Source organism: Cornus florida, unplaced genomic scaffold, assembly GCF_030987335.1.
Source record: "Cornus florida cultivar Cherokee Brave unplaced genomic scaffold, ASM3098733v1 CherokeeBrave_3.0.0_Hap2_Chr01, whole genome shotgun sequence".
NCBI lineage: Eukaryota > Viridiplantae > Streptophyta > Magnoliopsida > Cornales > Cornaceae > Cornus > Cornus florida.
Window position 1 is genome coordinate 31,646,758 of NW_026775571.1, and position 72,089 is coordinate 31,718,846.

General features: G+C 32.8%; 6 protein-coding genes across 6 annotated transcripts; all 6 read right to left on the reverse strand.

The window, feature by feature from the left end:
• Window positions 1–4,883: 4,883 nt before the first annotated feature.
• On the reverse strand, window positions 4,884–5,726 carry LOC132293237 (uncharacterized). The gene is made up of 2 exons (XM_059790656.1): window positions 5,394–5,726; window positions 4,884–5,277 (listed from the first exon to the last, which is right to left on the reverse strand). Exons 1-2 carry the CDS (start codon window positions 5,669–5,671, stop codon window positions 5,034–5,036), a joined length of 522 nt encoding a protein of 173 aa, XP_059646639.1. The 5' UTR covers window positions 5,672–5,726; the 3' UTR covers window positions 4,884–5,033.
• A 735-nt stretch (window positions 5,727–6,461) lies between these two features.
• LOC132294383 (uncharacterized) lies at window positions 6,462–7,962 on the reverse strand. Its single transcript, XM_059792219.1, has 2 exons — window positions 7,649–7,962; window positions 6,462–7,411 (listed from the first exon to the last, which is right to left on the reverse strand). The coding sequence occupies exon 2, from the start codon at window positions 7,289–7,291 to the stop codon at window positions 6,563–6,565; it is 729 nt and encodes a 242-aa protein (XP_059648202.1). The 5' UTR covers window positions 7,292–7,411; window positions 7,649–7,962; the 3' UTR covers window positions 6,462–6,562.
• Window positions 7,963–16,732: 8,770 nt separating this feature from the next.
• On the reverse strand, window positions 16,733–17,642 carry LOC132294396 (uncharacterized). The gene is made up of 2 exons (XM_059792245.1): window positions 17,239–17,642; window positions 16,733–17,122 (listed from the first exon to the last, which is right to left on the reverse strand). The coding sequence occupies exons 1-2, from the start codon at window positions 17,517–17,519 to the stop codon at window positions 16,879–16,881; spliced, it is 525 nt and encodes a 174-aa protein (XP_059648228.1). The 5' UTR covers window positions 17,520–17,642; the 3' UTR covers window positions 16,733–16,878.
• A 666-nt stretch (window positions 17,643–18,308) lies between these two features.
• On the reverse strand, window positions 18,309–19,809 carry LOC132294391 (uncharacterized). The gene is made up of 2 exons (XM_059792233.1): window positions 19,496–19,809; window positions 18,309–19,258 (listed from the first exon to the last, which is right to left on the reverse strand). Exon 2 carries the CDS (start codon window positions 19,136–19,138, stop codon window positions 18,410–18,412), a length of 729 nt encoding a protein of 242 aa, XP_059648216.1. The 5' UTR covers window positions 19,139–19,258; window positions 19,496–19,809; the 3' UTR covers window positions 18,309–18,409.
• Window positions 19,810–28,562: 8,753 nt separating this feature from the next.
• Window positions 28,563–29,403, reverse strand: LOC132293305 (uncharacterized). The gene is made up of 2 exons (XM_059790777.1): window positions 29,069–29,403; window positions 28,563–28,952 (listed from the first exon to the last, which is right to left on the reverse strand). The coding sequence occupies exons 1-2, from the start codon at window positions 29,347–29,349 to the stop codon at window positions 28,709–28,711; spliced, it is 525 nt and encodes a 174-aa protein (XP_059646760.1). The 5' UTR covers window positions 29,350–29,403; the 3' UTR covers window positions 28,563–28,708.
• A 741-nt stretch (window positions 29,404–30,144) lies between these two features.
• On the reverse strand, window positions 30,145–31,646 carry LOC132294405 (uncharacterized). The gene is made up of 2 exons (XM_059792252.1): window positions 31,332–31,646; window positions 30,145–31,094 (listed from the first exon to the last, which is right to left on the reverse strand). Exon 2 carries the CDS (start codon window positions 30,972–30,974, stop codon window positions 30,246–30,248), a length of 729 nt encoding a protein of 242 aa, XP_059648235.1. The 5' UTR covers window positions 30,975–31,094; window positions 31,332–31,646; the 3' UTR covers window positions 30,145–30,245.
• Window positions 31,647–72,089: the final 40,443 nt, after the last annotated feature.

The following is a 72,089-nucleotide window of genomic DNA, read 5'->3' on the forward strand; positions in this document are numbered from 1 at the left end:
TTTAATACTTTCAACTGACATTTCATTCTATCAATATGTCTATGTATGATAGAATAGATGTTCATGTGTTTATCTTTAGTTTTTGTATTGTTGATGCATGTCTATGTGTATTGATGCTATAGCTTTAAAGATTGTCAAGGTATAGTGCTTAATAGAATGCTCTTGTGGTTTATTTGATGGTTCATACTCATTTCTTGATGGATTGTGCCTCTCCCTTAGTTTAATTAGTTTAATTTTCATGTCATTAGCTTAGTTGTAGTGTAGTTACCTTAGTTTCTTAGATGAGAGGACAATCCATGCTTGTTATTTGATGTTTCATGCTTATGAATGCAAGTAGTATATGTTTCTAACCATGTGATGTGTTTGGATTGTGAGCTTAAAAGAAGGATTAATGGCTTAGTTTGATATATTGTGCTGTTCATTAGGTTGTTTAGACAATATATACTTAATTGGTCATCCATGCTTGTTGAAACAACCAATCACACACACACCAATATTGTAACACATGTTTCCCCTCATTAATTATACATTGAGTGTTTAGAAAGATGATGTTTAGTGGTGACTTCTAAGTCCCAAGATCTCTCTCTCTCTCTTGTTTTCTCTATCCTTTATTTGTTTGTTTACATTAAGCTTGTTAGTTTAAGTTTAGTTTAATCAACCAAACAAACCACATTTTGATCACTCGACCTACTAACCCTTATTTCTTTCCATAACAATACGACCCCCTAATCCCTTGGGACGATCCCTTCTCACTCATATTACATAGTATAGGTGTTAAGCGGTTTATAAATTTAAAGTATGGTGCCCACTTGATACTAGTTCCACACTCAAAGTGCTTGTGTATCATTTTGTGCACACGCTCGGGAAGCCACCATAGTTTTTTGCGTTGTTGCCGGAGATTTGAAGGCAACGCCATATTTTGGAAACAATTAGGAATTAGTACTCTTTTGATCGTGTCTTTACTTTATTTTTATTTTCATTTTGGATACTTATTGTGGTTATTCTTAATTGACTATGTACATTGAAATAAGGAAAGTGAGCAAAGGAATTCGAAGCAAGGAGCTAAGCAAAGCATAAGAAAAGGCTAAAAATCTAAAAATTTGCAAAGCTAAGCCAAAAATTGAAAAAATACTTTGAAGTTGCTTATGGACCCTTTGTGAGCTCTTTCTAACTCAATCACTATTTTAATTATCGGCCCGCGTGGAGGCATTACTTTTAAATTCTTAGATAAATCGTGAGCCCGCGTGGAGGCAATTTATTTTTCTTGCATATTGTTGAAAGCATGGGAGTATAGGATCATTGTATGTGGAGGAAGTTTGTTGATTATTGATTTGTTGCGGAGGTGAAGTGATTGCTACTTGCTTTGTTACTTGTTTTTGTTTTGTTTGTGCATGCATGGTCGAAGGTCATTAAATCCAACTCTTGTCCCACTTGATTTTCATCTTGAATCCGTTATTCGTAATCCTAGGGGAAGAGGTAGTTCTAGTCATTACATTTAATCAAAATGAGGACCATGTGGAGGACCTTGGTCACATAGACCAACAAGGTATCCTCCACCCTAATGTACATCATGACAACATCCAAGTTCCACTAGGCATGCCGAGACCTTTCATTCATCTACGACAATAAGGCCAAGTTTCATTGGGAATGCCTAGGCCAATGTTTGCTCCACAACCGCCCATAATTCAAGGTAATCAAGGTGTTCGTGTAGCACCACTGGTTGTAAATCCCCCTCTTGCTTTGCATGATCACTATGTACCGAATGAATATAATGCACCCACATGTATTCAATTACCACCATTTAGAGCACATCTGATGAGCACTGAATTGTGCGCATTTTAACCCGTTAAGCTTGGATATTCTAGAACCTTTATCTATCTTACTTTGCCATTTTAGATTAATTTCGTATTATTTCCATTTTCAGGCACTTATCCTGAAAATAAGCTAACTCAGCCAAATAAGAGCTTAAATGCAGCAATTCTGGGATTAATCAAAGAAAGGAGCAAAGTGGAGAAAGAAAGAAGCAAAAAGAAGCCAAATGTGGGAAACAGCAAAGTTCGATCGATCCAACTTCAGAGTTCGATCGATCCAACATTCATCGATCTCAGCATTTCAAGATGGATCAAAACTATGATGTTCACATTCAGAAATCCAAAAGTTCGATCGATCCAACATCATTCTTCGATCGATCGAACCCCCTTATCCTTATCCAAATGATTGATCTTATCCACAGTTGTACCACCTACTAACCATTTTTGTCCTTTTCCCAAAATATCTCCAAAAATATCTCGGATTTGTCTTTTCCCAAAAAGCTCAGCCAGTTGGATCGATTCAGCCTTAGTTCGATAGATCTCAGCCAAGTTCGATCCATCCAAGTCCAAGGTTCGATCGATCGAACTTTCTCCGGTGCGAAAAAGTTAAAAAGCCAGCTCATTCATTCCGTCCTCTATCCAATCATTGGGGAATATGCCTTGCACGACCCCAGCTCATTTGGTGTGTCACTTGACCTACCTATAAAAGGAATATGATGCACTTTTTGAAAAAAAAAAGATTGGCAATTTGGTAAAGGCAACTTTAGAGGCTATTCTTAGTGTAGAAGAAAAGAAGAAGGAGGCTAGAGACACCATTAGAGGCCTTTCATCTTCCAAGGAGCAGATTTCATCCATGGAGCTTGCCCTTGAGGATTGAAGGAGCATCACCATGAGTGGCTAAACATCCTCTTGGGGCTAAAGTTAGCCCCAAGCATGTTTTCTTTACCTTAATCTTGTGTATTATTGAGGGATTAGTGTTGTAATACATTTTTTAACACTTTGATTTATATAGATCTTGTTCATTCAATGATTTATATGGTTTAATGCTTTCAATTGATCATTTCATTCTATCCATATGTTTATGTATGCTAGAATAGATGTTCATGTGCTTATCTCTATTTCTTGTGTTATTGATGCATGTCTATGTGTATTAATGATATGGATCTAGAGATTGTCAAAAAATAGTGCTTAATGGAATGTTCTTATTATTTTCTTGATGGTTCATACTTATTCCTTGATGGACTATGCCTCTCTCTTAGTTTATTTTCATGCTAGTAGTGTAGATGTAATGTAGTTGTAGTGTAGTGTTAAATGGGAGAACAATCTATGCTTGTTGTTTGATATTCCATACTTTTCAATGCAAGTAGCACATGTCTCTAACCTTGTGGTGTATTTGGATTGTGAGCTTAATGAAAGGATTAATGACTTGTTTTGATCTATTGTGCCTTTCACATGTTATTTAGACAATATATGCTTCATTGCTTGATATATTGTGCCTTTCACATGATGTTTAGACAATACTTGCTTAATTGGTCATCCTTGCTAATTGAACCAACCAATTTCACACACACACCAATATTGCAACACACCTTACCCTCATTAGTCACTTGTTAATGGTATAGAGATGCATTGCTTGGTGGTAATCTCTAAACCCCAAGACATCTCTCTTTCTTTTACTTACTCTTTATTGCATTCATACTTAATTTAATTTAGTTGCTCTCTAGTTTAAACAACCAACCAACCATTACTTGATCACTCGACCTACTAACCCTAATCTCGATTCCACAACACAATTCGACCTAGCACAATCCACAATCCCTTGGGACGATCCCTACTCGCACTAACTATATTTTTAGTGAAGGTAGTAGTGGCTTTATAAATGTAAAACTTGGCCCTCACCTTAATGCACACTCTTAAGTTTGATGGTAGTGCGACCATGACTAGTCAGTTTTTGGCACTGTTGCCGGGGATTGATTGATTTGATTTGGCAACGTCGAATTTGTGGAATTCAATTAGGATTAGTACTCTTTTGATCGTGTCTTTATTTTATTTTTATTTTTTCTTTTGATTACTCATTATGTTTGTTTTTGATTGACTAGGTGCATTGAGTTGAAGAGAAGCCAAGCAAAGGAACAATTAAGCAAAGGAGCTAAGCAAAACAAAGGAAAAAACTAAAAATTGAAAAACTGTTAAGCTAAGCTAAATTTGGAGTTGAAGTGCTAGGACCTTTATGAGACTTTCTCTACTCAAACTCCTTAGTTAAATCTCATGTATCGACAAAACTTCATCATCTACGTATATATCTTCTTCTTCATCATCAGGGTTGGCAGGAATATAGTCTTGCTTGAACCATTCGTCTACTTTGATCTCTGCCATTGTTATCCTTGTAATAGGGTTGGAATCAAGAATTCTCCTTATTAAGTTTTGTGCTTCTGGGATTAGCCATTTTGGTATCTGAACATCCCCTTGAAAATCTGAAATGCCTCAAGAGGGTTAGAGACGGAAAGTTCATGAAATTTCAAGTCATAAAAATGCGTTGTATATATAAGTAGAAAACACACGCACATATAAAGAGCTTTGTATGCGAATTTGTTTCTTTACTAATAAATTAAGAATAAACACTTGTAATTAATATTTGTACAAGTGGACTATTATTGGTTTTCCCAGGTTTAAACTCTAGTGCATCATATTTTGTAAAGAATTATATTTAATACTATAATTTTATTTAACTCTTTTTTTTTTTTTTTTTTTTTCTTATAGTAATGACATAATCACTTCAGATTTAAAATATATGTATGTATATAGCCCAAAATTCAATGGTGTGAAATATGAGACACAATAACAAAAAAATTGTTCTAAATTCATAAAATTATTTGTAGACAACCAAATAGTTTTTTGAATTTTTGTTTTTCAAAAACTGTTCTGTAATTTTACCTGTTCAGAATTTTAAGAGAAGAAAACCATGCAAGGCTTAATATTTCTGTGCCAATTTGTTTTTTTACTGAATAAATTAAGAATGAACCGGCGCTGTACGACAGAATAGTAAATCAAGAACAAAAAATTAACATCATATCACATGATAAAAACAAACAATTTATATATGTTATAAAAAATGTCGTTACATTTACAGTGCTATTACAATGGATGAAAAAAAAAAAAACAATTCTAATCCAAATCATTCAGCTGTCGACATCTTGAAGCGACAAATCGGACAAAAGTTACCTATCTCCAGCCAATGATCAATGCAATCTTCATGGTATACATGATCAAAGATAAACCTCTAGATACAATTGACTGTTTGTACAGTATTTGATCTTTGTAATTCGAGAAAATTAGAGTGTCCCCTAAAATCCTGAATGCACCACCTCCACATTCTTGAGCCACTGTTCGCACCTCAAACTCTTTCGGCATAATATCGATAGATTCATCCCCTGGTTTCTCTGGTTCTTTAACAAGAACCATTCGTCTGAACTTATCCAGAAAATGTCATATAAAGATTACGTTTTTAGGGCTTTTGGGAATTATGACTAAAATGATTGGTGCTGTCGGCATATACGTGTGTGTATATACTAATATACATACCCTGATTCGGTGGGGCGAGATTCGAGCCAAACTAGGTGGCCATGGCCGTTGACGGCTGTGCCGCCGAGACGCTTCTCGCCGCCAGAGACAACATCGGCGGTGATAGGGGACTTCCAAGAACCATATGGTGCAGTGAGCTTCTCTGCGGTTCCTTCAATTGATGCTTTGACAGTTGAAGCCATTCTCTTGCAGCTTCGTTGTTGATGAGTCTGGCTCTTGGTGAGTAGTCTGGTAATTTGGTTGAACGAGGATGAGGACAGAAGCCGCGCAGTTAGCATCACGCTGTGTATATTTTTGAAGAGGAATTGCTAATTTGGCTTCGGCAGCCTTCATACTCCTCCTCTGATTTTTTCAAAAATATGATTTTTTGCTAAAAAGATAGTATTGTAATTTCAAAAATATGATTTTTTAAATAAAAGGGAATATAATAAGAGTAATTTAGTCATTTCACATACCCTTAACGTCTAACTGACAGAGTTGGAGTAAAATGATAACTTTATTTTATTATTGGGGGGTTTTTCAAACTGATTGAGATTTTATGATCAATTTTTAATAGTATTGGGAGTTTACAGAAATTTGTCCTTAATACTATAATTTTATTTAACTTTTTTTTTTTTCTCTTTTTTTTTATCTTTTATTTTTTATTAGTAACGACATAATCACTTAAAATTTAAAATATATGTATATATATAGCATATAAACTAGGTGCAAAATTAAAAGGTGTAAAATATGAGACACAATAACAATTTTTTTCACTTAAGATTTAAAAAAAATGTCTTTATATAGCATATAAACTAGGTGTAAAATTCAATGGTGTGAAATATGAGACAATCAAATAAGTTTTTAAAAATTTTAACTGTTTTGTAATTTTACCTGTTCACGTTCTCTATTCTTGAAAACAATTTTAAGAAAGAAAACCAAGCAAGACTTAATATTTCTGTGCCAATTTGTTTCTTTACTGAATAAATTAAGAATGAACCATCGCTATATACAGAATAGTACATGAATTGAAGCTGTACGAAAGAATACTAAATCAAAGAACAAAAAATTAACAACATATTACATGAATTGATAAAAACAAAACGATTTATATATGTCATAAAAAATGTCATTACATTTACAGTGCCATTACAATGGATGAAAAAAAAAAAAAAAAATTCTAATTCAAATCATTCAGCTGTTGGCATCTTGAAGCGACAAATCGGACAAAAGTTACTGATCTCCAGCCAATGAATAATGCAATCTTCATGGTAGACATGATCACAGGGCATGCGAGTGACTTCAGAACCAACTCGAAACTTGACGAAACAAATTATACATTTATCAATGTAACCTCCTATCCATGGTACGGTCTTCAACCCATCATGGTCTTCGTCCACGTCCTCGTCCACCTCCCTATCCCACGGCCACGGCCACGGAAAATACGTAACCATCATGTCTATGAAAAAAAAAGGTGTGCTAGTGGTGCTAGAACAAGTGACTTGTTCTATGTCACCAGAGAGAATCCTACTAAATAAATCGTCAGTTGTGTCCGAGAGCTGGTCACGATTGCGGGTGATTACCTCCGTACTGGTGTGGGATCTAGAGAAGGGTTCGCTAGTAGTTATGGCTCGACAATCAGAGAGAATGCTATGAAATATATGGTCACGATCGAGGGTAATTCCGACAGTAGAGAGGAATTGAGAGAAGCATGAGTATGCTTCGTCATCAGACAACAACACAGTGGTCGAAATTGGGTGTTTTGTTTTACTCAATTCAACACTTTTTTCTGAGACTAAGGCATGGTTGAAATCTTTTCTGTCAACGTGTGCCATTAGGCCAAACGAATTAGCCGGTGGAGAATCAAGATTAAGATCAACTCTGCTGAACCACCAATATGTGTGTAGCCGATACATCATATCCAGTAAAAAATAGAGATGGATGGAGATGATGTAAGTAACCTTTGCACCTCCAATATCCTTCTCCTTCCCACGATGAGATCCGAATGAATGGAAAGGAAAATACTTCCACCCCAATTTCTGTGGATGGGAATAACAAAATAGCCCAATTTATGAGACTCCTTGTCAGAATGGGAAAAGAAAATTCCAAAATAAAGAAAATAAATACACCATATATAATAAAAATTGATGAGCTCGATCCACAATTTACGCTACCCAAAAATTGGAAATAAACGCCGAGGAGAAGAACGAATTAGGGAAGACAGATTTTGATAGCAATAATATATGACATATAAAATCTAGAGAGAGAGTAGCAACCTGTGTCTCGTTGCTTGTCGAAATACGACAGAGATGGAAGGAATTAGTGGAAGAGCTTCAGATCGAAGGAGTTGGCCAAGGGGAGGATCTACGGCGGCTGAGGACAATAGCCTCCTTGTGTTTACCCTTCCGAATGAAAAAGTGTATATTTTTAGGGTTAGATACTATATATATCTACCTGCGTCTCGCTTGTCGAAATACGACAGAGATGGAAGGAATTAGTGGAAGAGATCCAAGGAGTTGGCCAAGCGGAGGATCTAGGGCGGCTGAGAACAATAGCCTCCTTGTGTTTACCCTTCCGAATGAAAACGTGTATATTTTTAGGGTTAGATACTCGAGAGAGAGAGAGAGAAAGAGAGAGAGAGAGATAGGTAAATTGCAAAAAAAACCTTCAACTATGTTTAAATTTGTAAATAATCCTCTAAACTATGTTTTGTCCATAAAACCCCCTAAACTATCACATTTAGTTGTAAAATGTCCTCTTGTCTTTCCCATTTTTCATTAAATAACAATAATATCCTTTCGTATTAAATTATACGATATATTTTCCTTGTTAAAATAAAATATGAAAAAAAATTCATACTAATTTGATGAAATATTCTCCATTAAATATATTCATATACTATTATTAAACGTGCAAAGTGTTTCAGTATTTCAGTATTTATTTATTAATATAAAAAATTATTTATTAATTGATATAAAACTCTACAAATTAACTAATAAAATTCAAATCGCCTATTTATTTATTTGTTTCTAAAAAAAATTAATAAATTCATATTACAAATTACCTAATAAATATGTACTATTATTAAAAGAGTTTTTATAAATTTAAATTACAAATTCCCTAATAAATCTATACTATTATTAAAAGAGTTTCTATAAAACTGTGACACAAAATCTATATCTATATCTATATCTATACTATTATTATAAAAAAAAAAATTACATTCATTCAGACCGACCCAGTTATGATTATGTCCTTATCAAGAGAGGACACATGTCATCAACCTATAAATACAGGAATTGGGGAAGGATGAAGGGTACAGAAATTGAGAATTTTATAAATACTAAGGGGCATAAATTTAGAAACTCATAGAACATCCAAAGAATAAGTACATTTAAAATCAATGAAAGTCCTGAACATCATCTCAAAGTAAGTTGAGAGAAGCTCTCATAGAACAAGAAGTGGAGAGATTTGGATAGCATCTCAAAGTAAGTTGAGAGATCAATCCATGTGTGTAATACTGACTTTAAATTGTTATCTCTTGTTCGTGTGGCTTAATTACATAATTGTGGAAGGTCTAAACAGAAGTCTCCACACCATTGCATAGTTTGCATACGCAACATCAAGTAGATTTTGATTTACAGAGTTTTCGGAGAACATATCACTCATTTATTTTTTATTTATTTCTTAAATCTATTATAAATAATAGATGTGGATTACTCCTAAATATTTTTAAATTAACAAAAATTGCAATAAAAAAGAAAGAAGACTTTGCAGGCAACAAGAAAAATTAACAAAGGATAAAGGATTGTACTCAATTTTTATAAATTAATAAAGTAATTATTATTTGCTTCATATGCAAAGAATATCAATTTTTATAAATTAATAAATTAATTATGATTCGCTTCGTAAAAAAAAGTGTTAATGCATAATAAAATATTTAATAAATCAATTGGTGCACAAAATATTGAACTAAATCAATTGGTGCATAAATAATTAATTCACCACATTAGATATTACATCACGCCTCTTAATAATATATATTAAATTAAATATATTACATTAAATATAATATATTACATTAAATATTAAAAGGAGTGCTATTGATAATTCAATTTCAAATATGTTAACTTTGACACAAATCAATTACCAATTAAAATTAAATAGGTAAAATAAAATAAGTTCTTTAAAACACTAACACTACCTTTTATTGTGAGTTTTTTTTAATAAAAGGAAATCTAATTAGAAATGATATATTTAAAGAAAATAAAATAATAATTTTCTCTATCACATTAGATAAGGACATATTTAAAGAGTTTCTATAAAACTCTAACACAAATTACATATTTATCTATTTATTATTCTGAGTTAAAATAAAAGAAAATCTTAGCCAAGAATTATTAATATAAAAAAAATTATTAATTGATATATAAAATAATATAATTTTTCTAAAATTCTATCACAAATTGCCTTTTATTATAATTTTTTTTATAAAAAAAAATCTAATTAGACAAACATATATTTAAAGAAAATAAAATAATTTCTATAAAACTCTACCACAAATTACCTTTTATTTTTCAATAAAACTCTATCACATTAGATATATTTAAAGAGTTTCTATAAAACTCTAACGCAAATTAACTATTTTTTTCAACAAAAGGAAATCTAATTAGACAATGATATATTTAAAGAAAATAAAATAATTTCTATAACACTATACCACAAATTATCTACTTTTTTTCAATAAAACTCTAGACAAAGATATATTTAAGGAGTCTCTGTAAAACTCTAGCACAAATTACTTATTTATCTATTTATTATGAGTTTTATTAATAAAAGGAAATATAATTATACGAGTATTATTAATTTAAAAAAAAATTTATTAATTGATATTAAAAAGAGGTTTTAAAAGAGTTTCTAAAACTCTTACACAATTTACCTATTTATCTATTTATTATTAGCTTTTTTAATAAAAGTAAATCTAATTAGACAAGAATTATTAATATAAAAAAAATATTTATTAATTGATTTAAAAAGAGTTTTTAAAAGAGTTTCTATATAAAACTTTAACACAAATTACCTATTTATTTATTTACTATGAGTTTTTAATAAAATAAAATCTAATTAGATAAGAATTATTAATATAAAAATTATTTATTTATTAATATAAAAAATAAAATAATTTTTCTTAAACTCTACCACAAACTATCTTTTATTTTGAGTTTTTTTAATAAAAGGTAATTTAATTAGACAAGAATTATTGATACAAAAAATATTTATTAATTGATATAAAAAATAAAATAATTTTTTCTAAAACTCTAACACAAATTACATTTTTTTAATAAAAGAAAATCTAATTAGACAAGAATATATATATTTAAAGAAAATAAATAATTTCTATAAAATTTTATCACAAGTACATATTTTATTTTCAATAAAACTCTATCACACTATGATGAGCGCTGAAAAGTGCGATTTAAACCCTTTAAACTTAGGTATTCTAGGACCTTCATCTATCTTATTTTCCCGCCTTAGACTAATTTCGTATTATTTTCATTTTCAGGAATTTATCCCCAAAATAAGTCAATTCAGCCAAATAAGAGCATAAATGAAGCAATCTTGAACTGAATGGAAGAAATGAGCAAAGTGGGTGCAAAATGAAGCAAAGTGTGAAAAAGTATCATCTTCGATCGATCTCATCAATGTTCGATCAGAGCAAGATCGATCTAGGCCTCATCGAGATGGATCCAAGCCTTTGTCCTTATCCAAAAGATCTCACCATCTTCGATCGATCCAACCCTTCTCAGATTGATCGAAACTATTCGATCTTATCCACACCTACCACTCCACCTACCACTCCACCTACCACTTTTGTCTTTTTTCCAAAATATCCCAAAAATATCTCAGATTTGTCTTTATCCAAAAAGGCGCCGCCAAGGATGGATCGATCTAGCCAAAGTTTGATAGATCTCACCTAAGTTTGATCAATCTCATCAATGTTTGATCGATCGAACCCTCTTAAGTGCGAATTAAATCAAATTTCAGCTCATTAAAAGTTGGCAAATGGTGCAACCATTGGAGCAACCCTTGTACACGAGTCCAGACCATTGGGTGTAACACTTGAGCTACCTATATAAGGATTTGAGCCACTTTTGTAAAGAGAGACATTACATGCTTAGATACATTCTTAGGGACCAAGAAAAGAGATGAGAGGAGGTTAGAGACACCATTTTTAGGAGTTCTTCCATTCATCTAGGGTTTTCATCAAGAACAAGAGCATACCTACCATGGAGATAGCCCTTGAGGGTTGGAAGACTACATCAATGAGTGGCTAAACATCTTCTTAGGGCTAGAGTTAGACCTAAGCATTCCTTCTAAACCTTGATGCTATGTATTTTGAGGGGATTTGTGTTATAATACTTGTCTTGACACTTATATATATATAAATCTTGTTTATTCAATGATTTGTGTGGTTTAATACTTTCAACTGACATTTCATTCTATCAATATGTCTATGTATGATAGAATAGATGTTCATGTGTTTATCTTTAGTTTTTGTATTGTTGATGCATGTCTATGTGTATTGATGCTATAGCTTTAAAGATTGTCAAGGTATAGTGCTTAATAGAATGCTCTTGTGGTTTATTTGATGGTTCATACTCATTTCTTGATGGATTGTGCCTCTCCCTTAGTTTAATTAGTTTAATTTTCATGTCATTAGCTTAGTTGTAGTGTAGTTACCTTAGTTTCTTAGATGAGAGGACAATCCATGCTTGTTATTTGATGTTTCATGCTTATGAATGCAAGTAGTATATGTTTCTAACCATGTGATGTGTTTGGATTGTGAGCTTAAAAGAAGGATTAATGGCTTAGTTTGATATATTGTGCTGTTCATTAGGTTGTTTAGACAATATATACTTAATTGGTCATCCATGCTTGTTGAAACAACCAATCACACACACACCAATATTGTAACACATGTTTCCCCTCATTAATTATACATTGAGTGTTTAGAAAGATGATGTTTAGTGGTGACTTCTAAGTCCCAAGATCTCTCTCTCTCTTGTTTTCTCTATCCTTTATTTGTTTGTTTACATTAAGCTTGTTAGTTTAAGTTTAGTTTAATCAACCAAACAAACCACATTTTGATCACTCGACCTACTAACCCTTATTTCTTTCCATAACAATACGACCCCCTAATCCCTTGGGACGATCCCTTCTCACTCATACTACATAGTATAGGTGTTAAGCGGTTTATAAATTTAAAGTATGGTGCCCACTTGATACTAGTTCCACACTCAAAGTGCTTGTGTATCATTTTGTGCACACGCTCGGGAAGCCACCATAGTTTTTTGCGTTGTTGCCGGAGATTTGAAGGCAACGCCATATTTTGGAAACAATTAGGAATTAGTACTCTTTTGATCGTGTCTTTACTTTATTTTTATTTTCATTTTGGATACTTATTGTGGTTATTCTTAATTGACTATGTACATTGAAATAAGGAAAGTGAGCAAAGGAATTCGAAGCAAGGAGCTAAGCAAAGCATAAGAAAAGGCTAAAAATCTAAAAATTTGCAAAGCTAAGCCAAAAATTGAAAAAATACTTTGAAGTTGCTTATGGACCCTTTGTGAGCTCTTTCTAACTCAATCACTATTTTAATTATCGGCCCGCGTGGAGGCATTACTTTTAAATTCTTAGATAAATCGTGAGCCCGCGTGGAGGCAATTTATTTTTCTTGCATATTGTTGAAAGCATGGGAGTATAGGATCATTGTATGTGGAGGAAGTTTGTTGATTATTGATTTGTTGCGGAGGTGAAGTGATTGCTACTTGCTTTGTTACTTGTTTTTGTTTTGTTTGTGCATGCATGGTCGAAGGTCATTAAATCCAACTCTTGTCCCACTTGATTTTCATCTTGAATCCGTTATTCGTAATCCTAGGGGAAGAGGTAGTTCTAGTCATTACATTTAATCAAAATGAGGACCATGTGGAGGACCTTGGTCACATAGACCAACAAGGTATCCTCCACCCTAATGTACATCATGACAACATCCAAGTTCCACTAGGCATGCCGAGACCTTTCATTCATCTACGACAATAAGGCCAAGTTTCATTGGGAATGCCTAGGCCAATGTTTGCTCCACAACCGCCCATAATTCAAGGTAATCAAGGTTTTCGTGTAGCACCACTGGTTGTAAATCCCCCTCTTGCTTTGCATGATCACTATGTACCGAATGAATATAATGCACCCACATGTATTCAATTACCACCATTTAGAGCACATCTGATGAGCACTGAATTGTGCGCATTTTAACCCGTTAAGCTTGGATATTCTAGAACCTTTATCTATCTTACTTTGCCATTTTAGATTAATTTCGTATTATTTCCATTTTCAGGCACTTATCCCGAAAATAAGCTAACTCAGCCAAATAAGAGCTTAAATGCAACAATTCTGGGATTAATCAAAGAAAGGAGCAAAGTGGAGAAAGAAAGAAGCAAAAAGAAGCCAAATGTGGGAAACAGCAAAGTTCGATCGATCCAACTTCAGAGTTCGATCGATCCAATATTCATCGATCTCAGTATTTCAAGATGGATCAAAACTATGATGTTCACATTCAGAAATCCAAAAGTTCGATCGATCCAACATCATTCTTCGATCGATCGAACCCCCTTATCCTTATCCAAATGATTGATCTTATCCACAGTTGTACCACCTACTAACCATTTTTGTCCTTTTCCCAAAATATCTCCAAAAATATCTCGGATTTGTCTTTTCCCAAAAAGCTCAGCCAGTTGGATCGATTCAGCCTTAGTTCGATAGATCTCAGCCAAGTTCGATCCATCCAAGTCCAAGGTTCGATCGATCGAACTTTCTCCGGTGCGAAAAAGTTAAAAAGCCAGCTCATTCATTCCGTCCTCTATCCAATCATTGGGGAATATGCCTTGCACGACCCCAGCTCATTTGGTGTGTCACTTGACCTACCTATAAAAGGAATATGATGCACTTTTTGAAAAAAAAAAGATTGGCAATTTGGTAAAGGCAACTTTAGAGGCTATTCTTAGTGTAGAAGAAAAGAAGAAGGAGGCTAGAGACACCATTAGAGGCCTTTCATCTTCCAAGGAGCAGATTTCATCCATGGAGCTTGCCCTTGAGGATTGAAGGAGCATCACCATGAGTGGCTAAACATCCTCTTGGGGCTAAAGTTAGCCCCAAGCATGTTTTCTTTACCTTAATCTTGTGTATTATTGAGGGATTAGTGTTGTAATACATTTTTTAACACTTTGATTTATATAGATCTTGTTCATTCAATGATTTATATGGTTTAATGCTTTCAATTGATCATTTCATTCTATCCATATGTTTATGTATGCTAGAATAGATGTTCATGTGCTTATCTCTATTTCTTGCGTTATTGATGCATGTCTATGTGTATTAATGCTATGGATCTAGAGATTGTCAAAAAATAGTGCTTAATGGAATGTTCTTATTATTTTCTTGATGGTTCATACTTATTCCTTGATGGACTATGCCTCTCTCTTAGTTTATTTTCATGCTAGTAGTGTAGATGTAATGTAGTTGTAGTGTAGTGTTAAATGGGAGAACAATCTATGCTTGTTGTTTGATATTCCATACTTTTCAATGCAAGTAGCACATGTCTCTAACCTTGTGGTGTATTTGGATTGTGAGCTTAATGAAAGGATTAATGACTTGTTTTGATCTATTGTGCCTTTCACATGTTATTTAGACAATATATGCTTCATTGCTTGATATATTGTGCCTTTCACATGATGTTTAGACAATACTTGCTTAATTGGTCATCCTTGCTAATTGAACCAACCAATTTCACACACACACCAATATTGCAACACACCTTACCCTCATTAGTCACTTGTTAATGGTATAGAGATGCATTGCTTGGTGGTAATCTCTAAACCCCAAGACATCTCTCTTTCTTTTACTTACTCTTTATTGCATTCATACTTAATTTAATTTAGTTGCTCTCTAGTTTAAACAACCAACCAACCATTACTTGATCACTCGACCTACTAACCCTAATCTCGATTCTACAACACAATTCGACCTAGCACAATCCACAATCCCTTGGGACGATCCCTACTCGCACTAACTATATTTTTAGTGAAGGTAGTAGTGGCTTTATAAATGTAAAACTTGGCCCTCACCTTAATGCACACTCTTAAGTTTGATGGTAGTGCGACCATGACCAGTCAGTTTTTGGCACTGTTGCCGGGGATTGATTGATTTGATTTGGCAACGTCGAATTTGTGGAATTCAATTAGGATTAGTACTCTTTTGATCGTGTCTTTATTTTATTTTTATTTTTTCTTTTGATTACTCATTATGTTTGTTTTTGATTGACTAGGTGCATTGAGTTGAAGAGAAGCCAAGCAAAGGAACAATTAAGCAAAGGAGCTAAGCAAAACAAAGGAAAAAACTAAAAATTGAAAAACTGTTAAGCTAAGCTAAATTTGGAGTTGAAGTGCTAGGACCTTTATGAGACTTTCTCTACTCAAACTCCTTAGTTAAATCTCATGTATCGACAAAACTTCATCATCTACGTATATATCTTCTTCTTCATCATCAGGGTTGGCAGGAATATAGTCTTGCTTGAACCATTCGTCTACTTTGATCTCTGCCATTGTTATCCTTGTAATAGGGTTGGAATCAAGAATTCTCCTTATTAAGTTTTGTGCTTCTGGGATTAGCCATTTTGGTATCTGAACATCCCCTTGAAAATCTGAAATGCCTCAAGAGGGTTAGAGACGGAAAGTTCATGAAATTTCAAGTCATAAAAATGCGTTGTATATATAAGTAGAAAACACACGCACATATAAAGAGCTTTGTATGCGAATTTGTTTCTTTACTAATAAATTAAGAATGAACACTTGTAATTAATATTTGTACAAGTGGACTATTATTGGTTTTCCCAGGTTTAAACTCTAGTGCATCATATTTTGTAAAGAATTATATTTAATACTATAATTTTATTTAACTCTTTTTTTTTTTTTTTTTTTTTTCTTATAGTAATGACATAATCACTTCAGATTTAAAATATATGTATGTATATAGCCCAAAATTCAATGGTGTGAAATATGAGACACAATAACAAAAAAATTGTTCTAAATTCATAAAATTATTTGTAGACAACCAAATAGTTTTTTGAATTTTTGTTTTTCAAAAACTGTTTTGTAATTTTACCTGTTCAGAATTTTAAGAGAAGAAAACCATGCAAGGCTTAATATTTCTGTGCCAATTTGTTTTTTTACTGAATAAATTAAGAATGAACCGGCGCTGTACGACAGAATAGTAAATCAAGAACAAAAAATTAACATCATATCACATGATAAAAACAAACAATTTATATATGTTATAAAAAATGTCGTTACATTTACAGTGCTATTACAATGGATGAAAAAAAAAAAAAACAATTCTAATCCAAATCATTCAGCTGTCGACATCTTGAAGCGACAAATCGGACAAAAGTTACCTATCTCCAGCCAATGATCAATGCAATCTTCATGGTATACATGATCAAAGATAAACCTCTAGATACAATTGACTGTTTGTACAGTATTTGATCTTTGTAATTCGAGAAAATTAGAGTGTCCCCTAAAATCCTGAATGCACCACCTCCATATTCTTGAGCCACTGTTCGCACCTCAAACTCTTTCGGCATAATATCGATAGGTTCATCCCCTGGTTTCTCTGGTTCTTTAACAAGAACCATTCGTCTGAACTTATCCAGAAAATGTCATATAAAGATTACGTTTTTAGGGCTTTTGGGAATTATGACTAAAATGATTGGTGCTGTCGGCATATACGTGTGTGTGTATACTAATATACATACCCTGATTCGGTGGGGCGAGATTCGAGCCAAACTAGGTGGCCATGGCCGTCGACGGCTGTGCCGCCGAGACGCTTCTCGCCGCCAGAGACAACATCGGCGGTGATAGGGGACTTCCAAGAACCATATGGTGCAGTGAGCTTCTCTGCGGTTCCTTCAATTGATGCTTTGACAGTTGAAGCCATTCTCTTGCAGCTTCGTTGTTGATGAGTCTGGCTCTTGGTGAGTAGTCTGGTAATTTGGTTGAACGAGGATGAGGAGGACAGAAGCCGCGCAGTTAGCATCACGCTGTGTATATTTTTGAAGAGGAATTGCTAATTTGGCTTCGGCAGCCTTCATACTCCTCCTCTGGTTTTTTCAAAAATATGATTTTTTGCTAAAAAGATAGTATTGTAATTTCAAAAATATGATTTTTTAAATAAAAGGGAATATAATAAGAGTAATTTAGTCATTTCACATACCCTTAACGTCTAATTGACAGAGTTGGAGTAAAATGATAACTTTATTTTATTATTGGGGGTTTTTCAAACTGATTGAGATTTTATGATCAATTTTTAATAGTATTGGGAGTTTACAGAAATTTGTCCTTAATACTATAATTTTATTTAACTTTTTTTTTTTTTTTTTTTTTTTTATCTTTTATTTTTTATTAGTAACGACATAATCACTTAAAATTTAAAATATATGTATATATATAGCATATAAACTAGGTGCAAAATTAAAAGGTGTGAAATATGAGACACAATAACAATTTTTTTCACTTAAGATTTAAAAAAAATGTCTTTATATAGCATATAAACTAGGTGCAAAATTCAATGGTGTGAAATATGAGACAATCAAATAAGTTTTTAAAAATTTTAACTGTTTTGTAATTTTACCTGTTCACGTTCTCTATTCTTGAAAACAATTTTAAGAAAGAAAACCAAGCAAGACTTAATATTTCTGTGCCAATTTGTTTCTTTACTGAATAAATTAAGAATGAACCATCGCTATATACAGAATAGTACATGAATTGAAGCTGTACGAAAGAATACTAAATCAAAGAACAAAAAATTAACAACATATTACATGAATTGATAAAAACAAAACGATTTATATATGTCATAAAAAATGTCATTACATTTACAGTGCCATTACAATGGATGAAAAAAAAAAAAAAAAATTCTAATTCAAATCATTCAGCTGTTGGCATCTTGAAGCGACAAATCGGACAAAAGTTACTGATCTCCAGCCAATGAATAATGCAATCTTCATGGTAGACATGATCACAGGGCATGCGAGTGACTTCAGAACCAACTCGAAACTTGACGAAACAAATTATACATTTATCAATGTAACCTCCTATCCATGGTACGGTCTTCAACCCATCATGGTCTTCGTCCACGTCCTCGTCCACCTCCCTATCCCACGGCCACGGCCACGGAAAATACGTAACCATCATGTCTATGAAAAAAAAAGGTGTGCTAGTGGTGCTAGAACAAGTGACTTGTTCTATGTCACCAGAGAGAATCCTACTAAATAAATCGTCAGTTGTGTCCGAGAGCTGGTCACGATTGCGGGTGATTACCTCCGTACTGGTGTGGGATCTAGAGAAGGGTTCGCTAGTAGTTATGGCTCGACAATCAGAGAGAATGCTATGAAATATATGGTCACGATCGAGGGTAATTCCGACAGTAGAGAGGAATTGAGAGAAGCATGAGTATGCTTCGTCATCAGACAACAACACAGTGGTCGAAATTGGGTGTTTTGTTTTACTCAATTCAACACTTTTTTCTGAGACTAAGGCATGGTTGAAATCTTTTCTGTCAACGTGTGCCATTAGGCCAAACGAATTAGCCGGTGGAGAATCAAGATTAAGATCAACTCTGCTGAACCACCAATATGTGTGTAGCCGATACATCATATCCAGTAAAAAATAGAGATGGATGGAGATGATGTAAGTAACCTTTGCACCTCCAATATCCTTCTCCTTCCCACGATGAGATCCGAATGAATGGAAAGGAAAATACTTCCACCCCAATTTCTGTGGATGGGAATAACAAAATAGCCCAATTTATGAGACTCCTTGTCAGAATGGGAAAAGAAAATTCCAAAATAAAGAAAATAAATACACCATATATAATAAAAATTGATGAGCTCGATCCACAATTTACGCTACCCAAAAATTGGAAATAAACGCCGAGGAGAAGAACGAATTAGGGAAGACAGATTTTGATAGCAATAATATATGACATATAAAATCTAGAGAGAGAGTAGCAACCTGTGTCTCGTTGCTTGTCGAAATACGACAGAGATGGAAGGAATTAGTGGAAGAGCTTCAGATCGAAGGAGTTGGCCAAGGGGAGGATCTACGGCGGCTGAGGACAATAGCCTCCTTGTGTTTACCCTTCCGAATGAAAAAGTGTATATTTTTAGGGTTAGATACTATATATATCTACCTGCGTCTCGCTTGTCGAAATACGACAGAGATGGAAGGAATTAGTGGAAGAGATCCAAGGAGTTGGCCAAGCGGAGGATCTAGGGCGGCTGAGAACAATAGCCTCCTTGTGTTTACCCTTCCGAATGAAAACGTGTATATTTTTAGGGTTAGATACTCGAGAGAGAGAGAGAGAGAGAGAGAGATAGGTAAATTGCAAAAAAAACCTTCAACTATGTTTAAATTTGTAAATAATCCTCTAAACTATGTTTTGTCCATAAAACCCCCTAAACTATCACATTTAGTTGTAAAATGTCCTCTTGTCTTTCCCATTTTTCATTAAATAACAATAATATCCTTTCGTATTAAATTATACGATATATTTTCCTTGTTAAAATAAAATATGAAAAAAAATTCATACTAATTTGATGAAATATTCTCCATTAAATATATTCATATACTATTATTAAACGTGCAAAGTGTTTCAGTATTTCAGTATTTATTTATTAATATAAAAAATTATTTATTAATTGATATAAAACTCTACAAATTAACTAATAAAATTCAAATCGCCTATTTATTTAATTGTTTCTAAAAAAAATTAATAAATTCATATTACAAATTACCTAATAAATATGTACTATTATTAAAAGAGTTTTTATAAATTTAAATTACAAATTCCCTAATAAATCTATACTATTATTAAAAGAGTTTCTATAAAACTGTGACACAAAATCTATATCTATATCTATATCTATATCTATACTATTATTATAAAAAAAAATTACATTCATTCAGACCGACCCAGTTATGATTATGTCCTTATCAAGAGAGGACACATGTCATCAACCTATAAATACAGGAATTGGGGAAGGATGAAGGGTACAGAAATTGAGAATTTTATAAATACTAAGGGGCATAAATTTAGAAACTCATAGAACATCCAAAGAATAAGTACATTTAAAATCAATGAAAGTCCTGAACATCATCTCAAAGTAAGTTGAGAGAAGCTCTCATAGAACAAGAAGTGGAGAGATTTGGATAGCATCTCAAAGTAAGTTGAGAGATCAATCCATGTGTGTAATACTGACTTTAAATTGTTATCTCTTGTTCGTGTGGCTTAATTACATAATTGTGGAAGGTCTAAACAGAAGTCTCCACACCATTGCATAGTTTGCATACGCAACATCAAGTAGATTTTGATTTACAGAGTTTTCGGAGAACATATCACTCATTTATTTTTTATTTATTTCTTAAATCTATTATAAATAATAGATGTGGATTACTCCTAAATATTTTTAAATTAACAAAAATTGCAATAAAAAAGAAAGAAGACTTTGCAGGCAACAAGAAAAATTAACAAAGGATAAAGGATTGTACTCAATTTTTATAAATTAATAAAGTAATTATTATTTGCTTCATATGCAAAGAATATCAATTTTTATAAATTAATAAATTAATTATGATTCGCTTCGTAAAAAAAAGTGTTAATGCATAATAAAATATTTAATAAATCAATTGGTGCACAAAATATTGAACTAAATCAATTGGTGCATAAATAATTAATTCACCACATTAGATATTACATCACGCCTCTTAATAATATATATTAAATTAAATATATTACATTAAATATAATATATTACATTAAATATTAAAAGGAGTGCTATTGATAATTCAATTTCAAATATGTTAACTTTGACACAAATCAATTACCAATTAAAATTAAATAGGTAAAATAAAATAAGTTCTTTAAAACACTAACACTACCTTTTATTGTGAGTTTTTTTTAATAAAAGGAAATCTAATTAGAAATGATATATTTAAAGAAAATAAAATAATAATTTTCTCTATCACATTAGATAAGGACATATTTAAAGAGTTTCTATAAAACTCTAACACAAATTACATATTTATCTATTTATTATTTTGAGTTAAAATAAAAGAAAATCTTAGCCAAGAATTATTAATATAAAAAAAATTATTAATTGATATATAAAATAATATAATTTTTCTAAAATTCTATCACAAATTGCCTTTTATTATAATTTTTTTTATAAAAAAAAATCTAATTAGACAAAGATATATTTAAAGAAAATAAAATAATTTCTATAAAACTCTACCACAAATTACCTTTTATTTTTCAATAAAACTCTATCACATTAGATATATTTAAAGAGTTTCTATAAAACTCTAACGCAAATTAACTATTTTTTTCAACAAAAGGAAATCTAATTAGACAATGATATATTTAAAGAAAATAAAATAATTTCTATAACACTATACCACAAATTATCTACTTTTTTTCAACAAAACTCTAGACAAAGATATATTTAAGGAGTCTCTGTAAAACTCTAGCACAAATTACTTATTTATCTATTTATTATGAGTTTTATTAATAAAAGGAAATATAATTATACGAGTATTATTAATTTAAAAAAAAATTTATTAATTGATATTAAAAAGAGGTTTTAAAAGAGTTTCTAAAACTCTTACACAATTTACCTATTTATCTATTTATTATTAGCTTTTTTAATAAAAGTAAATCTAATTAGACAAGAATTATTAATATAAAAAAAATATTTATTAATTGATTTAAAAAGAGTTTTTAAAAGAGTTTCTATATAAAACTTTAACACAAATTACCTATTTATTTATTTACTATGAGTTTTTAATAAAATAAAATCTAATTAGATAAGAATTATTAATATAAAAATTATTTATTTATTAATATAAAAAATAAAATAATTTTTCTAAAACTCTACCACAAACTATCTTTTATTTTGAGTTTTTTTAATAAAAGGTAATTTAATTAGACAAGAATTATTGATACAAAAAATATTTATTAATTGATATAAAAAATAAAATAATTTTTTCTAAAACTCTAACACAAATTACATTTTTTTAATAAAAGAAAATCTAATTAGACAAGAATATATATATTTAAAGAAAATAAATAATTTCTATAAAATTTTATCACAAGTACCTATTTTATTTTCAATAAAACTCTATCACACTATGATGAGCGCTGAAAAGTGCGATTTAAACCCTTTAAACTTAGATATTCTAGGACCTTCATCTATCTTATTTTCCCGCCTTAGACTAATTTCGTATTATTTTCATTTTCAGGAATTTATCCCCAAAATAAGTCAATTCAGCCAAATAAGAGCATAAATGAAGCAATCTTGAACTGAATGGAAGAAATGAGCAAAGTGGGTGCAAAATGAAGCAAAGTGTGAAAAAGTATCATCTTCGATCGATCTCATCAATGTTCGATCAGAGCAAGATCGATCTAGGCCTCATCGAGATGGATCCAAGCCTTTGTCCTTATCCAAAAGATCTCACCATCTTCGATCGATCCAACCCTTCTCAGATTGATCGAAACTATTCGATCTTATCCACACCTACCACTCCACCTACCACTTTTGTCTTTTTTCCAAAATATCCCAAAAATATCTCAGATTTGTCTTTATCCAAAAAGGCGCCGCCAAGGATGGATCGATCTAGCCAAAGTTTGATAGATCTCACCTAAGTTTGATCAATCTCATCAATGTTTGATCGATCGAACCCTCTTAAGTGCGAATTAAATCAAATTTCAGCTCATTAAAAGTTGGCAAATGGTGCAACCATTGGAGCAACCCTTGTGCACGAGTCCAGACCATTGGGTGTAACACTTGAGCTACCTATATAAGGATTTGAGCCACTTTTGTAAAGAGAGACATTACATGCTTAGATACATTCTTAGGGACCAAGAAAAGAGATGAGAGGAGGTTAGAGACACCATTTTTAGGAGTTCTTCCATTCATCTAGGGTTTTCATCAAGAACAAGAGCATACCTACCATGGAGATAGCCCTTGAGGGTTGGAAGACTACATCAATGAGTGGCTAAACATCTTCTTAGGGCTAGAGTTAGACCTAAGCATTCCTTCTAAACCTTGATGCTATGTATTTTGAGGGGATTTGTGTTATAATACTTGTCTTGACACTTATATATATATAAATCTTGTTTATTCAATGATTTGTGTGGTTTAATACTTTCAACTGGCATTTCATTCTATCAATATGTCTATGTATGATAGAATAGATGTTCATGTGTTTATCTTTAGTTTTTGTATTGTTGATGCATGTCTATGTGTATTGATGCTATAGCTTTAAAGATTGTCAAGGTATAGTGCTTAATAGAATGCTCTTGTGGTTTATTTGATGGTTCATACTCATTTCTTGATGGATTGTGCCTCTCCCTTAGTTTAATTAGTTTAATTTTCATGTCATTAGCTTAGTTGTAGTGTAGTTACCTTAGTTTCTTAGATGAGAGGACAATCCATGCTTGTTATTTGATGTTTCATGCTTATGAATGCAAGTAGTATATGTTTCTAACCATGTGATGTGTTTGGATTGTGAGCTTAAAAGAAGGATTAATGGCTTAGTTTGATATATTGTGCTGTTCATTAGGTTGTTTAGACAATATATACTTAATTGGTCATCCATGCTTGTTGAAACAACCAATCACACACACACCAATATTGCAACACATGTTTCCCCTCATTAATTATACATTGAGTGTTTAGAAAGATGATGTTTAGTGGTGACTTCTAAGTCCCAAGATCTCTCTCTCTCTTGTTTTCTCTATCCTTTATTTGTTTGTTTACATTAAGCTTGTTAGTTTAAGTTTAGTTTAATCAACCAAACAAACCACATTTTGATCACTCGACCTACTAACCCTTATTTCTTTCCATAACAATACGACCCCCTAATCCCTTGGGACGATCCCTTCTCACTCATACTACATAGTATAGGTGTTAAGCGGTTTATAAATTTAAAGTATGGTGCCCACTTGACACTAGTTCCACACTCAAAGTGCTTGTGTATCATTTTGTGCACACGCTCGGGAAGCCACCATAGTTTTTTGCGTTGTTGCCGGAGATTTGAAGGCAACGCCATATTTTGGAAACAATTAGGAATTAGTACTCTTTTGATCGTGTCTTTACTTTATTTTTATTTTCATTTTGGATACTTATTGTGGTTATTCTTAATTGACTATGTACATTGAAATAAGGAAAGTGAGCAAAGGAATTCGAAGCAAGGAGCTAAGCAAAGCATAAGAAAAGGCTAAAAATCTAAAAATTTGCAAAGCTAAGCCAAAAATTGAAAAAATACTTTGAAGTTGCTTATGGACCCTTTGTGAGCTCTTTCTAACTCAATCACTATTTTAATTATCGGCCCGCGTGGAGGCATTACTTTTAAATTCTTAGATAAATCGTGAGCCCGCGTGGAGGCAATTTATTTTTCTTGCATATTGTTGAAAGCATGGGAGTATAGGATCATTGTATGTGGAGGAAGTTTGTTGATTATTGATTTGTTGCGGAGGTGAAGTGATTGCTACTTGCTTTGTTACTTGTTTTTGTTTTGTTTGTGCATGCATGGTCGAAGGTCATTAAATCCAACTCTTGTCCCACTTGATTTTCATCTTGAATCCGTTATTCGTAATCCTAGGGGAAGAGGTAGTTCTAGTCATTACATTTAATCAAAATGAGGACCATGTGGAGGACCTTGGTCACATAGACCAACAAGGTATCCTCCACCCTAATGTACATCATGACAACATCCAAGTTCCATTAGGCATGCCGAGACCTTTCATTCATCTACGACAATAAGGCCAAGTTTCATTGGGAATGCCTAGGCCAATGTTTGCTCCACAACCGCCCATAATTCAAGGTAATCAAGGTGTTCGTGTAGCACCACTGGTTGTAAATCCCCCTCTTGCTTTGCATGATCACTATGTACCGAATGAATATAATGCACCCACATGTATTCAATTACCACCATTTAGAGCACATCTGATGAGCACTGAATTGTGCGCATTTTAACCCGTTAAGCTTGGATATTCTAGAACCTTTATCTATCTTACTTTGCCATTTTAGATTAATTTCGTATTATTTCCATTTTCAGGCACTTATCCCGAAAATAAGCTAACTCAGCCAAATAAGAGCTTAAATGCAGCAATTCTGGGATTAATCAAAGAAAGGAGCAAAGTGGAGAAAGAAAGAAGCAAAAAGAAGCCAAATGTGGGAAACAGCAAAGTTCGATCGATCCAACTTCAGAGTTCGATCGATCCAACATTCATCGATCTCAGCATTTCAAGATGGATCAAAACTATGATGTTCACATTCAGAAATCCAAAAGTTCGATCGATCCAACATCATTCTTCGATCGATCGAACCCCCTTATCCTTATCCAAATGATTGATCTTATCCACAGTTGTACCACCTACTAACCATTTTTGTCCTTTTCCCAAAATATCTCCAAAAATATCTCGGATTTGTCTTTTCCCAAAAAGCTCAGCCAGTTGGATCGATTCAGCCTTAGTTCGATAGATCTCAGCCAAGTTCGATCCATCCAAGTCCAAGGTTCGATCGATCGAACTTTCTCCGGTGCGAAAAAGTTAAAAAGCCAGCTCATTCATTCCGTCCTCTATCCAATCATTGGGGAATATGCCTTGCACGACCCCAGCTCATTTGGTGTGTCACTTGACCTACCTATAAAAGGAATATGATGCACTTTTTGAAAAAAAAAAGATTGGCAATTTGGTAAAGGCAACTTTAGAGGCTATTCTTAGTGTAGAAGAAAAGAAGGAGGCTAGAGACACCATTAGAGGCCTTTCATCTTCCAAGGAGCAGATTTCATCCATGGAGCTTGCCCTTGAGGATTGAAGGAGCATCACCATGAGTGGCTAAACATCCTCTTGGGGCTAAAGTTAGCCCCAAGCATGTTTTCTTTACCTTAATCTTGTGTATTATTGAGGGATTAGTGTTGTAATACATTTTTTAACACTTTGATTTATATAGATCTTGTTCATTCAATGATTTATATGGTTTAATGCTTTCAATTGATCATTTCATTCTATCCATATGTTTATGTATACTAGAATAGATATTCATGTGCTTATCTCTATTTCTTGTGTTATTGATGCATGTCTATGTGTATTAATGCTATGGATCTAGAGATTGTCAAAAAATAGTGCTTAATGGAAAGTTCTTATTATTTTCTTGATGGTTCATACTTATTCCTTGATGGACTATGCCTCTCTCTTAGTTTATTTTCATGCTAGTAGTGTAGATGTAATGTAGTTGTAGTGTAGTGTTAAATGGGAGAACAATCTATGCTTGTTGTTTGATATTCCATACTTTTCAATGCAAGTAGCACATGTCTCTAACCTTGTGGTGTATTTGGATTGTGAGCTTAATGAAAGGATTAATGACTTGTTTTGATCTATTGTGCCTTTCACATGTTATTTAGACAATATATGCTTCATTGCTTGATATATTGTGCCTTTCACATGATGTTTAGACAATACTTGCTTAATTGGTCATCCTTGCTAATTGAACCAACCAATTTCACACACACACCAATATTGCAACACACCTTACCCTCATTAGTCACTTGTTAATGGTATAGAGATGCATTGCTTGGTGGTAATCTCTAAACCCCAAGACATCTCTCTTTCTTTTACTTACTCTTTATTGCATTCATACTTAATTTAATTTAGTTGCTCTCTAGTTTAAACAACCAACCAACCATTACTTGATCACTCGACCTACTAACCCTAATCTCGATTCCACAACACAATTCGACCTAGCACAATCCACAATCCCTTGGGACGATCCCTACTCGCACTAACTATATTTTTAGTGAAGGTAGTAATGGCTTTATAAATGTAAAACTTGGCCCTCACCTTAATGCACACTCTTAAGTTTGATGGTAGTGCGACCATGACCAGTCAGTTTTTGGCACTGTTGCCGGGGATTGATTGATTTGATTTGGCAACGTCGAATTTGTGGAATTCAATTAGGATTAGTACTCTTTTGATCGTGTCTTTATTTTATTTTTATTTTTTCTTTTGATTACTCATTATGTTTGTTTTTGATTGACTAGGTGCATTGAGTTGAAGAGAAGCCAAGCAAAGGAACAATTAAGCAAAGGAGCTAAGCAAAACAAAGGAAAAAACTAAAAATTGAAAAACTGTTAAGCTAAGCTAAATTTGGAGTTGAAGTGCTAGGACCTTTATGAGACTTTCTCTACTCAAACTCCTTAGTTAAATCTCATGTATCGACAAAACTTCATCATCTACGTATATATCTTCTTCTTCATCATCAGGGTTGGCAGGAATATAGTCTTGCTTGAACCATTCGTCTACTTTGATCTCTGCCATTGTTATCCTTGTAATAGGGTTGGAATCAAGAATTCTCCTTATTAAGTTTTGTGCTTCTGGGATTAGCCATTTTGGTATCTGAACATCCCCTTGAAAATCTGAAATGCCTCAAGAGGGTTAGAGACGGAAAGTTCATGAAATTTCAAGTCATAAAAATGCGTTGTATATATAAGTAGAAAACACACGCACATATAAAGAGCTTTGTATGCGAATTTGTTTCTTTACTAATAAATTAAGAATGAACACTTGTAATTAATATTTGTACAAGTGGACTATTATTGGTTTTCCCAGGTTTAAACTCTAGTGCATCATATTTTGTAAAGAATTATATTTAATACTATAATTTTATTTAACTCTTTTTTTTTTTTTTTTTTTTTTCTTATAGTAATGACATAATCACTTCAGATTTAAAATATATGTATGTATATAGCCCAAAATTCAATGGTGTGAAATATGAGACACAATAACAAAAAAATTGTTCTAAATTCATAAAATTATTTGTAGACAACCAAATAGTTTTTTGAATTTTTGTTTTTCAAAAACTGTTTTGTAATTTTACCTGTTCAGAATTTTAAGAGAAGAAAACCATGCAAGGCTTAATATTTCTGTGCCAATTTATTTTTTTACTGAATAAATTAAGAATGAACCGGCGCTGTACGACAGAATAGTAAATCAAGAACAAAAAATTAACATCATATCACATGATAAAAACAAACAATTTATATATGTTATAAAAAATGTCGTTACATTTACAGTGCTATTACAATGGATGAAAAAAAAAAAAAACAATTCTAATCCAAATCATTCAGCTGTCGACATCTTGAAGCGACAAATCGGACAAAAGTTACCTATCTCCAGCCAATGATCAATGCAATCTTCATGGTATACATGATCAAAGATAAACCTCTAGATACAATTGACTGTTTGTACAGTATTTGATCTTTGTAATTCGAGAAAATTAGAGTGTCCCCTAAAATCCTGAATGCACCACCTCCATATTCTTGAGCCACTGTTCGCACCTCAAACTCTTTCGGCATAATATCGATAGGTTCATCCCCTGGTTTCTCTGGTTCTTTAACAAGAACCATTCGTCTGAACTTATCCAGAAAATGTCATATAAAGATTACGTTTTTAGGGCTTTTGGGAATTATGACTAAAATGATTGGTGCTGTCGGCATATACGTGTGTGTGTATACTAATATACATACCCTGATTCGGTGGGGCGAGATTCGAGCCAAACTAGGTGGCCATGGCCGTCGACGGCTGTGCCGCCGAGACGCTTCTCGCCGCCAGAGACAACATCGGCGGTGATAGGGGACTTCCAAGAACCATATGGTGCAGTGAGCTTCTCTGCGGTTCCTTCAATTGATGCTTTGACAGTTGAAGCCATTCTCTTGCAGCTTCGTTGTTGATGAGTCTGGCTCTTGGTGAGTAGTCTGGTAATTTGGTTGAACGAGGATGAGGAGGACAGAAGCCGCGCAGTTAGCATCACGCTGTGTATATTTTTGAAGAGGAATTGCTAATTTGGCTTCGGCAGCCTTCATACTCCTCCTCCGGTTTTTTCAAAAATATGATTTTTTGCTAAAAAGATAGTATTGTAATTTCAAAAATATGATTTTTTAAATAAAAGAGAATATAATAAGAGTAATTTAGTCATTTCACATACCCTTGACGTCCAATTGATAGAGTTGGGGTAAAATGATAACTTTATTTTATTATTGGGGGGTTTTCAAACTGATTGAGATTTTATGATCAATTTTTAATAGTATTGGGGGTTTACAGAAATTTGTCCTTAATACTATAATTTTATTTAACTTTTTTTTTTTTTTTTTTTTTTTTTTTTTTATCTTTTATTTTTTATTAGTAACGACATAATCACTTAAAATTTAAAATATATGTATATATATAGCATATAAACTAGGTGCAAAATTAAAAGGTGTGAAATATGAGACACAATAACAATTTTTTTCACTTAAGATTTAAAAAAAATGTCTTTATATAGCATATAAACTAGGTGCAAAATTCAATGGTGTGAAATATGAGACAATCAAATAAGTTTTTAAAAATTTTAACTGTTTTGTAATTTTACCTGTTCACGTTCTCTATTCTTGAAAACAATTTTAAGAAAGAAAACCAAGCAAGACTTAATATTTCTGTGCCAATTTGTTTCTTTACTGAATAAATTAAGAATGAACCATCGCTATATACAGAATAGTACATGAATTGAAGCTGTACGAAAGAATACTAAATCAAAGAACAAAAAATTAACAACATATTACATGAATTGATAAAAACAAAACGATTTATATATGTCATAAAAAATGTCATTACATTTACAGTGCCATTACAATGGATGAAAAAAAAAAAAAAAAATTCTAATTCAAATCATTCAGCTGTTGGCATCTTGAAGCGACAAATCGGACAAAAGTTACTGATCTCCAGCCAATGAATAATGCAATCTTCATGGTAGACATGATCACAGGGCATGCGAGTGACTTCAGAACCAACTCGAAACTTGACGAAACAAATTATACATTTATCAATGTAACCTCCTATCCATGGTACGGTCTTCAACCCATCATGGTCTTCGTCCACGTCCTCGTCCACCTCCCTATCCCACGGCCACGGCCACGGAAAATACGTAACCATCATGTCTATGAAAAAAAAAGGTGTGCTAGTGGTGCTAGAACAAGTGACTTGTTCTATGTCACCAGAGAGAATCCTACTAAATAAATCGTCAGTTGTGTCCGAGAGCTGGTCACGATTGCGGGTGATTACCTCCGTACTGGTGTGGGATCTAGAGAAGGGTTCGCTAGTAGTTATGGCTCGACAATCAGAGAGAATGCTATGAAATATATGGTCACGATCGAGGGTAATTCCGACAGTAGAGAGGAATTGAGAGAAGCATGAGTATGCTTCGTCATCAGACAACAACACAGTGGTCGAAATTGGGTGTTTTGTTTTACTCAATTCAACACTTTTTTCTGAGACTAAGGCATGGTTGAAATCTTTTCTGTCAACGTGTGCCATTAGGCCAAACGAATTAGCCGGTGGAGAATCCAGATTAAGATCAACTCTGCTGAACCACCAATATGTGTGTAGCCGATACATCATATCCAGTAAAAAATAGAGATGGATGGAGATGATGTAAGTAACCTTTGCACCTCCAATATCCTTCTCCTTCCCACGATGAGATCCGAATGAATGGAAAGGAAAATACTTCCACCCCAATTTCTGTGGATGGGAATAACAAAATAGCCCAATTTATGAGACTCCTTGTCAGAATGGGAAAAGAAAATTCCAAAATAAAGAAAATAAATACACCATATATAATAAAAATTGATGAGCTCGATCCACAATTTACGCTACCCAAAAATTGGAAATAAACGCCGAGGAGAAGAACGAATTAGGGAAGACAGATTTTGATAGCAATAATATATGACATATAAAATCTAGAGAGAGAGTAGCAACCTGTGTCTCGTTGCTTGTCGAAATACGACAGAGATGGAAGGAATTAGTGGAAGAGCTTCAGATCGAAGGAGTTGGCCAAGGGGAGGATCTACGGCGGCTGAGGACAATAGCCTCCTTGTGTTTACCCTTCCGAATGAAAAAGTGTATATTTTTAGGGTTAGATACTATATATATCTACCTGCGTCTCGCTTGTCGAAATACGACAGAGATGGAAGGAATTAGTGGAAGAGATCCAAGGAGTTGGCCAAGCGGAGGATCTAGGGCGGCTGAGAACAATAGCCTCCTTGTGTTTACCCTTCCGAATGAAAACGTGTATATTTTTAGGGTTAGATACTCGAGAGAGAGAGAGAGAGAGAGAGAGAGAGAGAGATAGGTAAATTGCAAAAAAAACCTTCAACTATGTTTAAATTTGTAAATAATCCTCTAAACTATGTTTTGTCCATAAAACCCCCTAAACTATCACATTTAGTTGTAAAATGTCCTCTTGTCTTTCCCATTTTTCATTAAATAACAATAATATCCTTTCGTATTAAATTATACAATATATTTTCCTTGTTAAAATAAAATATGAAAAAAAATTCATACTAATTTGATGAAATATTCTCCATTAAATATATTCATATACTATTATTAAACGTACAAAGTGTTTCAGTATTTCAGTATCTATTTATTAATATAAAAAAATATTTATTAATTGATATAAAACTCTACAAATTAACTAATAAAATTCAAATCGCCTATTTATTTATTTGTTTCTAAAAAAAATTAATAAATTCATATTACAAATTACCTAATAAATATGTACTATTATTAAAAGAGTTTTTATAAATTTAAATTACAAATTCCCTAATAAATCTATACTATTATTAAAAGAGTTTCTATAAAACTGTGACACAAAATCTATATCTATATATATATTATTATTATAAAAGATAATGACATTCATCCGGCCCCGTCCCAGTTATGATTATGTTCTTATGAAGAGAGGACACATGTCACTAGCCTGTAAATACAGGCATTGGGGAAGGATGAAGGGTAAACAGCATCTCAAATTAGGTTGAGAGAAGCTCTCATAGAATAAGAAGTAGAGAGATTTAGACAGCATCTCAAAGTAAGTTGAGACAAGCTCTCATAGAACAAGAAGTGGAGAGATTTAGACAGCATCTCAAAGTAAGTTGAGAGATCAATCCATGTGTGTAATATTGACTTTAAATTGTTATCTTTTGTTTGTGTGGCTTAATTACGCAATTGTGAAAGGTCTAAACAGAAGTCTCCACACCATTGTAGATTTTGATTTACAGAGTTTTCGGAAAACATATCACTCATTTATTTTTTATTTATTTCTTAAATCTCATTTATTTTTTTTTATTTATTTCTTAAATCTATTATAAATAATAGATGTGGATTACTCCTAAATATTTTTAAATTAACAAAAATTGCAATAAAAAAAGAAAAAAGACTTTGTAGGCAACAAGAAAAATTAAATAAGGATAGAGAATTGTACTCAATTTTTATAAATTAATAAAGTAATTATTATTTGCTTCATATAAGAATATCAATTTTTATAAATTAATAAATTAATTATTATTTGCTTCGTAAAAAAAAGTGTTAATGCATAATAAAATATTTAATAAATCAATTGGTGCACAAAATATTGAACTAAATCAATTGGTGCATAAATAATTAATTCACTACTTTAGATATTACATCACGCCTCTTAATAATATATATTACATTAAATATAATATATTACATTAAATATTAAAAAGAGTGCTATTGATAATTCAATTCAAATATGTTAACTTTGACACAAATCAATTACGAATTAAAATTAAATAGGTAAAATAAAATAATTTCTTTAAAACACTAACACTACCTTTTATTGTGAGTTTTTTAATAAAAGGAAATCTAATTAGATGATCGGTTGATCAACTATACATCAACCTTCGCAATAGCACGAATCATTGTAAAATAGGGCTATTGGTCGGGTAAGTCGAACCACTGGGACTGCGCTAGTCTATGGCAACCTAAGTGTCTAGAATTATTCTTAGAATGATAAGGGGTTTATAGAGGTTTGTTGGATGTCACTTAAGCTAGGAAATTAAAAATGCATAAAATAATAAATTGCAAGAATTCAAGGGAGTGAAGTACAAGTAAAGAAGGCTAGGGAAATGAATCCACCTCCATCCCTATACACATGCTAGGTTAAGAATAATTTAAGGGAAAAACAACATATATGATAGTCATGATACATAACAATACTAGGTTGCTATAATATCCTCAAGAAGTTCATTTAAATAGGAAGGCAAGAATAAACCATCAAAGGTTCACATGATCAACTACCTAAACTAAAATGTAGCTTAGAACATGCTTACTAAGTCAAGGATTATCAAGCCCTAATTTAAATGGTGAATGCACATAAAGCAAAGAATCAAGTATAGACCATCAAAGGGAAACCCTAAGCCATGAACTATCTAGGTTCTCCAACTCCATGCCATTGAAACCATTCCATGATCTAACTTCCATTGTCACCATGGAAGTGCAAGCAATATGATTACGAAAAGTAAGCATCCAAGACAAGATGAATAACTCACAATAATCATTTATAAACATTCAACATTCATTACAACAAAAATGAGGCTCTTGACCATGGAAAGACTATCAAAAATACATTGTAATCCCCAAAAATAAACTATACTAACACATGCTTACAAGGGAGGGGCTTCATCACCTCCCTAGAAGAGGAGTTAGTTACCCATTGGAGCCTTAGAATGAAGAAGAAGCTTGAACTCCATCTCCAATTTTCGAGCTCCCCTTTGTTAGCTTCAAGAACACCTTCCTTTCTTGCTCTCTTCTCCCTCCTCTATCTTGCAGAAATCAAAGATAAATAATGTGTGGCCCTTGGGTAGCTTTTTATTCTCCAACACACCCTCTCTCTCCTCCAAGGAACACCTCCAACCACTTCATAAAGAAGGAAGATGGCATTGAGGAAACCAATGTGCAAGTGGCTGAAATTGAGCCATTTCTGAGTGCAATCTGCCTGATTTTCGAGCACTCGAAAAGTGATCTCGAGCACTCTAACTTAGTGCAATGTGCAACATGTTCCTCTTGCTCAGCGCTGACCTATTTTGGGAAAACTGCTATAACTTTGTGTCCCGAACTCCGAATGATGATCTGTTTGAAGATTTGGAGAGCTGATTCAGTGTTTTAAAAACTTTATGTTTTGATGAAGACCCAATTCTCAAGTCTGGTTGGTCGAAAATGGGGAGAAAGGCAGTACTTCAGTGCTGCCAGGCAGTTCTGCGCACCTCTGTTACGAAGATCATAACACTCTGCTCCGAACTCCGAATGATGAACCACTTGAAGATTTGGAAAGCTGATTCAGAGATCTAAATCTTTTATGTTATGATAGAAGTCTAGTTCTTGAGTTTGCTAGGTCGAAAATGGCGACAAAAGTCAGGATCACTGCTGCCAGAAATTCAGAAATGGCATCCTTTTTGCTCAAAATTCCACAAGGCATCATTTTTGCTTCCTTTTTGCACTTTAACCTGAAAATGCATAAAAACATGCAAATGGAGTTAATCTACATAAAATAATTAATAACTGGACTTTGTTAATGTAATTTAGGGCGCTTGAATATACAATATTCGGCGCTTATCATTAGACAATAATATATATAAAGAAAATAAAATAATTTTCCTATTTTATTATATTAGATAAGGACATATTTAAAGAGTTTCTATAAAACTCTAACACAAATTACCTATTTATCTATTGATTATTTTGATTTAAAATAAAAGAAAATCTTAGCCAAGAATTATTAATATAAAAAAATTATTAATTTATATATAAAATAATATAATTTTTCTAAAATTCTACCACAAATTGCCTTTTATTATAATTTTTTAATAAAAAAAATCTAATTAGACAAAGATATATTTAAAGAAAATAAAATAATTTCTATAAAACTCTACCACAAATTACCTTTTATTTTTTAATAAAACTCTATCACATTAGACAAAGATATATTTAAAGAGTTTCTATAAAACTCTAACACAAATTAACTATTTATCTAATTATTATAAGTTTTTTTAATAGAAATCTAATTAGATAAGGATATATTTAAAGAAAATAAAATAATTTTTTTAAAACTCTACCACAAATTATCTATTTTTTTCAATAAAACTCTATCACATTAGACAAAGATATATTTAAGGAATGTCTATAAAACTCTAGCACAAATTACTTATTTATCTATTTAATATGAGTTTTTTAATAAAAAGAAATATAATTATACGAGTATTATTAATATAAAAAATATATTAATTGATATAAAAAAGAGGTTTTAAAAGAGTTTCTATAAAACTCTTACACAATTTACCTATTTATCTATTTATTATGAGCCTTTTTAATAAAAGTAAATCTAATTAGACAAGAATTATTAATATAAAAAAATATTTATTAATTAATTTAAAAAGAGTTTTTAAAAGAGTTTCTATATAAAACTTTAACACAAATTACCTATTTATTTATTTATTATGAGTTTTTAATAAAATAAAATCTAATTAGACAAGAATTATTAATATGAAAATTATTTATTAATTAATATAAAAATGAAATAATTTTTCTAAAACTCTACCACAAACTATCTTTTATTTTGAGTATTTTTAATAAAAGATCATCTAATTAGACAAGAATTATTGATATAAAAAATATTTATTAAGTGATATAAAAAATAAAACTCTAACACAAATTACATTTTTTTAATAAAAGAAAATCTAATTAGATAAGGATATATATATTTAAAGAAAATAAATAATTTCTATAAAATTTTACCACAATTACCTACTTTATTTTCAATAAAACTTTATCACATTATGATGAGCGCTGAAAAGTGCGCATTTAAACCCCTTAAGCTTAGGTATTCTAGGACCTTCATCTATCTTATTTTCTCGCCTTAGACTAATTTTGTGTTATTTCCACTTTCAGGCACTTATCCCCAAAACAAGTCAATTCGGCCAAATAAGAGCATAAATGAAGCAATCTTGAACTGAATGGAAGAAAGGAGCAAAGTGGGAGAAAAATGAAGCAAAGTGTGGAAAAGCATCATCTTCGATTGATCTCATTAATGTCCGATCGATCAGAGCAAGATCGATCTAGGCCTCATCAAGATGGATCTAAGCCTTTGTCCTTATCCAAAATATCTTACCATCTTCGATCGATCCAACCCTTCTCAAATCGATCGAAATTATTCGATCTTATCCACACCTACCACTCCACCTACCACTTTTGTCTTTTTCCCAAAATATCGCAAAAATATTTTAGATTTGTCATTATCCAAAAAGGTGCCGCCAAGGATGGATCAATCTAGCCAAATTTTGATCGATCTCACCTAAGTTCGATCGATCTCATTAATGTTCGAACGATCGAACCCTCTCAAGTGCGAATTAAATCAAATTCCAGCTCATTAAAAGTTGGCAAATGGTGCAATCATTGGAGGAGTCCTTGTGCACAAGTCCAGACCATTGGGTGTGACACTTGAGCTACCTATATAAGGATTTGAGCCACTTTTGCAAAGAGAGACATTACTTGCTTAGATACATTCTTAGGGACCAAGAAAAGAGAGGAGAGAAGGCTAGAGACACCATTTTTGGGAGTTCTTCCATTCATCTAAGGTTTTCATCAAGAAGAAGTGCATACCTACCATGGAGATAGCCCTTGGGGGTTAGAGGACTACATCAATGAGTGGCTAAACATCTTCTTGGGGCTAGAGTTAGCCTTAAGCATAAACCTTGATGCTATGTATTTTGAGGGGATTTGTGTTGTAATACTTGTCTTGACACTTATATATACATATGAATCTTGTTTATTCAATGATTTGTGTGGTTTAATACTTCCAATTGATCATTTCATTCTATCCATATGTCTATGTATGCTAGAATAGATGTTCATGTGTTTATCTCTAGTTTTTGTGTTGTTGATGCATGTCTATGTGTATTGATGATATAAATCTAGAGATTGTCAAGGCATAGTGCTTAATAGAATTCTCTTGTGGTTTATTTGATGGTTTATACTCATTTCTTGATGGATTGCGCCTCTCCCTCAGTTTAATTTGCTTAATTTTCATGTCATTAGCTTAGTTATAGTGTAGTTACCTTAGTTTCTTAGATGGGAGGACAATCCATACTTGTTATTTGATATTCCATGCTTATGAATGCAAGTAGTATATGTCTCTAACCATGTGATTTGTTTGGATTATGAGCTTAAATGAAGAATTAATGGCTTAGTTTGATATATTATGCTATTCATTAGGTTGTTTAGACAATATATACTTAATTGATCATCCATGCTTGTTGAAACAACCAATCACACACACACCAATATTGCAACACATGTTTCCCCTCATTAATTATCCATTGAGTGTTTAGAAAGGTGATGTTTAGTGGTGACCTCTAAGTCTCAAGATCTCTCTCTTTCTCTTGTTTTCTATATCCTTTATTTGCTTGTTTACATTAAGCTTGTTAGTTTAAGTTTAGTTTATGTAATACCCCGATAATTTTAAAAGATTTATTAATTAGGATTAATTATTTTATTTTATTTTTCAATGATTTATTTTATTTTATTGAGTGCTAGATTAATTATCTTATTTTAATTAAGTTATATTTCGTGATTATGTATGATGATTGATTGTTTGTGTGGTTGATTATTGATTGAATTATTGGTGTGTTGATTTTATTGGTATTATATGACTTAGTTGTAAATTCTTGTTTGTTTATGTGCTTCATGTAATTAGTTATTTTAATTTCTGTATTTAATTAATTATCTTATTTATTTAAATTAATTGGATTGGGCTTAAGGAAAGTTGGACCAAAAGATGTGGTCTTGGGCTTGTATGAAACCTTATTGGGTTAATTAATGAAGGTCCGTGGTTATTTAATTATTTAAATGATCACTTTTGTATCAATTATATATATATATATATATATATATATATATATAATTATATATAAATATAATTAATTAATAATTGTTATGGAAAGATATATATATAGATATATATTTATTGATATTTATAAGTATATATGATTTAATTAACTAATGAGTTAATTATGGAAGGAATATATATTTATATATATATATGTTTATAGATATAAATTATTTAAAGATTATTATTTTAATTCATAATACTAGTTGGAATAGGATTTGGAATTTAAGGTGTATAAAAATACACATAAGGCTTTAGGGTTAAAGGTTTTACACGTTAGAAAAATAAAACAGACAGAGAGAGAGGAAGAAGAAGGGCTGACAAGGAGGAGGTCGGATCTGAAAAGGAGGACGTTGGAATTGGAAGAGATAATTAAAGCTTAAAGCGTCGGTTTCGTTTCGAAACCTTCAGGCAAGTTTTCTCTAACTTTCCTCTTAGAACTCATAAGGATTTCACCTTGAGTATCAAGGCTTTAATTAAATTTATTTATTTAAAAATTATGGTTAGATCGGAATAATTAAAAAGTATAAACTATTATATTTGATTTTTAGATTATTGGATTTTAATTGATATATATAGGTGTTATGTATATTTTAAAATCAATCTATAGGTGGATTTGTGACCCAAGAGAGTTAATTATGGTTTCTTTATTTTCTAGAATTGTTCTGTAATTTTCTGGAATTTTTCTGATATTTTTAGGAATTTATTAGGATTTATTTTCCTATTATTTGTTAGGAAAATAATTATATATATATATATATATATATATATATATATATACACTAGGTAACTGGCGCATGTGGAGCGGCGGCACAATAAAGAATTGATCCAGTGCAGCGCGGTGTAGGATAATAGGGTGTATACGCCAATTAGGGCCATTTGATTAATTAAACTTATGTGAATTGATATGGTGCATCGCGGCGCATAAAAGTTTGGTGCGCAGGTGTATCTGGACCATAGAAGTGGTCTGGTCAACTATGGATTATTTGGTGTATTGCAGACCATGAGAAGATGGTGCACTCGCTGATCTGGACCTTAGATCTATTATAGTTAATAGAAAATAATCTAGTGTGAGCATGTTCATTTGCGCACTCATTTATGACCATTGGATGCGGCATAAAGGAAGTGATGGATTCAGTGTGGTGAGCTCACGGTAGCTGAAAGAGCTTAGCCAATACCAGCACACAAGGAGGCTTGAATCCAGCGCGTGCAAGTGCATAGTAAGCACGTGGGCGCGCGTGGGAAACTATGTTGGCCTAATTCGACACTAGAAATTAAAACGGTCATAACTTAGTCATTTTAAATCGAAATTGGGTCATTCTTGAGCTTAAATTCAAGGATTTTTCGTCTTCTTTCCAATGGTACCAATTTCATTATCAGATTCCCATCCTACTAGGAGATATTTATGTTTTAGTGAGAAAGTGTCGGAAAACTATTTAAACCAATATGGAGTATTTAAAGGAAACTATTTCTGACATATTTAGTTGCACTAATTTGTGTAAATATAATAAATTAATAATTTTTTATGGAAGGAAGTGTGTATATATATATATATATATAATTATTTATATATGTGTATATATAGTTTAATTTGTCTATGAGTTGTATGGAAGGATGAATATATATATATATATATATATATATATATGTATATTGATTTTAAATAATCAAGGATTATTAAAGAAGGTGTTAAACACATATATACATTAAATAACATATGTGTAGGTATATATATATATATATAAATCATTTAAGATGATTAATATTATCATTCTTATTTGGCATATCTTAATAGGCTGGTTGTTAAATTAATGATATGCGTATAATATGCATGTGATGGCTATGTATGATTTAGCGTATTGTTAATTTTAAAGTTAATTCATGGTTAAAGTGTGGGCATGGATGAATTGTCAAATGATTAAATATATTACTTAAATATTTGTATGAATAGAATACATATATGGAAAGCATGGATGAATTGCTAATTAAATGTATGAATAAATATACCTGTGGAGGCATGGTTGAATTGCCAATGTATAAATATACATACACGGAGGCATGGTTGAATTGCCAATGTATAAATAAATATACTTATGGAGGCATGGTTGAATTGCCAATATATAAATAAAAATATTTACAATGGCATGGTTGATTTGCCAAAGCAGAATTACGTTGTTATGTGTTAGATGATTAAAATATCATCTATGGTTGTTGTATGTATGGATTGGATTAGGGTTAGATATTCTTAAATGAGAATAGTTTAGTACTTACTGGTTAGTGTATTATTTTACATTAATAAAATAATATTGGGGAAGACGTGGATGATTTGTCAAAACTTGGATTTTGGATATGTGATTTAAACAATTAAAATCATTATCGGGTTGGGATTAAATAGAGTATTTCTTTTATTATAATTTGTTGTTTAAATGATTAAACAACTGACTAGGATGGGATTAAGGTCAAAGGAGTTTTTATAAAATGAAATGGTAGATTGGTCTAGGTATGAATATTATTTTAATAATTATTTAATAGGTATGGAAATTTAATAAACTTATTAATGGATGTGATTAGTATAGTATATATAATTATATATAGACATGTATATTGTGCTTTATTAAAGTTAAAACTTTATTAGGTTTGGTTTTGATCAGAGATGATCTGCTTATTGGTTTTCAGAGGCCTGGTAGAGTGAACTTGCTCGTAGGGTTTAACCCACGATTTATTTTTCAGGTTATTAGAGGTTCCAGTCTCGAGGTTGAGGATCCGCAGCTGGGAGACTGTCATTCGTCTATTCATCTTGTGTACTTTTAAATAGTATTGGATTATTGGATAATGTTTTAAAGGGTCCTTGAGTTATGGGATTTCCGAATTGTAATTGTTGGGGAATCATTAAGTAATATTTATTTATTAGTTTTCTTCAGCGGTTTATTTATTCTTTATTATTCATCTTTGTATTCTGTGCTTGTTAAATACTTAAATTGTTTTGATATCCTTTGATTTTGTGCGCGGACTTGATCAATCCGTGTTCCAAAATTAGGGGGTATCACAGTTTAATCAACCAAACAAACCACATTTTGATCACTCGACCTACTAACCCTTCATTGTTTCCATATCAATACGACCCTCTAATCCAAAAAGATTTTTATTTTATTCTCAAAAACTCCAAAAGGATTTTTATTTTAATTTTTACTTTTATTTTATTTTTTATGTTCATTTTATTTTATTTTCATTTTAAAATTTTCAAAATCCAAAAAAATATTTTTATATTTTTTTATTATAAAAAATCCAAAAATATTTTTAATTTTTAATCTTCAAAAATTCAATAATTTTAAAAATATTTGTAGTTTTGCGAGCTCAAATCGTTCTGAGTTCCATTCAGATCGATCTATTTTCGATTGATCTTAGTTCTTCTCAGATCGATTGAACATATTGGAGATCGTTTTTAAAAATAAAATCCTAGGGTCATTTTGATCGATTTGGCTATCGATCTTAGAACCTCATCTCTCCCCTGCCGTTGCAAACCATCTTCTTAACCTCCGGCGAGTTTCCAGAGCTTCGAAACTTCATTCATCCACCTCCAACCTAAGCATATCTCCCTCGTCTTCCATTCTCTCTAGATTTGGTAAGTTTTGTAATATTCCTTTCGATTCCGAAGCTTAATCTCCATATTGTGAACTTTCCATGCTAGATTTGAGCTTCCATCTTAAATTCCTTGCCATATATGAAGTTTTCAAGCATGTGTATATATATGTATATATATTTTTTTTATTCCGAATTCGATTTTGGGGGTCACGTGCCAAGATAAGTGACCAAAATCGTGTTGTTGATGTGTGAGAGGGCCTATGAGCTTGCTCGAGAGGAAACCCGTGTCATCCACGTCACAGATCTGTGACTTTTCAAATTTCTCACAGCAGTTCGATCGATCAAAGCTTTCTCTAATCGATCAGAGAAAGATTGATCTCACTTATCCTTGATCGATCCAACTTAGATCGATCTCACATTTTTCTGATCGATCGAACATCACAGATTGGCATATACACATCACACACGATCTTTTGTAGTCCATGCTATCTTATATATGTACAATGCCTGTATTTTCCACATTGGATGCATTCTATACTTATATTGTCTAGCATGTTTCACTTATTTGAACATTCATCATCTGTACTTGGCTGCATTATAACTTGCATAGATTCATGTCCATTATTCTAAGTTGTCTATCTTACTTGACATTCATGTTTCTATATATTGTGCTTCAATTTTTTATATATGTACTGACTTCTTCTGCAAGTTTTCTTTTCATTTTGCAGGCTATGGCACGGGTTAAGACTGTTGCTAAATGACAGTATGAGCGGAGAGTTAGACAGAGAGTAGAGGAGCCTGCAGAGCCCTCTCATGCTCAGGAGCAGCCTCCAGAGCCAGCTCCAACCCAGTCTTCATCTGATTCCAGATTACAGTCTTCGTCTTCTGCATCATTATCTTCTGATGAGGCTGAACATGTACCTCCTCCATTACCACCACCGGCACAGCCAGGCCAGGTCAGGGACAGACCTATTCCGAGATACTTACGCCTTTCAGTGGCGTATGAGTCTGTGTTCGATATTTATTTCTTCTCTCAGTTAGTCTTGACCCGGGCCGCTTATGATAACATTTTCAACCAGGGCATTTCAGCTATATTAGCCCCAGTGACATACCCAGTTTATCCGCGCCTTGTTCGGATGTTCTACCAGAACCTCCGTCCGGCCCCGAGTAATCTGGCGGAGCTGTGCACTTCTATTGATGGCCACCCCATCCGGATTACAATTGAGACACTGGCCACTTCTTCTCGATGCTCGCATGCCTGCCCTCCTAATATCGATTATCCCATTCTGAGGAGGCCTTCTGATGCAGACATGGTTGTGGCACTGACTGGCCATTACAGTAGAGGTGAGACTTTCGCCACTCGAACTTATTTGCCCGACGATCTTTGGTTCTTCGATTTGGTCTTGTACCGAAACATATTTATGGTAGGCCATAAGATTCAGAGACACGACGACTTTCTTGCAGCCCTTTATGCTTTTTACACAGGGCATTGGTTCTCTATTCCGGCACTCTATTGGAGTGTCATGATGAAGCTCTACACCGACTATATCAGCAAGACTAAGCCTAAGCGGGCTAAGTTCCTTCCTTTCGACCACCTTATCACTTAGATACTCCGGGATCAGCACTATCCATTCCATCCACGGGAGCATACTGAGTCAGGAGCTTGCCACTACGGCAAGAAGGATTGGAACAAGAGTTACAACGCTCTCATTAAGAGCCTGGAGCAGGAGGCCATCCTTGCAGCTGAGGAGGCAGCTCGGAGGAGGAAGCTGCAGCAGATCCAGCAGTCGCACCAGCGGCTGCAGCACAGATGGAGATAGAACTGGAGCAGCAGCCTCTAGAGGAGCTACAACATCATTCTCCGGCAGGGTCGCCAGTTCACTCTTAGGAGCACAGTCAGGACGTACATTATTCTTCTGATCCAGTTGTACCTGATACTCCAGCACAGACACCCGGCCTAGGAGAGCGTGTCTAGGCAATGGAGGATGCAGTAGTTGTGATACCCCCTAATTTCAGAGCATGAGTTGATCAAGTTCACGCTAAAAAAATCCAGAGATATCAAAACAATTAATATTTAGCAAGCACAGAATATAAAGATGAATAATAAGGAATAAATAAACCGCTGAAGAAACTAATAAATAATAATTTCATTAACTAAAAATCCTCCAAAGGTTACAACTCGGGAATCCAATAATTTAAGGACCCCTTAACCAATACCCATTAATCCGAAAATCATAAGTAAAACTAAAGTCAAATGACTTAACAACATCCTACTTTGAAATAAATGAGAGTAGATGATGAATAAGCCTTCAAGTCGCGGATCCTCAACCTCGAGACATGAATTTCTATGAATCTGAAAAAAATAAAATAAGGTGGGTCAAAACCCACGAACAAGTTCCCTCTAACAAGCTCCTGAAAACCGATGAATAAAACATCTCTAACCACAACCATCTTAATCCAATTTTAGGTATTAATATAAAGTGATAAATAATAATAATACATAACATCACCAATATTAATTAATACCTCCACAATCCCAAACCATGGATTAATAAATAAATATATATATATATATATATATATTTATATATATATACACACGACCATCCATACCAAACCATTCTCATTACATGGAACTCCTCTTTCCAAAGTTAATCCAAATGGTTAATAGTACCATGCTCAACCCTAGGAGCATTTTGTTTCCTCCTATTCACATAACCATAACCATAGATGTTTATTCAATCATCTAATCCATATACCATTTTATTCATGCTTTGGCAACTCATCCAAGCCTCCACAAGTATAATATATATACTTAACCAATTTACATTCCAATTATATCCTGGCAATTAATCCATGCCTCCCATAGTATGTTTTTTGTCCATACTTAGTTAATGACAACTTATTCAAATCTTTGGCAAATAATCCATGCCTGTAATAGTAAGTTCTTGTCCATACTTAGATACTGACAATTTATTTATATCTCTGGCAAATAATCCATGCCTCCTGAAGTATGTTCTCTACATACCACATTAAAATAATATGTTTATACCTTGGCAAATAATCCATGCCTCCAAATCAACCATATCTCATAAGTATAAATTAAAAACACAATAAAACATATAATAAGCAACATAGATACAATACAAGCATACACAAATAGATATAAACTAATCCTTTAAACTTCTCGTCCTAATTACAGCAAGTCAACATATGATAAATATCATAGAATAAGTTAATAAATTGCTTAGACATGCTTCCAAAGCAAATAGCCGTATAAGCATCCAAAACTTTCCTTTAAATTATTATTAATTTAATCATTCTTTTGTCAATCCATTTTGATTAATTAAAATAGGTTTAAAATAATTCTGGGCAATTAAAACCAACATCCAGGTCGCGGTCCAACTGAGCAGGCTGAGTTCCTAACTTAGTCGGTTGAGTTGGTGCTGAAGTGTCTTCTTCATCGCGACAGCAGCTTCCGACCTCTGTAACTTGTCTGTTTCGCCTCCGATTCGTGTAAGAACAATTCTAATTAAATTCTAGGATGATCTAATACATGTTCTAGCATCTAAATACACATTATAAACATAATATACCATGATTCATTCACATCAAAACAACCAAAACCAATTCCTACAATTATATAAATATATACACATACAACCAGTTTCCTTCCATGCTTTTAACCCTATGTCTAGGTGATTGGCATGCAATTATAGTCTAAATTATCATACCTAAGGTGTAGAACTCATGGGTTCTAAGAGGAGAGGTAGAGAAGAACTTGCCTGAAGTTTCAAAACGAAACTGACACCGCAAGCTTCTCTGATCTGTTCTGAAATTCCGGCTGCCCTCTTCTTTGCCATCCTTTGGTCTAGCCTCCCTTCTGGTTCGACCTCCTTCCTTCTTTTCTCATTCTCTTCCTCGAATCTCTCTCTCTCTCCCTCTTCTTCCTCTCGGCAGATTTATCTGCCTCCTTTCTTTCTTACGTAAAAAACTAGTTCTAAGGGTTACACAATATGTATATATATACATACACCTAGTCTCCTAACCCTAATTTGATAATTCCTCATATTTATATACGAATATACATATATAAATATAACTATTTAAATCCTCCTTAAATAATAGTCCAAAGATACGTATATATATAATGTATATATACTTATTATATATATATATTTCATTTAATATGTATATAATAGATTCCAAAATAATGATATTTATATGCATTTACGGGCATACATATATATATAACTCCTTATATAACTATATATATACATATATATACTTATATAATCCATTTAATATACATAATATATATATATATATATATATATATATATATATATATATATATATATTCATGCATAAATTCATGGGCCTTTAAGCCTTCCAAATCCTCCAAGGCTTCCCATTATAGCCCAATACCAAATCCTTTAATCCATCTCTAAATCCAGTCCACTTAATAATAACAAATAAAAATAAAAATAATTAAACATCTAATTACACCTAGCACATACTCAACAAGAAACACAATAACAAAGGCATGTCATACAAACAAAGTCAACACACCAACAAATTAATTAACAATCAAACACATAAATATTCACACAATCAATCATACCAATAAAGCAAATAAACAAATAAATTAATTTAAACCAGTAAATCCATTAAATCCATTTAAAGACAATTTATTTAATTAAATAATTTCCTTAAAATCTAGGGGTATTACATTCTTCCCCCCTAACAAAAGGAATTCCGTCCTCGGAATTCACAAATCCTTGAAATGAAAACTTTGATTATTTATACCAAATTTTCATTGTTCCTTTTCTGTGTGGAAATAACTCCATCCCCACATACATAACACATAAATAATTTTATTATGAACACATTAACCTAATTCGTAATTGTTGCATTTATTTGCAACCTAACTTCACCAACTTATTTGCGTTGGTAACTATCCCCATTGCTGCATTTTCTTACAACAAAAAATATATACATACATATAACAAATCCTGTTTACACAAATGACGCAATATATATATATATATAGTAGCGCCAAAAATAGGTTATTGCTTATTCAATCAAAATATGAGATAATTAGTGACTGAGGTAACTATCCTTCTTCCTTACCAAATTACCTTACACTATAAAGGAAAGATAATATGGAGTAATAACGCACTTACTATCCCTCAAACTTGAATATACAAGTTTATGCCAATTACAACCATTACGCTTAGTCTAGCGGCGCACATAAGATCTCTGATAAGAGTATCTCACAACGTGTCCTTAAAATGTATATAGGACCAAGAACTTTAGTACTACCCAACCATGTACATGATCAATCATCCCAATCCTTAAACCGTGCTATAACAATAATCTTTTAATGACCATTGTTATAGTCCAACGATGGAAGCTTATTTATTGCTCATCATTATTCTTGCCATTAATGACCCATTCCTGTCACATCTGCCTATTGTAGGGGTGGATATCCTGACTTGGTCATACTATCTCCCTTGACCAATATGGAAAAAAAAAAAATTCCCAATGAAATGTCGGTAATCCGCTAATGTAATTTACGGAAATACCTTCCATATCCACTTTAATATCAATAAAGTGGCACTGACATTACCCTTTAAACTCTTGCATCCTCCTGAGTAGTTAATAACTGATAGTTTGTACTTCAGTTATTACCATTTTCTTCAAAATTGTCACTAAGACACATTAGTCATTCCTTGTATCTCATTCCGTATCAGAATTCACCAAGTAAAGTGAAATATCTTTGAGAGTCTACATTAAATCTAGGTCGACCTCAAAATTCCCTAAAGAAATAATATCGAGACAAGAAGTTATAACTTCCCATATCTCTGCTATCCATTCGTTATTCGTTTCATATGTACGGACGTATACTGTAGGCCTTTATATTCTGGCCCCCATAATATGATACTATAGTAATTACCTCTATTTATATGAGGCAAAACACTACTATAACTCCATTTCGTGGATTTGTACAAAATAGTCATGATAATTAAACTTCCAAGATCCCCCAAAAAGAAAAGTCATTTCTTTCATCATTCTTATCCCGACCCGTGCAGAGATTTATTGATCAATACCGATTTACGTCACTGCTAAGTGTTAACCAAACCTTTAATTTATTGTAAATTATCCATACAAAAATCCTTCCATACAACTATGCACTCTGTTTGTCATGAGAGTGATCGATCCTACAATATCAGGAACTTATATGCCAGATAATTTGAAACTACATTTCCCTTTTATTAGGGTTAGACTAAAGTCTGAAATGAAGACATAATAACCTGACCTATGCAAGTAAAAAGTTCTTTGAGATAATTACATATTTCCATCCGTTGAAATATTTATTTCAACAATCTCCTTAAAGTCGGTGCCAAAATTTATCTTTAACCCAACAGCAACCCCAAAGTAAAAAAAAATAAAAAAAATTTCTCGTAATTAACGAAACATTAGCACCTGATTTGTTGTCCTTTTGTGGACTCCTTATCTATAACGAACTATACACCGATCCTGGGAATGAAGTTTTTCAATACATTCCAATCCTCTTTTATCAAAATGTTTACCCCAAGCTAGATATCAAATGTGTAAATATCTGTGGTAACGTGCCTACTATTCATGTGTAGATTACACTAACACCCACTGGTGTAACATACTAACCATCAATGGTTTATATAAATTACCATTATCAATCAAAACGATCCAAATACAAATGAATGTGATGCACTTGTATCTAAAAAAACATGTTTATGTATAACATGAATAGAAAACATGCCCTCAATTAGTGCGAGGTGCCCATGCATCATATGGAGCAATGTTGTACACCCTGCCCTGATGCACCTGCTGAATTGGCTGCCCTTATGGTGGCCATGGTGCTGGCAAAGCTGGATAAGCCTGAGCCGGCACATGCGAGAACTATGGAGCCAAAAATGGTTGCTCCTGTCCCTGTTGCCCATATTGTCTCAAAGACATCATAGGACAACGTTTGGATGAATGCCCATATTCTCCACACTTATAGCAATGACCTCTAAAAAGGTCTATCTGCCCCTGTACTTGACCCTGTCCAGTCTGTGGTGCCCCAATCTGCTGTTTTTGAGTAGGAACCCCCTCTATCTGAACCTCTGAAGTACCCTTGTGCTTCTTCCAAGGCTGGTGTCCCTGGAATTCACCCTTATCCTTGTTTCTGGCTCCATTGCCCTCAACAGAGTGATTAGGAGAGTCTTTATCACTCCGATTCTCATCCATAGATCGCTTATAGTCCTTCCTAGCCTGGCAATGTTGCAAAGCTGCATCAACCACCTGTGAATATGTGGTGTATGCGGGGACTCCCCAAAATAAACTTCTTAATGGGCCAAGTCAACCCTTTTAGAAAGCATGCCCTCTTATTTACCTCTATATTTACTTCCTCTGATGCAAATAGAGACAGGTTTGTGAATTCCTGCTCATATTCTGTAACTGTCCTATCCCCTTGCTATAGGTTAAGGAACTCCTTTTTCTTAGCTGCTCTAACCGCAAATGGAAAATATTTGTCGTCAAAACGATCCTGGAACTTATCATATGTCAGTGTGGTCCTTTCCTCTGTGGTGGTGATAGACTCCCACTACTGTAGCGCATCTCCCACCAATTTGAAAATGGCGAGCATTTGTTTCTGAGTTTCTGTGCACTCCACCATATGAAGATGACGCTCGATATCCTTCTTCCACTGATGTGCAGTCTTCACATCTGTGGACCCTAAAAACTCCGGTGGACTCCTTTTAATAAAGGAACTCCTTGCTTTCTCCCAAGCACTTGGTTGTCCCACTGGTATAGGAGCGGGTGCCTGCGGAAGAAATTGCTAATTCTGAATTGCAGCCGCCATTGCTGCAGTTACAGCCTGAGTGATGATATGAACCATATTAGGAGAAATCTCTTGCTTTCTCCCTTGGTTGTCATCCTGATCCTGCTGCTCCAGCACAACACTTTGGTTTTGTAGACGATTCTAATGCCTACATTCTTGCCTCCTCTAATACCTTCCAAAACGGTGTCCTACCATGATAAGACAATAACAATTCTACGTTAGAACGCACTAACGGACCGAGTATAGGATATAAAGAATCCTATTACCTAGGCTCTAACCAAAAACACGCAACGCGGAAGTCACATAACGAAAGACACTCCTAAGGACACTTGAACCTGGAGTGCTCTGATACCAACTGTGATACCCCCTAATTTCAGAGACATGAGTTGATCAAGTCCACGCTCAAAAAAGCAAAAGATATCAAAACAATTAATATTTAGCAAGCATAAAATATAAAGATGAATAATAAGGAATAAATAAACCGCTGAAGAAACTAATAAATAATAATTCCATTCACTAAAAATCCTCCAAAGGTTACAACTCGGGAATCCAATAATTTAAGGACCACTTAACCAATACCCATTAATCCGAAAATCATAAGTAAAACTAAAGTCAAATGACTTAACAACATCCTACTTTAAAATAAATGAGAGTAGATGATGAATAAGCCTCCAAGTTGCGGATCCTCAACCTAGAGACTTGAACTTCTATGAATCTGAAAAAAATAAAATAAGGTGAGTTAAAACCCACGAACAAGTTCCCTCTAATAAGCCCCTGAAAACCGATGAATAAAACATCTGTAACCACAACTATCCTAATCCAATTTTAGCCTTTAATATAAAGTGATAAATAATAATAATACATAACATCACCAATATTAATTAATACCCCCACAATCCCAAATCGTGGATTAATAAATATTTATATAGATTTATATATAAATACACACGACCATCCATACCAAACCGTTCTAATTACATGGAACTCCTCTTTCCAAAGTTAATCCAAATGGTTAATTAACCATTAATAATACCATGCTCAACCTTAGGAGCATTTTGTTTCATCCTATTCACATAACCATAACCATAGATGTTTATTTAATCATCTAATTCATATATCATTTTATTCATGCTTTGGCAACTCATCTAAGCCTCCACAAGTATAATATATATACTTAACCAATTTACATTCCAATTATATCTTGCCAATTAATCCATGCCTCCCATAGTATGTTTTTTTGTGCATACTTAGTTAATGACAACTTATACAAATCTTTGGCAAATAATCCATGCCTCTAATAGTATGTTCTTGTCCATACTTAGATATTGACAATTTGTTTATATCTCTGACAAATAATCCATGCCTCTTGAAGTATGATCTCTACATACCACATTAAAACAATATGTTTATACTTTGGCAAATAATCCATGCCTACAAATCAACCATATCTCATAAGCAGAAATTAAAAACATAATAAAGCATATAATAAGCAACATAGATACAATACAAGCATACACAAATAGATATAAACTAATCCTTTAAACTTCCCATCCCAATTACAGCAAGTCCACATATGATAAATATCATAGAACAAGTTAATAAATTACTTAAACATGCTTCCAAAACAAATAGCCGTATAGCATCCAAAACTTTCCTTTAAATTATTATTAATTTAATCATTCATTTGTCAATCCATTTAGATTAATTAAAATAGGTTTAAAAATAATTCTGGGCAATTAAAACCAACATCCAGGTCGCGGTTCAACTGAGCAGGCTGAGTTCCCAACTGAGCAGGATGAGTTCCCAACTGAGCAGACTGAGTTCCCAACTTAGTCGGCTGAGTTGCTGCTGAAGTGTCTTCTTCGTCGCAACAGCAGATTCCGACCTCTGTAACTTGTCCTTCTCGCCTCCAATTCGTGTAAGAACAATCTTAATTAAATTCTAAGACGATCTAGTACATGTTCTAGCATCTAAATACACATTATAAACATGATATAACATGATTCAATCACATCAAAACAACCAAAACCAATTCCTACAATTATATAAATACATACACATACAACCAGTTTCCTTCCATGCTTTTAACCCTATGTCTAGGTGATTGGCATGCAATTACAGTCTAAATTATGATACCCAAGGAGTAAAACTCATGGGTTCTAAGAGGAGAGGTAGAGAAGAACTTGCCTGAAGTTTCAAAACGAAATTGACGCTGCAAGCTTTTCTCATCTGTTCTGAAATTACGGCTGCCCTCTTCTTTGCCATCCTTTGGTTTAGCCTCCCTTCTGGTTCAGCCTCCTTCCTTCTTTTCTCCTTCTTTTCCTCGGATCTTTCTCTCTCTCTCCTTCTTCTTCCTCTCGGCAGATTTCTCTGCCTCCTTTCTTTCTTATGTAAAAAACTATTTCTAAGGGTTACACAATAGGTATATATATATATATATACATACACCTAGTCTCTTAACCCTAATATGATAATTCCTCATATTTATATACGAATATACATATATAAATATAACTATTTAAATCCTCCTTAAGTAATAGTCCAAAGATGCGTATATATATATAATGTATATATACTTATTATATATGTATATATTCCATTTAATATGTATATAATAGATTCCAAAATAATGATATTTATATGCATTTACGGGCATACATATATATATATATATAACTCCTAATATAACTATATATATATATATATATATATATATATATATTCATGCATAAATCCATGGGACTTTAAACCTTCCAAATCTTCCAAGGCTTCCCAATATAGTCCAATACCAAATCCTTTAATCCATCTCTAAATCCAGTCCACTTAATAACAATAAATAAAAAAAAATAACAATTAAACATCTAATTACACCTAGCACATACTCAACAAGAAACACAATAACAAAGGCATGTCATACAAACAAAGTCAATACACCAACAAATTAATTAACAATCATATACATAAATATTCAGACAATCAATCATACCAATAAATCAAATAAACAAATTAATTAATTTAAACCAGTAAATCCATTTAAAGGCAATTTATTTAATTAAATAATTTCCTTAAAAATCTAGGGGTATTACAGTGTCTCCCTCAGAGCTGACATTTCTAATCTCCATGCGGATGTCATGGTTTTGCTGTGTGATATATCCAGAAATATCCGGGGATCGCGCCCCGCTCGCCCTACCTCCTCTGCATGATCTTTTATATCTCTTTATCACTTTTTTTTGTACATCTGTGATCTTGTATGCTACTTTGATACTGTTATATTTTTACGGCCAGCCTGTTGGCCTTGATACTGGATGTACCATATACTGTTTATTTATTTTTTGTATGCATGATTATCTTTTTGGATGTCATATCTTTGTATTGATATATCTGTCTGTGATTGACTCCATTATCAGGTGCATCCCAGTGACTTCAGTGAGAGAGCGTACTACCCAAAATTTTCAGAACCACCCTTATTCCTCTCTCCTTATATCAGTTATTATCCCATTCACACTTGCATGTCCACTGTGCACTGTTATTATCCCTTTTTGTTATCTGATGAGTTTTGTCCCAATGCCATTTTTTAGGACCACAGTTAATCCCAAGTTTTTTTTTTTTTTTTTTGGGGGGGGGGGGGGGGGGGGTTTATGCCACCCACTTTGGATACTTATGTCCTGGCCACTCTTTGTCATAGTTGCACTGGTATTCTCTTTCCTTTTGTTCACTTTGCACATTGAGGACACTGTGCCATTTAAGTTTGGGGGTAACGTGTGCTTTGCAGTGTTTGTTTTTAATTCAAAATTTTGAGCATGACTTGTGTAATTGAGGGATTTTCTATGATTGGTCCATGACTAGTTATGATTTTGATCTTTTGAGGACTATATTGCTTAAAATTTAAAAATTACTTGACTTGAGAGTCCAATACTTCTTATATGCCTTGTGGATGCCATTTAGGAGCAAAATTTTTCGAAAAATTAATATCTTACTTGCACTTGTGGTTCACATCATCTTAATTTTGTGATTGTTTTGAGATTCACTTTAGGATTCTATATTAGCACAGGCGCACACTAGCATTCACTTGTGGGGTACATGCTTTGTTGATTATTGAATTGGTTATATCCTAATTGAGCTAGTAGTGCATTGAAAGCTTTCATTCTTGATAAAGGTGGATAACAACCCCTTTTCACTAAATAGCCGGGATTCTAGCCTCATCAAGTACTGAATTTCTCGCGCCGAAAGGTGGAGGGCCCAAACTTTAGGTTAATAATTGAATATTCAAAAAAAAAAAAAAAAGTTGCAAAAGCAATAAAAAAGTGAGGACTTCTCCCAAAAGGTAAGAAGTGGGAAATGATTAGATGGATGTTGTTTTAATTTGTAACCTAGTTGATTTGGGCTTGTAAGTTCTTACGGGTGTTTGAACACCTAATGCCCTAAAGCCGTTCGGTTTGGGAGTCATTGACCTAACGCTCGACCTCGTGGATCGCTAGAAAGCTTAATAAATCAACACATTGCACTATGCTTCCATCTTTGATCCTTAGGGTAGTATTTAAAAAAAAAAAAAAAATTCCAGTGAAAAGACTAAGCGCACCTAGATCAATAAAATTTTAATAAAAGGTCCACACTTTGTCTTGATGATCGATACTAGATTTGTGTGCTAATTTGAGGGTAAGGATGTGATCATTTCTTTAGTTGGCTTAGCTAGCAACATATTTGATTCCCGTTCACTTAAAAAGGATTCTAGAGTTATTTTGATTTGCATGATCATTTTCTTGATGTATGGAGGACCATATTTGCTTGCTTGATGTTGAGATTTTGGGAGATTGCTTGGAAATGGTTGAAAAATTGCATACTTGAGTTAGTTTTCTCCCAATACTTGTTTGCAATATTGGTGCCTCTTTTATGAGAATGATCTTAATGTTTCTGGGTATCATTTCTGGAAACCCTCACGAGACTTCACTCATCCACTAGGGGTAGCCTAAGGGTTTAAAAGGCTTGTTGCATATGCTAAATGCAATCGTGTTCCTACGAAAGTGGCATTATACATTTAATGCATTCTAGTTCATAGTTGTATAGTTGTTCATTTCATTCCTTTACTTAGTAATTCATTGCTAGGGATTAACAATATTTAAGTTTGGGGGTGTGATAGGCGCTGAAAAGTGAGCATTTAAACCCCTTAAGCTTAGGTATCCTAGGACCTTCATCTTTCTTATTTTCCCACCTTAGACTAATTTCATGTTATTTCTATTTTCAGGCATTTATCTCCCAAATAAGTCAATTCAGCCAAATAAGAGCATAAATGAAGCAATCTTGAACTGAATAGAAGAAAGGAGCAAAGTGGGAGCAAAATAAAGCAAAGGGTGAAAAATCATCATCTTCGATCGATCTCATCAATGTTCTATTGATCAGAGCATGATTGATCTAGGCCTCATCAAAAAGGGTTCTAGTTCAGTGTGGCGTATCATATTATAACTTAGTGTGTGAGTGAATCAGAACCATTGAGGTTGAGAAAGTATAATAGATTAATTCAGTGTGGCGCGGCGTATGGAACTTCAGTACGTAGCAGGTTAGAGGCCATTGGATGCCATTAATTCAATGGAAGGGATCTGGTGTGTTGCAGACAATAGTAGCATGGTGCACGCAAGGTTTGGAGGGCTGAGATGCGCTGATGGGGGGAGCGGCTAATCCAGTGTAACGCAGCTCACTAAAGCTCAGAGTTCTAACTAATTAGAAGCAGCCACGTCAGCCAGAGGAATAATCAGGCACGTGAGAGCGCATGGGAGCCCGTGAAGCCATGTGGGTGTTTGTGGTTGCGCATGGAAGCGCGTGCAGCAAGTGTAGGAACATTTGGCGGCACGTGTGGGCTTGTTTAGGGTTTCGGAAAGTTGCTGTGAAGCTCGGTGATGTTCCAGAGTTGATTTTAAGTTTATAAATGTTGAAGTTAATTATTAGAGGAGGTATTTCAGGTGTTTGAGGGTTGTAGGATGCTGCTACGCTAATTAGTTGCATTTAATTAGCGTAATTATAATTAATTAATATATTAGTTATGGAAGGAAGTTTGCGTATATATATATATTTTTTATATATGTATATATATGAATTAACTAATATGTGATTAGTTTGGAGGGAGGTATATATATGTGTATGTATATGTTTTAAATAATTAAGAATTATTATGGAAGGTAGTATACATATATATTTTGTGTAATATATGTATATGGATTTATATATCATTTAAGATGATTAATATTATCATTTTATTTGGTATGCCTTGATAGGTTAATTATTAAATTTATGATATGCCCATAATATGCATAGGATGGCTATGTATGATTTAGCGTATGGTAAGCTTAAAGTTAATTCCTGATTTAGGTGTAGGCATGGATGAATTGCCAAAGGATTAAATATATTACCTAAATATTTGTATGAATAAAATACATACATGGGAAGCATGGATGAGTTGCTAATTAAAAGTATAAATGAATACTTGTAGAGGCATGGTTGAATTGCCAATGTATAACTAAACATACTTAAGGAGGCATAGTTAAGTTGCCGATATATAAATAAATATATTTATAATGGCATGACTGATTTGCCAAAGTTTAATTATATTGTTGTGTGTTAAATGATTAAAATATATCATCTATGATTATTGTTTGTGTAAGTTGGATTAGGATTAGATATTCTTAAAGTCGAATAGTCTAGTACTTACAGGTTAGTGTATTATTTTATACAAATTAATAAAATAATACTGGTAGTGACATGGATGATTTGTCAAAGTCTAGATATTGACTGTGTGATTTAAATACTTAAAATCATTATTGGTTTTGGAATTAAATATAATGTTCTTTTAATTATATTTTATGGTAAATTATTAAATTGCTGTTTAGGATGGAGTTAAGGTTAGAGGAGTTTCTTTAAAAGAAATTGTGGATTGGACTAGGTATGACTATTAATTAATCATTGATAATGGTTCGGGAATTAATGAACTTGGTAATAGTTGTGATAGTTATATTGTATATAATTATGTATATTAAAGATAAAGAATTTATTAGGTTTGGTTTTGATCAGAGATGATCTATTTATTGGTTTTCAGAGGTCTAGTAGAGAGAACTTGCTCGTAGGGTTTAACCCGCGATTTATTTTTCAGGTCATTAGAAGTTCAAGTTTCAAGGTTGAGGATCCGCAACTGGAGGACTTTTCCATTCTTTCTTATTATTTTAATGTAGGATATTTTCTTATTGTTAGATAATGGATTTTATTTAGAGATCATTGGATTATTGGATTATGTTATCAGGGGTCCTTGATTTACGGGATTCCCGAGTTGTAACTTTTGGAGAATTATTAATGAAATTTTTATTTAATAGATTTCCTTCAGCGAATTATTTATTCTTTTTATTTCTTTTTGTACTCTGTGCTTGTTTGAAATACTTTAATTGTTTTGATATTCCCTGATTTTATGCACGGACTTGATCAACTCGTATTCCGAAATTAGGGGGTATCACAAATAGTATTTGGCAAACCCCCCGATATTGATGCCTCCAAGGAAGAAATGACCGTTGAAGCTTTATTTATCGGCCACAGAAGAATTAATTGGAAGCATGCTTGCTCAGAATAATGAACTTGGAAAGGAACAGGCTGTTTACTATTTAAGCAGAGTACTAACTGATGTTGAATGCAGATATTCTTCAATTGAAAAACTTTGTTTATCTTTGTATTAATCTGCCATGAAATTAAGAATATATATGCGGCCGGTTGATGTTTACATTCTATGTCAAACTAATGTTACTAAATATATGTTATTAAGGCCATTAATCACTGGCCGAATAGGTAAGTGGGCACTGGCCTTAATGGAATTCAATTTTATTTTTGTCCCACAAAAATCAGTTAAAGGAAGGGTTCTGGCCAATTTCTTGGCTGATCATCCTTCAACTGATATTGATCCATAGGTATATGATAAACTAGAGTCATCAGCCATATTCCTAACTCCTTGAATATTGATGTTCGATGGATCAAGCACGGCAGATGGAGCAGGAGCAAGCTGAGTATGAAGCACTTATAATTGGCCTAGAAATTTTAATTGAAATGGCTATTGGAGATGTAAAGATTTTGGGAGATTCAAACTTGGAACTTAGTCAAATCACTAAAGATTTCAAATGTTTAAGTTGGCAATTAAGGCCGTTCCACTCTCTGGCCACTTCATTGATGAATCAATTTGATAATGTTCAACTTAAGTTCTAACCGAGAGGACAGAATAAGGAGCCCAATAGCATGGCCCAAGCAGCCTCTAGAATAAGAGTACCTGCCGGAATAGAAGATCAATTGATAAAGATAACCCAGAGATCCTTGCCATCGGCCGAGTTAAGAAATACTGAGATGGCTGATTCTTGCGTAACTGATATAGAAGATCTGGCCGATGGTGATTAGAGGATACCATTCATAATGTTCCTCTGAAATCCAAACATCAAGGCTGATAGAAGTATCAAGAGAAGAGCAATCAACTTTTTACTCCTTGATGGGGATCTATACAGAAAGGGCCTTGAGGATGGACTCCTATTACAATGCATAAGTAAAGAAGAGTTACTTCAGGTTATGGCCGATGTACATGAAGGCAGCTATGGAGCCCACTAAGCTGGGATAAAGATGAGATGGTTGATTCGAAGGTATGGATATTATTGGCCAAGGATAAGAAAAGATTGCATAGATTATGCAAAAGGCTATCAAGCTTGCCAAAAACATGGGCCGATTCAAAACATGCCAGTAAGAGAATTACAGCCAATAATCAAATTATGGCCGTTCAGAGGATGGGGTCTTGACCTTATTAGTAAAGTTAATCAACCATCAAGTGAAGGCCATTACTGGGTGATTGTTGCCACGGATTAGTTTACTAAATGGGTTGAGGCCAAAGCTTGTAAAACAGTTGATCAACAAACAGTGATTAACTTCATGGAACAACATATTATCCACATATTTGGAATTCCAGAAACACTCGTTTCAGACAATGCAACAGTGTTTTGGGCAGCTGATGTGTTACAATTCGGCCACAATATGAACATCCATATGTCAGCCTCTACACCAAATTATGCCTAAGCAAATGGACAGGCTGAGTCTTCAAATAAAATTTTAATAGAGATCAATGAAAAAATGATCAAAAACAAGCCGAGAAAATGGCATGAGACTTTATCTGAGGCTCTATTGGCCTATAGAAATTCAAAAAGAATAGGCACAGGAATCACACCATACATGTTAACTTATAGTTATGATGTCGTTCTGCCTATAGAAATGAAGGTTAAATCGGCCAAAGTTGCATTCCAAAATAATTTAACTCCGGCTGATTATACTTAAGCGATGTTGATAGAATTGGAAGACTTGGATAAAGTCAGGCTGGATGCTTTGGATCATATCATAGTTCACAAGAAAAAGGTGATAAAAATCTACAATAAAAGGTTAAAACCTAAGTCTTTTGCTGAAGAAGATTTAGTGTGGAAAGTTATTTTGCCAGTGGGTAAGGTTGATAGAAAATATGGGAAGTAGTCTCATAAATGGGAAGGGCCATACTTAGTTCATCAAGTCCTAAGTGGAGGAGCATACAGGTTAAAGTATCTTAGTGGCCGATTGCATGATTACCCCATTAATGACAAGTACCTTAAGAAGTATGTGCCAACAATCTTTGAAAGGGAAAATTAGAGTAAGCCAGTACCCTTGGTTGACCATGTGTACCTTTATGATTAATAAAATTCAGCCGTTTATAGGCCGATTTAGTTGTTTTAATAAAAGGAAACTCTTGCTAAGTATTGATTTTGTCAAAGCGGTAAACAAAGACCAATTTAGAGGTGGTCTGGAAGAAATAAAGTTTAGAAACTCGTTGGCTGCCAGTTTCTTTCATGTTATAAAAATTCCAAAAATCTTTTCGGCCTGAGTGGCCGATAAGACATTTGAAATTTGGGGGGCATTTGTTGGTACCAAAACTTGGCAGCCACCTCAGCGATGACGTGGATTAACAAAGAGCTGACAAGTATTTTCAACATGGCGTCAAAGGAATCGGCTAGTTAGGAAATATGTGGAGTAAATATTGGAGAAAGATAATCAGCCACCTCATTAACAAGGCAATTGTTAAAATATAGCAACAAACATTTGACTTTATTCAAATTGGGTTATCAGCAGAAAAGGAAAGACTAAAGTTTTAAGGAAATTAGACAACTGAATTCCTATTTTATAGGAAGTCTAGTTGGATGGAAAAGGAAAAATACAAAAGGCAGCCGCGCCATGAATATAAAAGTGATAAATGGCTATTAGGCCATTTAAGGAAGATACAACTACCATGTTTATAAGGAAAGAAGTTGCTAAAAATTAGCAACTTTCGAGCAACTTTTTAGCAACTTATATTTGACTAAATCAAGGAGAGTCTTCAGCAAGGATTTTCGATTGAAGTCTATTGAAGCAAGGCGAAGCAAGACATAAAAGAATATTGGGTTTTGACCTAGCTAGTTTGAATAACAAAGTGAAGAAAATCAAGGGAATGAGAGATTTTTAGCAAGAAGTTAGGAAAATAAGTTGATTAAAACTTCTATAAATAGAAGTGTTGTAATTCCATTCCAATCGGTCCAGCACCAACCACAAAACATGAATTAAAATTCATTCAATTGACTCTATGTCATCTTTATCTTTATTTCTTTTGTCTAAATGGCAAATTTCATTCAAAGAAACTAATTTACAGTAAATTACTCTTCTCTTGCAATGCTTTAATTATGTTATTTACATTATCAGTCATTTCTTTCATGCAAACGGATTCAATGGCCAATCTTTCATCAGATTCGCATCATGTTAATTCGGCCAGTTTTTCTTTCATTCCTTTACTTTTCATTCAATTTCCATTCTGCCAGTTTTAATTATGTTATTTCAATTCAAAATGTTTTCAATTCAATGACAATTGATTAAATTCTTGTCATTGCATTTTGTTGGCAATTGATTAAATTCTTGCCACTGCATTTTGCTTTACTGCATTTCTTTCAGTCAATTTCCATTCTGCCAATTTTTTTTAATTATGCACATTTCAATTAAAAATGTTTTCAATTCTATAACAATTGATTAAATTCTTGTCATTCCTTTTACTAGCAATTGATTAAATTCTTGCCATTGCATTTTAATTCGGCCATTTACTTTTCAGTCAATTTTCATTCAGCCGTCTTTCTTTAAAGTCAATTTAAATTCAGCCCTATTCGTTCCAATTTCTTCAATCATTGCATTTTTATTTCTTTTAAACACCTTAGATAAAAGGTCCTTGCTGCAAACAAGGCAAAAAAGAACCTTGCTGGGAGTTTTTACTATTCTCTCTCCCACACAATCGCCTGAGAGTTAGCCATCGGAAAAAGGGATAGGCTGGTGTTCATTTCATTATTTTGGATGTTTTATACAAATACTCTGCCACGCCCGCAAGAGACCATTGACCGGCGTAAGACCAAAAAACCGCACGAACAAATGGACACAAATGTTATCTTTTTAGTACCATGGCCTAAATTCTTGGCATCATTTTCTTGATTGAGAAAGATCGTTGATAGAACGAGTAAATCATTTCATTTTATTTTATTTTTAAAAACAGGGTTCGTGAAAAATATCAGATTTTGTGATCAAACTCTGGCTAGTGGAGGGAATGAGGATCAATTTCTTAAACTGTTCTGTATGGAAATATATATATATATATATATATATATGTGTGTGTGTGTGTGTGTGTGTGTGTGTGTGTGTGTGTGTGTGTGTGTGTGTGCGCGTGCTTTCATCAACGCAAGTTCAGCGTTTTCATTGAACTAACCCTTCCATTTTTCCTCTGGACTTGAAATCCCATCTGAGTTACAATATTCTCAATCCTCTCAAGCAATTCTTTTAGGGAATGGTTGGATGTAAATCTCATCTGCCTCTCCGAAATATCCTAAAATAACACAAACAAATGTGCAAACTTCACAATCAAATTGCTTATAGAATTTGTAAACTTCACTATTGAACAACAAAAATTACGCAGAAAGATATAATATTATAAAAATAGTTATTTTTTTACTTTGGTTTTTACCTCTTTCTCAAAGAAACCAGACAGATCAAGGAATGAAGACATTCCAATCAGCTGAAAGGCATTGATGAGTGTAGGTGATTTTGAAATTTTTTCTTGCTTCTGATGTCTACAACAGTGAAATAAATTGCATCAGCTTTGGCACAAAATCATTAAATGAATAAAACCAGCAAGGGACAAAAACAACCAAGCTATCCAAGTTCATACCATCTCATGTATCGACAAAACTTCAACATCTACACATATATCTTCTTCGTCATCATCTGGGCTGGCAGGAATATAGTCTTGCTTGAACCATTCGTCTACTTTGATCTCTGCCATTGTTATCCTTGTAATAGGGTTGGGATCAAGAATTCTCCTTATTAAGTTTTGTGCTCCTGGGATTAGCCATTTTGGTATCTGAACATCCCCTTTGAAAATCTGAAATGCCTCAGAGGGTTGGAGACTGAAAGTTCATGAAATTTCAAGTCATAAAAATGCGTTGTATATATAAGTAGAAAACACACACACACACACATAGAAAGAGCTTTGTATGCCAATTTGTTTCTTTACTGAATAAATTAAGAATGAACACTTGTAATTAATATTTGTACAAGTGGACTATTATTGGTTTTCCCATGTTTAGACTCTAGTGCATCATATTTTGTAAAGAATTATATTTAATACTATAATTTTATTTAACTCTTTTTTTTTTTTTCTTCCTTCTTCTTTTTATTTATTTATTTATTTATTTTTAAATAGTAATGACATAATCACTTAAGATTTAAAATATATGTATGTATATAGCATATAAACTAGTGCAAAATTCAATGGTGTGAAATATGAGACACAATAACAATTTTTTTCTAAAAAAATTGTTCTAAATTCATAAAATTATTTTTAGACAACAAAATAATTTTTTTAATTTTTGTTTTTCAAAAACTGTTTTGTAATTTTACCTGTTCACATTCTCTATTCTTGAAAACAATTTTAAGAGAAGAAAACCAAGCAAGGCTTAATATTTCTATGCCAATTTGTTTCTTTACCGAATAAATTAAGACTGAACCGACGCTGTACGACATAATAGTAAATCAAGAACAAAATATTAACATATTACATGAATTGATAAAAACAAAACAATTTATCTATGTTATAAAAAATGTCATTACATTGACAGTGCCATTACAATGGATGAAAAAAACAATTCTAATTCAAATCATTCAGCTGTTGGCATCTTGAAGCAACAAATCGGACAAAAGTTACCAATCTCCAGCCAATGAACAATGCAATCTTCATGGTAGACATGATCACAGGGCATGCGAGTGACTTCAGAACCAGCTCGAAACTTGACGAAACAAATTATACATTGATCCATGTAACCTTTTATCCATGGTACGGTCTTCTCCCCATCCCCATCCCCATCCCCATCCCCATCCCCATTCTCCGGATGGTGCTAGAACAAGTGTCTATGTCACCAGAGAGAATACTACTAAATATATCGTCAGTTGTGTCCGAAAGGGTGATTACGTCCGTTCATGAAATTTCAAGTCATAAAAATGCGTCATAAAAATGCATTGTATATATTAGTAGAAAACACGTCATAAAAATACGTTGTATATATAAGTAGAAAACACACACACACACACATATAAAGAGCTTTGTATGCCAATTTGTTTCTTTACTGAATAAATTAAGAATGAACACTTGTAAATTAATATTTGTACAAGTGGACTATTGGTTTTCCCATGTTTAAACTCTAGTGCATCATATTTTGGTAAAGAATTATATTTAATACTATAATTTTATTTAACTCTTTTTTTTTTTTTTTTTCTTCCTTTGGTGTGAAATAAGAGACACAATAACAATTTTTTTCACTTAAGATTTAGAATATAATGTCTGTATATAGCATATAAACTAGGTACAAAATTCAATGGTGTGAAATATGAGACACAATCAAATAGTTTTTTAAATTTTAAGAAAATCAAGCGAGACTTAATATTTCTGTGCCAATTTGTTTCTTTACTGAATAAATAGTAAATCAAAGAACAAAAAATTAATAACATATTATATGAATTGAAGCTGTACACAGAATAGTAAATCAAAGAACAAAAAATTAACAACATATTACATGAATTGATAAAAACAAAACGATTTATATATGTTATAAAAAATGTCATTACATTTATAGTGCCATTACAATTAAGGGCGGAGCCACCTGTGGGCTAACCTGGGCTGTAGCACAGGTCCAAAAAAAAAAAAAATTTTACTACTACTACTATTTCCTACAGCTATAGCCCAGCCCAAGTTTCCCAATCCATGATAATGGCCAAGCCCACTAGCCCAGCAAACCCTAACTATTCAGCGCTGAGGCTTACCGCATACACGAATACACAAACTGATACAAATCATACAAGGGTTTGAATACTGAAACCCTAAATCCCATGAATCACCCACTTCAGTGAGTCCTTTACAAGAACTTTCGGAGTTGGACCAGAAGATTGAAGACTTGAAGAGTCAGAATTGTCAGATTATAATGGAAAAATCCGAAAATCATCTTGTAAGTGCTCAAATTTAGATTATAGATACATCTATATACATTTATATATATATGAATTTGTATATGAAATTGTGCATATTAAATCTATCTTTCAAATATATATATATAGATTTGCATACTTTGATCTAGGGTTTCAGTTACTTTAAATTTGGAATTTTTTTTTTTTTTTTTTGGGGAGAATTGAAACTTATGTTGTGTGTAGACGGTGTAGTTATAATAAAATAATATTCCAACCACTCAAATACTTTCATATATATATATATAAATAGATGAAAGCAGAAAAATAGAGAGAGAAATTCATTTAATATATAGATGAAATAGAGAGAGAAATTCAGATTATATGCAGTGAAAGTTTGAAACCAAAAACCCCAAGCCAAATTGATGACGATTAATGGAGATTAATACACAAACCCATAGAGATCCACCGAAATTAACACAGAAAAAATAATAATATATATATTTTTTACAATTCCAATTTCAAAGTCCTGTTTGGTGCACCCAAACACAACATAGATGATTATAGAAGATCACAATGTTTATTGATTGCGGTAACCGTGCTATTAAACAGAAACAGAGTCTCTGAATCACAAACCCACAAAGCAAAAGTTATTTTTTTTTTTTTTTGACATACAATTTACAAACACACCTACAATTTTCAAATTTCAATCTAGATGGACCAAAACAATACATAAATATACACATTTGACAAAAAAAAATTGCTCAACAATGAAAAACAGTGAGTTATGTGAATCAAAGACAAATTATTGTGTGAATCTTCAAATTTTCTTATCTTTCGCCATCTTTCTTTGAAATCCTAGTTCCGCCCTGATTACCATGGATGCAAAAAAAAAAAAAAAAAACAATTCTAATTCAAATCATTCAGCTGTTGGCATCTTGAAGCAACAAATCGGACAAAAGTTACTGATCTCCAGCCAATGAACAATGCAATCTTCATGGTAGACATGATCACAGGGCATACGAGTGAATTCAGAACCAACTCGAAACTTGACGAAACAAATTATACATTTATCCATGTAACCACCTATCCATGGTACGGTCTTCAACCCATCATGGTCTTCGTCCACGTCCTTATCCACCTCCCCATCCCACGGCCACGGCCACGGATAATACGTAACCATCATGTCTATGAAAAAAAGAGGTGTGCTAGTGATGCTAGAACAAGTGACTTGTTCTATGTCACCAGAGAGAATCCTACTAAATAAATCGTCAGTTGTGTCCGAGAGCTGGTCACGATTGCTGGTGATTACCTCCGTACTGGTGTGGGATCTACAGAAGGGTTCGCTAGTAGTTTTGGCTCGACAATCAGAGAGAATGCTATGAAATATATGGTCACGATCGAGGGTAATTCATATATGGTCACGATTGGGGTAAAATGATAACTTTATTTTATTATTAGGGATTTTTCAAACTGGTTGGGATTTTATAATCAATTTTTAATAGTATTGGGTGTTTACAGAAATTTGCCCTTAATACTATAATTTTATTTAACTCTTTTTTTTTTTTTTTTTTTTTTTTTTTTTAATAATAATGACATAATCACTTAAAATTTAAAATATATGTTTGTATTTATATATGTTATAAAAAAATGTCATTACATTTACAGTGCCATTACAATGGATGCAAAAAAAAAAAACACACCAATTCTAATTCAAATCATTCAGCTGTTGGCATCTTGAAGCGACAAATCGGACAAAAGTTACTGATCTCCAGCCAATGAATAATGCAATCTTCATGGTAGACATGATCACAGGGCATGCGAGTGACTTCAGAACCAACTCGAAACTTGACGAAACAAATTATACATTTATCAATGTAACCTCCTATCCATGGTACGGTCTTCAACCCATCATGGTCTTCGTCCACGTCCTCGTCCACCTCCCTATCCCACGGCCACGGCCACAGAAAATACGTAACCATCATGTCTATGAAAAAAAAAGGTGTGCTAGTGGTGCTAGAACAAGTGACTTGTTCTATGTCACCAGAGAGAATCCTACTAAATAAATCGTCAGTTGTGTCCGAGAGCTGGTCACGATTGCGGGTGATTACCTCCGTACTGGTGTGGGATCTAGAGAAGGGTTCGCTAGTAGTTATGGCTCGACAATCAGAGAGAATGCTATGAAATATATGGTCACGATCGAGGGTAATTCCGACAGTAGAGAGGAATTGAGAGAAGCATGAGTATGCTTCGTCATCAGACAACAACACAGTGGTCGAAATTGGGTGTTTTGTTTTACTCAATTCAACACTTTTTTCTGAGACTAAGGCATGGTTGAAATCTTTTCTGTCAACGTGTGCCATTAGGCCAAACGAATTAGCCGGTGGAGAATCAAGATTAAGATCAACTCTGCTGAACCACCAATATGTGTGTAGCCGATACATCATATCCAGTAAAAAATAGAGATGGATGGAGATGATGTAAGTAACCTTTGCACCTCCAATATCCTTCTCCTTCCCACGATGAGATCCGAATGAATGGAAAGGAAAATACTTCCACCCCAATTTCTGTGGATGGGAATAACAAAATAGCCCAATTTATGAGACTCCTTGTCAGAATGGGAAAAGAAAATTCCAAAATAAAGAAAATAAATACACCATATATAATAAAAATTGATGAGCTCGATCCACAATTTACGCTACCCAAAAATTGGAAATAAACGCCGAGGAGAAGAACGAATTAGGGAAGACAGATTTTGACAGCAATAATATATGACATATAAAATCTAGAGAGAGAGTAGCAACCTGTGTCTCGTTGCTTGTCGAAATACGACAGAGATGGAAGGAATTAGTGGAAGAGCTTCAGATCGAAGGAGTTGGCCAAGGGGAGGATCTACGGCGGCTGAGGACAATAGCCTCCTTGTGTTTACCCTTCCGAATGAAAAAGTGTATATTTTTAGGGTTAGATACTATATATATCTACCTGCGTCTCGCTTGTCGAAATACGACAGAGATGGAAGGAATTAGTGGAAGAGATCCAAGGAGTTGGCCAAGCGGAGGATCTAGGGCGGCTGAGAACAATAGCCTCCTTGTGTTTACCCTTCCGAATGAAAACGTGTATATTTTTAGGGTTAGATACTCGAGAGAGAGAGAGAGAGAGAGAGAGGTAAATTGCAAAAAAAACCTTCAACTATGTTTAAATTTGTAAATAATCCTCTAAACTATGTTTTGTGCATAAAACTTCCTAAACTATCACATTTAGTTGTAAAATGTCCTCTTGTCTTTCCTATTTTTCATTAAATAACAATAATATCCTTTCGTATTAAATTATACGATATATTTTCCTTGTTAAAATAAAATATGAAAAAAAATTCATACTAATTTGATGAAATATTCTCCATTAAATATATTCATATACTATTATTAAACGTGCAAAGTGTTTCAGTATTTATTTGTTAATATAAAAAAATATTTATTAATTGATATAAAACTCTACAAATTAACTAATAAAATTCAAATCGCCTATTTATTTATTTGTTTCTAAAAAAAATTAATAAATTCATATTACAAATTACCTAATAAATATGTATTATTATTAAAAGAGTTTTTATAAATTCAAATTACAAATTCCCTAATAAATCTATACTATTATTAAAAGAGTTTCTATAAAACTGTGACACAAAATCTATATCTATATCTATATCTATACTATTATTATAAAAAAAAATTACATTCATTCAGACCGGCTCAGTTATGATTATGTCCTTATCAGGAGAGGACACATGTCATCAACCTATAAATACAGGAATTGGGGAAGGATGAAGGGTACAGAAATTGAGAATTTTATAAATACTAAGGGGCAGAAATTTAGAAACTCATAGAACATCCAAAGAATAAGCACATTTAAAATCAATGAAAGCCCTGAACATCATCTCAAAGTAAGTTGAGAGAAGCTCTCATAGAACAAGAAGTGGAGAGATTTGGATAGCATCTCAAAGTAAGTTGAGAGATCAATCCATGTGTGTAATACTGACTTTAAATTGTTATCTCTTGTTCGTGTGACTTAATTACATAATTGTGGAAGGTCTAAACAGAAGTCTCCACACCATTGCATAGTTTGCATACGCAACATCAAGTAGATTTTGATTTACAGAGTTTTCGGAGAACATATCACTCATTTATTTTTTATTTATTTCTTAAATCTATTATAAATAATAGATGTGGATTACTCCTAAATATTTTTAAATTAACAAAAATTGCAATAAAAAAGAAAGAAGACTTTGCAGGCAACAAGAAAAATTAACAAAGGATAGAGGATTGTACTCAATTTTTATAAATTAATAAAGTAATTATTATTGCTTCATATGCAAAGAATATCAATTTTTAAAAATTAATAAATTATTATTATTCGCTTCGTAAAAAAAAGTGTTAATGCATAATAAAATATTTAATAAATCAATTGGTGCACAAAATATTGAACTAAATCAATTGGTGCATAAATAATTAATTCACCACATTAGATATTACATCACGCATCTTAATAATATATATTACATTAAATATAATATATTAAATTAAATATTAAAAGGAGTGCTATTGATAATTCAATTTCAAATATGTTAACTTTGACACAAATTAATTACCAATTAAAATTAAATAGGTAAAATAAAATAATTTCTTTAAAACACTAACACTACCTTTTATTGTGAGTTTTTTTAATAAAAGGAAATCTAATTAGAAATGATATATTTAAAGAAAATAAAATAATTTTCCTATTTTATTTTCAATAAAACTCTATCACATTAGATAAGGACATATTTAAAGAGTTTCTATAAAACTCTAACACAAATTACCTATTTATCTATTTATTATTTTGAGTTAAAATAAAAGAAAATCTTAGCCAAGAATTATTAATATAAAAAAAATTATTAATTGATATATAAAATAATATAATTTTTCTAAAATTCTATCACAAATTGTCTTTTATTATAGTTTTTTTTATAAAAAAAAATCTAATTAGATAAAGATATATTTAAAGAAAATAAAATAATTTCTATAACACTCTACCACAAATTATCTATTTTTTTTCAACAAAACTCTATCACATCTGACAAAGATATATTTAAGGGGTCTCTATAAAACTCTAGCACAAATTACTTATTTATCTTTTTATTATGAGTTTTTTTAATAAAAGGAAATATAATTATACGAGTATTATTAATATAAAAAAATATTTATTAATTGATATTAAAAAGAGGTTTTAAAAGAGTTTCTATAAAACTCTTACACAATTTACCTATTTATCTATTTATTATGAGCTTTTTTAATAAAAGTAAATCGAAATAGACAAGAATTATTAATATAAAAAAATATTTATTAATTGATTTAAAAGAGTTTTTAAAAGAGTTTATATATAAAACTTTAACACAAATTACCTATTTATTTATTTATTATGAGTTTTTAATAAAATAAAATCTAATTAGATAAGAATTATTAATATAAAAATTATTTATTAATTAATATAAAAAATAAAATAATTTTTCTAAAACTCTACCACAAACTATCTTTTATTTTAAGCTTTTTTAATAAAAGGTAATTTTATTAGACAAGAATTATTGATACAAAAAATATTTATTAATTGATATAAAAAATAAAATAATTTTTCTAAAAGTCTAACACAAATTACATTTTTTTAATAAAAGAAAATCTAATTAGACAAGAATATATATATTTAAAGAAAATAAATAATTTCTATAAAATTTTACCACAATTACCTATTTTATTTTCAATAAAACTCTATCACATTATGATGAGCATTGAAAAGTGCGATTTAAACCCTTTAAGCTTAGGTATTCTAGGATCTTCATCTATCTTATTTTTCCGCCTTAGACTAATTTCGTGTTATTTCCATTTTCAGGCACTTATCCCCAAAATAAGTCAATTCAGCCAAATAAGAGCATAAATGAAGCAATCTTGAACTGAATGGAAGAAATGAGCAAAGTGGGAGCAAAATGAAGCAAAGTGTGGAAAAGCATCATCTTCGATCGATCGATCAGAGCATGATCAATCTAGGCCTCATCGAGATGGATCCAAGCCTTTGTCCTTATCCAAAAGATCTCACCATCTTCGATCGATCCAACCCTTCTCAGATTGATCGAAACAATTCGATCTTATCCACACCTACCACTCTACCTACCACTTTTGTCTTTTTCCCAAAATATCTCAGATTTGTCTTTATCCAAAAAGACGCCACCAAGGATAGATCGATCTAGCCAAAGTTTGATAGATCTCACCTAAGTTTAATCAATCTCATCAACGTTCGATCGATCGAACCCTCTTAAGTGCGAATTAAATCAAATTTTAGCTCATTAAAAGTTGGCAAATGGTGCAACCATTTTAGCAGCCCTTGTGCACGAGTCCAGACCATTGGGTGTAACACTTGAGCTACCTATATAAGGATTTGAGCCACTTTTATAAAAAGAGACATTACATGCTTAGATACATTCTTTGGGACCAAGAAAAGAGAGGAGAGGAGCCTAAAGACACCATTTTTAGGAGTTCTTCCATTCATCTAGGGTTTTCATCAAGAACAAGAGCATACCTACCATGGAGATAGCCCTTGAGGGTTGGAAGACTACATCAATGAGTGGCTAAATATCTTCTTGGGGCTAGAGTTAGCCCTAAGCATTCCTTCTAAACCTCGATGTTATGTATTTTGAGGGAATTTGTGTTATAATACTTGTCTTGACACTTATATATATATGAATCTTGTTTATTCAAGGATTTGGTTGGTTTAATACTTTCAATTGATCATTTCATTCTATTCATATGTCTATGTATGCTAGAATAGATGTTCATGTGTTTATCTCTAGTTTTTGTGTTGTTGATGCATGTCTATGTGTATTGATGCTATAGATCTAGAGATTGTCAAGGTACAGTGCTTAATAGAATGCTCTTGTGGTTTATTTGATGGTTCATACTCATTTCTTGATGGATTGTGCCTCTCCCTTAGTTTAATTAGTTTAATTTTCATGTCATTAGCTTAGTTGTAGTATAGTTACCTTAGTTTCTTAGATGAGAGGAAAATCCATGCTTGTTGTTTGATATTCCATGCTTATGAATGCAAGTAGTATATGTCTCTAACCATGTGATGTGTTTGGATTGTGAGTTTAAAGGAAGGATTAATGGCTTAGTTTGATATATTGTACTATTCATTAGGTTGTTTAGACAATATATACTTAATTGGTCATCTATGCTTGTTGAAACAACCAATCACACACACACCAATATTGCAACACATGTTTCCCCTTATTAATTATACATTGAGTGTTTAGAAAGATGATGTTTAGTGGTAACCTCTAAGTCCCAAGATCTCTCTCTCTCTATCTCTTGTTTTCTCTATCCTTTATTTGCTTGTTTACATTAAGCTTGTTAGTTTAGGTTTAGTTTAATCAACCAAACAAACCACATTTTGATCACTCGACCTACTAACCCTTCTTTGTTTCCATTTCAATACGACCCCCTAATCCCTTGGGACGATCCCTTCTCACTCATACTATATAGTATATGTGTTAAGCAGTTTATAAATTTAAAGTATGGTGTCCACTTGACACTAGTTCCACACTCAAAGTGCTTGTGTATCATTTTGTGCACACGCTCGGGAAGCCACCATAGTTTTTGGTGCTGTTGCCGGAGATTTGAAGGCAACGCTGTATTTTGGAAACAATTAGGAATTAGTACTCTTTTGATCGTGTCTTTACTTTATTTTTATTTTCATTTTGGAT

Coding starts and splice junctions, on each gene's coding strand:
- LOC132293305 (XM_059790777.1), bottom strand. CDS start 29,349: ATGCTAACTGCGCGGCTTCTGTCCTCCTCATCCTCGTTCAACCAAATT. Junction 28,953..29,068: donor TCTCGCCCCACCGAATCAGG/GTATGTATATTA, acceptor GGATAAGTTCAG/ACGAATGGTTCTTGTTAAAG.
- LOC132294391 (XM_059792233.1), bottom strand. CDS start 19,138: ATGATGTATCGGCTACACACATATTGGTGGTTCAGCAGAGTTGATCTT.
- LOC132294383 (XM_059792219.1), bottom strand. CDS start 7,291: ATGATGTATCGGCTACACACATATTGGTGGTTCAGCAGAGTTGATCTT.
- LOC132294396 (XM_059792245.1), bottom strand. CDS start 17,519: ATGCTAACTGCGCGGCTTCTGTCCTCCTCATCCTCGTTCAACCAAATT. Junction 17,123..17,238: donor TCTCGCCCCACCGAATCAGG/GTATGTATATTA, acceptor GGATAAGTTCAG/ACGAATGGTTCTTGTTAAAG.
- LOC132294405 (XM_059792252.1), bottom strand. CDS start 30,974: ATGATGTATCGGCTACACACATATTGGTGGTTCAGCAGAGTTGATCTT.
- LOC132293237 (XM_059790656.1), bottom strand. CDS start 5,671: ATGCTAACTGCGCGGCTTCTGTCCTCATCCTCGTTCAACCAAATTACC. Junction 5,278..5,393: donor TCTCGCCCCACCGAATCAGG/GTATGTATATTA, acceptor GGATAAGTTCAG/ACGAATGGTTCTTGTTAAAG.